General features: G+C 39.8%; 3 protein-coding genes across 5 annotated transcripts; 1 reads left to right on the forward strand and 2 right to left on the reverse strand.

Moving 5' to 3' along the window:
- Positions 1-5,743: 5,743 nt before the first annotated feature.
- Positions 5,744-13,098, reverse strand: C14H7orf25 (chromosome 14 C7orf25 homolog). Of its 3 annotated transcripts, none has more exons than XM_052157304.1 (2): positions 13,019-13,098; positions 5,744-7,642 (listed from the first exon to the last, which is right to left on the reverse strand). In XM_052157304.1, exon 2 carries the CDS (start codon positions 7,375-7,377, stop codon positions 6,112-6,114), a length of 1,266 nt encoding a protein of 421 aa, XP_052013264.1. In that variant the 5' UTR covers positions 7,378-7,642; positions 13,019-13,098; the 3' UTR covers positions 5,744-6,111. The 3 variants fall into 3 exon arrangements, with proteins under 3 accessions (XP_052013264.1, XP_052013262.1, XP_052013263.1); XM_052157302.1 differs by having other exon boundaries at positions 12,939-13,060; XM_052157303.1 differs by having other exon boundaries at positions 12,916-13,060.
- Positions 13,099-16,999: 3,901 nt separating this feature from the next.
- Psma2 (proteasome 20S subunit alpha 2) lies at positions 17,000-28,885 on the reverse strand. The gene is made up of 8 exons (XM_052156955.1): positions 28,771-28,885; positions 26,275-26,351; positions 25,143-25,275; positions 22,937-23,059; positions 21,224-21,305; positions 18,453-18,526; positions 17,348-17,405; positions 17,000-17,259 (listed from the first exon to the last, which is right to left on the reverse strand). Exons 1-8 carry the CDS (start codon positions 28,809-28,811, stop codon positions 17,143-17,145), a joined length of 705 nt encoding a protein of 234 aa, XP_052012915.1. The 5' UTR covers positions 28,812-28,885; the 3' UTR covers positions 17,000-17,142.
- Positions 28,886-29,021: 136 nt separating this feature from the next.
- Positions 29,022-32,191, forward strand: Mrpl32 (mitochondrial ribosomal protein L32). Its single transcript, XM_052157446.1, has 3 exons — positions 29,022-29,189; positions 30,849-31,030; positions 31,754-32,191. The coding sequence occupies exons 1-3, from the start codon at positions 29,063-29,065 to the stop codon at positions 32,006-32,008; spliced, it is 564 nt and encodes a 187-aa protein (XP_052013406.1). The 5' UTR covers positions 29,022-29,062; the 3' UTR covers positions 32,009-32,191.
- The last annotated feature ends 39,898 nt before the right edge of the window (positions 32,192-72,089 follow it).

Consider the following 72,089-nt stretch of genomic DNA (forward strand, 5'->3'; position numbering starts at 1 on the left):
GCAGGGTTTATGGTGGTCATCTGGAACAAGGAGACAGGTTTAGCTAATCTCCTTAGGTGGAGTCTCTGTAGGGAAACAGTCATCAGGTTGTAAACAATGGGGGAGGGGAGCCATGTTGGACATTTTCTGACTATACTATTAGCATCTACACTTGTGCCTCTAAGTGGGGAGGGCTGAGGCCAGGGTCCTGATCAATAACACAGTTACACAGGATTACACACACTCAGAACTTCCTTTGTTCCCTATATGGGATTTTAGGCATAAACAAGCCTATCCTTATTCTTATTCTATCTCATGACGAAGGTTAATCCTGATTGGTAGGATTAGCCAGTTGTTAAGGATGGATACTCTGTCCTGTTTTTCCCCTGGGAACTAGATTCCTACTGGTGAAGTTTTTGTTTTTATCTGAGACTTATATTATCAAATGATAATGTGTTACGTTTTCTGTTTTATACTATGTTGCCAGGGTTAGGTATCAGACCTATGCTCATATTGTAGAAAATAAATTTGAGAACATTCCCAGTACAGTGATGCTCAGACAACCAGCACAGGTGACTCTCAAGATCATATCCTCTCTATATTAGCTACTGTAGCCTCATTTAAGATGTACAACATACTACTTTTAAAGCAGGAGTCACTTGATATTTAAAACTAAAAACTTACTTGATGAAGCTAACTAAACCAGGTCATTTGAGAGAAAATTGCTTACCTACTTTAAAAATGATTTCAATTACTTCTTTTGGTTTTATATTTCTTCCTTGATTCTAATTCATATTCCTAAGAAAATCATGTTTTAATGCATTTCAAGAATTTTCACTTTAAGGATGACTAAAATAAAATGCCCCCATCCCCTAAACACACACACACACACACACACACACACACACAAGGTTCCAATGACAAACTTAAATTCTACCACAGTTTACCTTGGAAAACCAAAAAGTTCATTAGACTTACTTACAGAGCAATGAGTGAGGAGTTATAGGCAGTAACTTTGGATAATCTTAAAACAGCAACCTTAGGAGGCCTGCACCCAGCAACAGTGCTGCCTTCCTCAGGGCTATGTAGAAAAAGTTCCCTCCCCCAGCCTCTTTCAAGGCTAGCTGCAGCCAAGGGCATGCATGAATTGTACACAACTGATTGGGAGAGGTGGATGGCTACTCTGGTGAGGGTCCCATTGTCCACCTTGCTCCTTCCTAGGAGAAAATATCAACGGTTATCAAACCTAGCTTGGATGAGAACTCTTGATGGCAGTGATTTGGCTTGGAGAATGGTCCTGTACAATACCAAAATAGTGTATTCACCCATCATTAATCTCCTCCAAAGTTCTCACGGTAAGTTCTCTTTCTGCCTCCTCTCTGGTCTGTTGGCTTCTTCAGAAATTCTTCTGACTTAACTTTTTCCTGTATGGACTATATTATTCTTTCCTCACACCTCATTTGGAATTGATTTCTTCCTCATTTACTGTAGGAGTTACACTTTGTTTTTTTAATTGTGTTTATGTGGTGTGTGTACTTGTGTTTGTGTAAAAACATGTCATTGTACAGTTAGTGGTCATAGGGCAACTTCTGGAAATGAGTTATCACCTTCTACCTTGTTGAGTCATTGGGTCTCCTTTTGCCTCTGATACTAAGCTGTTCTCCACAATAAGAAGCCTGTGAGCTTCTGTGATTTTCCCGTCTCTCCCTCTCTCATCTTTCTGAAGAAGGGTTGAAATTATAGGTGTATACAGCAACATCTGTCGCATATAGCCTCTTAGATCGAGCTCTATCGAACATTCTCAGCTAGCACTTTTACCTGCTGACCCCCCAATTCCTACTCCTCAGCCTCATGTTACATTTCTTAATACTTAAAATTCAGTTGCTTTACTTTTCCAAAAACATTTTTAGGTTAATCTTTTTAGATAATGTGCTTTTTTAAAACATACTTTTACTTTTGCCTACTGAAGATCCAGGTAGAAAAGAGTAATTATTAGATGGTGATTTATTGATTTATTTAGTGATTTACTTAAAGCACTGCCTTATTTCCTAAGCATGACTTTGTTACCTACAACAGAATGACCTGGAAAAACAGCTGAAACAATGGGTCACTGTTCTTCACAACCTACTGACTGCCACTGTGCCTTGTGCTTTTAGAGCAGCAATTCTCAACATGTGGGTCATGACTCCTTTGAGGGTTGAACAAAACCCAAAGCAATCCCTGCTAACACCGGGCAGGAACCAGCCTGTTCTCATGGAGACTCTCCCACTCAGAGCTCTTTCCACCCAGCTCCCTAAGTTCCCACTGGCAGGCTGCTAGTCAGCCGCATGCTTCCAAGTTCCCACGGTCTTTTGGGGTGTACTTCTTGCAAGCCCATGCTTTGCCACTGTACATTTTTCTCTGGAGCCCAGTTGAGTTGAGAAGAACAACCCCACACAAACTTAGTTCAGAACTAACAGGTAACTCAATCGCTGGGCTTGGCAACTAGCATCCTAATTTATAAACCATTCTAAGTTTTACTCCTCCGGGGGAGAATTTTGGCAGATCCGCCATCTAATAATCCCCGGGCCTCTTGTTAGCTATATATTGTCCTCCAAGCTCTCCCTGTCCAATAGCAAGACACTTTTTTCTGCCTCTCTTCTTCCAGTCTGACCTGTAAGTCCCATCTACTCAGTGCCCAGTGATAGGTTCCTAGAAATCTTTATTCTTTAGGGGAAGGTTCACAGGAAGTGAAGGAAGGTTCACCTGAGTAGTGAGTCACTGCTAGTCCCAGGTAGCCCCTCTTGGGGAAGCAGAATTAGCATCAAAATACAAACAGTACCAGGACTATCCACAACAATTTATATCTGATATCCTGCATATTACAGGATATTACAATTCATAACTGTTAAATCACATAAATTACAGTTATGAAGTAGCAATGAAGACAATTTTATGGTTGGGGTCACCACAATACAAGAAAATGTATTAAAGGGTGACAGCATTCGGAAGGTTGAGAAAAACTGGTTCAGAGTATAAAATGAGAATACAACCTGGATCCAACCTTCAAGTCTTTCAGGAGCTATTGTGGTTTCAACTTACCACTGCCATTTCTTTCCATGGTCACTAGTGTCAGCGTGCTTATCCCGGGATCTCAGCAACACTATCACTTTTCCTGTACAACCATGTGTTATTTTTATTTATCTTCACCTTCTCAGTGTTTTAGACATTTGCTTTATTAAGATGATCTGACAGTTTTTAACTGGCTATTTAATTGGACATTCCTGTTGTAATTTCCATCATTTTTTTACCTTTGAACTGATTACTTCAGTCAACTTAAGTAAGCCTTTGGTGTATGAGGTAGGCTGCAGAGAACAGTTCCAGAGAGAGCAAATTGTTACATTCCAGGACCTCACTAAAGGACCATATCTATTTTTTGCATTTATTATATTGTTAAAACTGCAATTCTGGATGCTTGGAGACAGTGGTGTTTGGTAGGGCCACAGATACAGCCACTTCAGACAGCAGTTTCTTCAGAATGCCCTGGCTGTTAACTTTCTGGTTGGCAAGGATTCCAAGTTCCTAGGAACCGATTCCCAAAAGGCAGCAACAGCCAGCTCCTTCTTAAAAATAAGTGGTTTTTTATATTCTGGCTCTCCTCTGTCATGTAGCAGATAGCATACCCTCAATAAATACTAAATGATATTAATACCACATCAGTGATACTAACACAGCATGCATCTACATGTCCCAATATTATTCTGACCGCAGTTATTGCTACATCTTCCCTAAAATATATTTCTTTAAACAACAGCTTTTTGTTGTTTTCTTAAAAGAGATCTGATAAGACCTCAAGTCTATCTTGACTACCTTTTAAAACCTTCCATGTCTCTGGCCTGGTTTGCTGCCAGGCCCCCATGCTCATACTCTGACCACACCTTTTATTACTTACACACTTTATAAGATTTCACCTGTGAAGGCATCAAGCATCAATCCCTTTTGACCTCTGACCCCAGATTAAGAATTACTTTCTTACTATATACTCATAGTATTTTGAATACAATACATTACATTTCAATCTTTACCTCCATTCAGACTAAGTGTTCCTCATAATTACCTGCTGGTTCACAGCTAAATATTCTAAATGTTTGGTACTAAATAGCACTAAATATTTTAACACCCTTAATCAGTAATTCTTAATCCTCTTAATGCTACAAACCCTTATTACAGTTCATGCTATGGTGACCCCCAAACATAAAAATATTTTCATTGCTATACTTTTGCCACTTTTATGAATACCCGTGTTCCAAGTCTTCTTAGGCGACCCCTGTGAAAGGGTGGTTTAATACCCACCTCAGAGAAGTCACAACCCAAACGTTGAGAACCAATGCCTTAAATAGGTTCTCAAATTTGTAAATTTCATTTCTACAACTAGACAATACCTCCCCACACTAAACTTGAGACCTAATTCAGCTCTTCCTGAGGTTTAGTTTATTTTGGTTATTAGGAAATATGTCTAGTGACCTCTTCCCAGAGAAAGCACCACTCTACACTTAATTTTGCATTCATTTTAGTGTTCCTAGATCATGACAACTAAACTTCATCTCCAAGTTGTTGCTTGAAACTGAGTTTCCTTTCTTGTAACTCAAGCCAAGCTGGCACAGTATCAGGTTGCTAATAAACTCAAATCCCAATACTAACTCCTTAGTAAAGACAGTGCTACTCTCCAATTCCCAGTTTTTAGGAAAATATGTACTCACTTTGTGAATGTGTTGCCTTATAAATGATAATGTATGGAGTACACGGTAGTCACAGAACTTACCTTTAATTGCATGCAGCTCTCCTTCACTATTTCCATCACCATTTCATGAGTGATGCAATTAATTATCACTTGCTAGAAGCTAACAGAATAAGAAAGGTAGTGTTTAATAATTCAAACTACTTGTAATAATGGGTTGTTTGGACTTGTTAAATCTGAGTTTTAAAGACTACATTTTCAACTTGTTCAAATTAATGTATACCTTCAGAGTTCTAGGTTGAGCTCAGGAACACTGTTCCTCCTTTATAGTGGTGTGCTGGCTACTTTTATGTGAACTGGACATAACCTCAAGTCATCTGAGAGAAGGGAACCTCAATGGAGAAAATGCCTCCATAGGACTGGGCTATAGTACCTGTGGAACATTTCATTAGTAGTTGATAGGGAAAGAGTCAGTCTATTGTGAGTGGTGCCATCACTGGGCTGGTGGTCCTGGATTCTATAAGAAAGGCTTAGCAAGCCAGAAGGAACAAGCCAGCAAGCTGCACCCCCTTCCATGGTTTCTGCATCAACTCCTGCCTCCTCAACTCAACTGAGTTCCTGCCTTAGTTTCCCTCAATCAACTGTGATTCAGGATATGTAAGACAAAGAGATCCTTTTTTCCTTTCCAATTTGCTGCAATTGTAATCCCAGCTAAGACAAGTGGTATATTGATAAATAAACAAGATTCAACAGATCAAAGTTCACTTTCATTCCATATGAATTCTAAATTCTATAAACCTACCCACTAGACTGTGTCTGACACAAAGCAATTGTCCATAAAATTTTGAAATTTAATTTTTTTCTCTATTTTCTATAAGAATTTTAGTTTTAGTTTAATTTCTAAAATTTTTAATAGCATTAGTTTTAGTTTAAATTTTTTTAGGATTTTTCTTTCCACTAATGACAAGCAGTGACTTTAGGGTCTGGAATAACTAATATCTCCCACCTTTAATTGACTGAAAAGTAGAACACAATGAAAAACAGGCCTCAGAGTTTTCTCCAGCTTTTAATGAATTTAAGAATCATGTAGCCATATTCCATGAAATGTGATTACCTGTAGTGAAAGCTGCAGATCTACTAAGGCAAATGCATCACAAGATAGCTAAAAGCCTTATGCAAATGTATTTCTGTTCTTACCTGCTACAATGTAGTCTGTGATGTAATGCAGGGATAAATAAGACTGTCTCTTTTGCTTTTCCTAATTTATAGACCTTAAATAGATGAAACACAAAAAACTTCTTCTTTAACAGTTCTAAATATTATATTTACTATAAACTCTTTTCTCCCAATATAGATGGGAAGGCCAGCCTTTGGTATAAATAATGTATTTCCATGACAACACTTAAAGAATAACATTAATGTGCACTATCATTGGTGTGGTCTTTTGCTAAGGGCACAGCTAAGGCCTCTTTACTCTCAGTAAGTGCTCTAGGCTGATGAATGAACACACTGAATTTAACACCCTGATTGTTGGCAGCTCTGACAAAACCACTATTGGCAGTCATTGTGATGGCTTTCAGGGTATCTCCTGTCCCAAAAATTGTTAAGGAACGGCTATTAATTTTTGAACTTGCCACTAGTCTCAAGGCACGCTCAGAAGGCTGGTCTGGCACCACACTGATTCGTTTAATTAGTACAGCAGCCCTCTCTCTCTCTCCCGGTCCTCCTAAGGTATCTAGAATAGATTGAAAGTCCTTGACAGCAGATTCACAGGCAAACAACTCCTTGTCCTTCATAAATGCTTCCAGCTGAGGTAGAACCCGCTCTTTCCTCTCTTGCTCTGCTTGCTCTGTGAGTACTTTTTCTTTGAAGACAAAGTGGCAGCCTCCATAACTCATGGCAGATACATATGTGATTAAAGTAGTAATGTCCAAATTTACTTTTTTGCACACGTCAACCTTGATCTCTGTTGGAAAGGCAACACGTGCCAGTACATTGTCTCGGTCTACTCTCGTCACCTGCAGAAGTTCTTGGCCCTCGTCATCTGACTCACTCTCGCTCAGCTGGAACTCTTCGGGATGATTTAACAGAGAATTGACAGCTACAATGTCTCCTCTTACAGATATGCCCATATCTTTCAGCTTCTCTGCCATGGGGCTGGAGACACTGTTGTAAAATGCAAAGACAATGTGAGGGTTGCTATACTGCACTGGTTGTTGTCGGCTGGCCTGGAGGAAGTCTTCAGCCTGTTCAATGATGCTTTTGTCGCCATACTGGCCCCTGCCCAGCCAGATGTTATGCAGTGCTTCAGCCTTTCGACCAATGGCTTTGACCCAAGTATGACCTCCATTTGCGACAACATCCACCACAAGAGTCTGCTTTTCTCCCAAGGTATCTGTGTAGCCGAAGACACGAAGAACACTAACAACTTCTTCCAGGTTCTCTGCCGATTCCACAATGGCTTTCAAGTGTGTTAGATTTGTGCTTTGTAAATGAGATTCTTTAATAGCTACCTTCCCGGCCTCTATTTTCTGTAAGAATTTTAGTTCTGCCTTCAGCTTGCTGCACAGCTTTGCACCACCTTCTATGCCACCTTTTCTTGACCGAGAAAGTGATTCTGCTCTTTTGATCAGTTCCTTGGCCATGACAATTCTTTCAGAGAGCATGGAGTATGCAGACATGCTGACAGCATTATTCCTTTCATAAAAAAAATGAGGCAAATTTCAATGTCTGCTACTATTAGGATGACTAGAAAGTCCAATCTAGCAACAATGTTTATGAAGATTGAGAATATGAACCTGGGCTTCAGTTAATGGAATTTTGGGAGAGCCTCCTTCCTTTTGACAGCTAAACAAAGCTGTACGCTAGAGCTCTTCCTGAAGTGTGCTGAATTCTGACACTTGTTCAGACCTTCACTTCTTTAAGCAATGGGATCCACAGCATGTCCTATGTCAGGAAAAAACCAAAATGAAACAAAACAGGCATTTGGCAATGTATTCTGTATCTCTATCAATAATTAGTCTTACTATTCAACCACTGAAAATTTTAAGATTCCAAACTTCAAGATTAAAGTTTTACAATAGCTGTCCATATACCCATTCAACTGGGTAACCCCAACATCCATCCCTGCCAAAAAGTCCTTGGCTCCAGGAGCCTAGACTGCCCCCACCCCCAACTCAATTCCACCCAGTCCAGCCAACTTCACTCACGCTATTGCCTGCATCTGGTCTCTTCTGCAGGCAGATATCAGATGGTACCTCCAACTACAAGCAAACCCACTACCCAAGGACCCACACCAATAACTCCATCAATTCCTGCAACTTTCCTAAGGAGCAAGTATCCTGCCTGCCTTTCAGCACCTTTTCCTCATATACCTCTTTCATGTAGGGAGCCAGCAACTCCTGCCACTAACCCCATCCATTCCCCCTGAAAGCCCTCACCTCCATTCCTCCGTGGATATCCTAGATTTCCCCAACTATGCCCATTCTAGCCAGCTCTACAAATCTCTGATTGGCACACCTGGTCTCTTCTCTAGGCAGACACCAGACTGATGCCTCCACCTACAGCCATCCCCACAACATGACCATCTCTCTCTAGGGAGGGCCATTAGACCCAAACCAATAACTATACCTACTCTTGAGACTCATCTAAGAATTATGAATTCCTGTCTTCTGGACCCCTCTCAGGGGAGGGATCCAAGACTCACACTGCCAATTCCACCAGCACTTACTGCCTGAGGAAAAGTACTGAGGACCTCCTACAGAAGGTTTACTATATCTCTAATCCTATCCTCTATCAGTACAGAGACTGTGACAATATGCACAAGACCTACATAAAATCAAACCAGAAAAAAACAAAAACAAACAAGCAAACAAAACAACGGCGTGGAGAAGGGGAAATGTGAACAGAGTTCCACCACTTAGCAAGAAGCTATTTGCAATTAATTTCTTCTGGGAGAGGGAATATCCATTTTTTTTTTCCCCAATGGAGTGACACTTTATCATTCAAACTCCAAGGCAAGCTCAGGAAGAGTTGACCAACACAAAACGCAGGCCGTGTTTTCTGTGTGCTTTGTTTTTGTTGTTTTGAGAGACCACAAAGTGAGTGGAGGGAAGGCCTATTTTCGACTATGATGAAAATATACTGTAAAAAAAATTAATCAAAGAAACAAAAAAAGTTTCAACAATAAAAAAAGATATTGAAGTCGGAAGATCAGAAGTCGGAAAGACCATCAAGGGTCGGTGGGAGTAATATTGTGAAAATGAAACTACTTATATTCAACACACTCCCCATCAGCTTGCCAAAACAATTCTTTACTGAACTTGATAAAACAATCTTAAATTTTGTATGGAATTGCAAAAAACCCAGGATAGGAAAACAATCCTAAACAACAAAGAATGGCTGAAGGTACCATTTCAGATTTCAATAAGTTATACTACTAACCTGTGATGGTTTATATATGCTTGGTATATATATGAGAATGGCAATATTAGAAGGTATGGCCCTGTTGGAGTAGGTGTGTGTGTCATTGTTAGTGTGAGTTATAAGATTCTCATTCTAGCTGCCTGGAAGCCAGTATTCTGCTAGCATCCTGCAAATGAAGATAAGGTGTAGAACTCTCAGCTCCTCTTGCACTGTGCCTGCCTGGATGCTGCCATGGTCCTGCCTTGAGGATAATGGACTGAACCTCTGAACCTGTAAGCCAGCCCCAATTCAATATTATAAGAGTTATAACATTATAACATCTCTCCTTATAATAGTTGCCTTGGTCATGGTGTCTCTTCACAGCAGTAAAATCCTAACTAGGACAGAAGTTGGTACTGGGGAAATGCTATGATAATCCTGGCCATGCTTTTGTGTGGAAGAATGTGGATTTTGGAAAGCGGTGGAATGCTTTAAATGGGGCTTAATGGGCTATCCTAGTAGGAATATGGAAGACTTTGTTACTGAGAGTGATTTGAATGTGGACCTGGCCCAAGAGGTTTCGGTGGAGAATATATATTCGATATATCCTAGAGACTGTTTCTGTGGTATTGGTGAAGAACCTGGCTACTTTTTGCCCTTGTCTGAAGAGTCTGTCAGAGACTAAGGTGAAGAGACTCAGATTAATTGCACTGAGATAGGAAGGTTCAGAAATGCCCATCATAGACTTTTTTCTCTGGTTTCTCATGAAGAACATTTTAAGCAAGCATAGCAAACTGAGAAAGGAAAAAAATAAATGTTTCAAGTATTAACGGGACAGCAGGAAGTGAAATGGAGCTGAATCTTACATTCTACGAGATAGCAGATTAAGGGAATCAGACATTGGGGCAGATCCTATCCAGCTAAATTTAGATCTAGGTCTTGGTACACACCTTTAATCCCAGGAGATAAGCGAAGCCTGAGTTCAAGGCCAGCCTGGGACAGAACAAGTTCTAGGTGAAGAAAAGCTTAAATCCTGAAGGTTGTACACACCTTTAATTTCAGGAAACAGTCTTGCAGATCTCTGAGTTCAAGGTCAATCTACAGAGCAAGATACTGAACAGCCAAGCTTAGGCAGTGAAGGAGTTGGAAAATAGAAAGCCAGTGATAATGTAATAGAATAGAGAGGCCATGTTCCAGCTCCTACAAGCAGCAGTGGAGTGGATCTACCTGGGTAGAGTGCTACAAAGGGCAGAGCTGGAGAAGTGACACAAGCCCTCTGGAGGAGCGTCGAAGATTATGTGTGGTTCCCAGACACTGAAACAAGAAGCTGTAACCTTGAAATTGCCTTGGAGACCCCCAAGAGGTTCAAGATGCCAGAGTCATGGTTTATCTTCTGTGGAAAGCTGCTAACAAGGAGTAGAACCAGCCCAGGAAAAAGTTTATTACAGTCAACAAAGATAAAAAGGGAGTCGGAGATCTCAAGACTGCTTTGACAACAGACATGGAGATGCAGAGTTTGGAGTTTGCCCAGCTTGTTTCCTGTCTTGCTTTGAGGATTACAGTTAAGTGAGTGGATAAATCTCCGAAGAGACTTTGAACTTTTAACATTGTTGAGACTGCTATAAACTATGAGAACTTTTGAAGTTGGACTAAATGTATTTTTGCATTATGTTATGTTTAGGTATGGCCTCCATAGACTGTTTGGATAAGCCTATGGCGGCCAGGGAGTGGAATGTGATGGTTGGTACTTGCCTGGGCCTGGGAATGGCAATATTAGAAGGTGTGGCCCTGCTGGAGTAGGTGTGTCACTGTGGGTGTGGGTTATAAGATTCTCATTCTAGCTGCCTGGAAGCCAGTATTCTGCTAGCATCCAGCAGATGAAGATAAGGTGTACAACTCTCAGCTCCTCTTGTACTGTGCCTGCCTGGATGCTGCCACGTTCCTTCCTTGATCATAAAGGACTGAACCTCTGAACCTGTAAGCCAGCCCCAGTTAAATGTTGTCCTTATAAGAGTTGCCTTAGTCATGGTATCTGTTCACAGCAGTAAAACCCTAACTAGGACAAAACCTATAGTAATGACGACAGCATAGTATTATCTAAAACAAAATAAAATAAACAACAACAACAAAAGCCTCATTGATCAAAGGAAAATAAAGACCCATATATGAACTCAAGCCATTTGATTTTTGACAAAGAAGTCAATACTACACACTGGAGAAAATAAAGCAGCTTCAAGAAATGGTTCTGGTCAAATTGAACAGCTAATGTAGGAGAAAGAACCCAGATCCTCATTTCTCAGCTTACACATAACTCAACTCCAAGTGTATCAAAGACCTCAACCTAAGGCCTGGTATCCTAACTCTGACAGAGGTGAAAAAAGTATAAACCATACTAGAAGTCATTGGTCTGGGGAAGAACTTGACAAAACCTTTAGAGTGCAGAGGTTAAGAACAACAATTAACAAGTGAAACCTAAAACTAAAAAAAGTTTCTACAAAGCACAAAATGCCATTATTTGAGTAAAGATGCAACCCACAGAATGGGGAAAACATTTACCATCTATACACCGGACAGAGGGTTAGTGTCTAGAATGTATAAAGAACTGAAAACATCCATAGAGATCAGAACATTACTAAGGGGCCACAGAGAGGGGCTTTTAAGGGAAAAAAGAGAACACACTGGTGGAAAGGGTTAAATGGAAAATTGAACAGGAATGGTTAACAGAGGTGAGAGTGAAGTGTATATATGGCAGAAGAGGAAGTGTAGGAAGGAAAAATAACACTAAGAACCTCAACACACACACACACACACACACACCAAGAATTAAGATGGAACTACCTTACAACAGAACAAAACAATGTCCCTACTAGATATGAGGCTAAGAAATAAAAACCCCAGTGTCAGAAATGGACTATCTTGGAGGCGGCCAGTGAGGCTCCATAGACACCCAAACATAACTCGGTATTGCCAATCCATCTAGAATTTGATGGTTAAGACCCCATTGCTAAACACACCAATCTGAATCATAGGACATGGAGAAAGAGAAATTCTCAAAAGAACTGATTTTAAATATAAAAACAACTGCTTAACATTAAAAATCCACTAACTGTCCAAACAAGAGGCTCTCCTAAACCAGCCATATTAGGACCTCTCACCTCTTACTCCTTCAAGAGATGATTTTTGTTTCCTCGGGGTTTGTTGGGTTTTTTTTTTTTTTTTTGGGGGGGGGGGGAGGGATGTTTGTTTGTGTTTTGAGACAGTGTTTCTCCACATAATCCTGGCTGTCCTGGAACTTAGTATGTAGACCAGGCTGGTCATGAGCTCACTGAAATCCACCCTACTCTGCCTCCCAAATACTGGGATTAAAGGTGTGTACTACCATGCCAGGATGCAGTCTTTTAAGGAGTTGCCTCTTGATTTCCATAGGGTTTAGATGTCAAGCAATCAAGACTGAGTTCTGCATGTGATGTCAATTTAGCAATGTTTCAATAGAACAATGGGGACATCCAATTGGCCTCCTATTCCCATTCTGAAGGAAAAGCTGGAAGGACTCTGAAGAACACACCAGATGGCAGCCTGGCTGTTGGACTATGACAAGATGGGAGAGCCTGGGGTGAAGTGCTTCTGCGTGAGTACAGTTCCCATCCCAGTACGTCCACCTGCACAGCTGGGCCTGATCCAACAAGTCCGGATCAAACAGGCTCCAGCTGGCCTAGTGCTTAGAGGCCAGAGTAGGGAAGACGCAGAACTGACCCTTCCTGCCCGGACACCCGACCCATGCCCTCCCTTTCCACCTCCCTCTATTCCCCACTTACTCCCTCAGTCCCCGGATCCTCACCAGCAGCGAAAGACCCCACGCGCACATGGCGAGGGAATACAGAGGCAGTGTGCGGGGACAGCTCACCAGTCAGTCCTCACCTTGTTCTGCTGAGAGGCACTCCGCCTACCGAGTCCCGCCTCCGGCATTACGTGGTTCCGGCCGGGTGAGCTTGAGTCCCGGGCAGCACCGCAGCGACCATATTTGTTAAGGGCAACAGGCTTCTGCTTCCAAAGCAACGGAAACCTGAGCTCCCAGGCAGCAGGGGCGGATCAAGGGCTGAGCCTCAATCTCACTGAGGCCTGAATGCTAAAACTTATTTGGGTCTCAAGTTTGGATATTTTTAGCAAAAGAAAAATCAAGAGCCTTTAGGTTCCAAACGCCACTCGGAAGCATTTTTAGTTGCATCATCCTGGCCTTTACATAGACGGAACCTTTAAATGTGCTGTCCTTCCGAACTGGGCGGAGAACTGCATAGCTTCAGGGGCTGTGGATATTTAGCCGAGAGTCCAAAGTTACCCCGGTCGGGGTGAGGGGGAGTTTGAGAAAGCAAAACTAATTTTAAATATTAACTTCAATTTTGTTTTTCTTGTATCCCGCTCCTTGTTCCAAGCACTTCTTTAAGGACTGAAGTAACTCAGATCAGACACACTACCAAAATCTTAAGACAGGAACAATATCTCATTTGGTGCTTTAAATATACTAAAAAATAGCACTGTAGCCAGCGCTATTCCAAATACATTGCACACTAATTTATTTAGTTCTAAACTAAAGGGTAGATAGATCTATTGTGCCCCTGAGGCACAAATTATTTAAACCCAAACAACCCCTGTAAATGCCTCCAGCAAAAGCCTAAAACTGCCAGGATTTATCAAGCACAAATTCCAGAAGGGCTTTGGAATTTCAGGTGTCTAGATGGGGGGCGGGGAGAGGGAACGATTAAAACCATTTCTTAAAAGGACTTCATTAACACACCCGAGAGTCCTTTCTCCCATCCAGTACAGCCAGCCCATCCCTCATCCTTCCCCAGAAATAAGTTTATGGTGATGTAGGTAAACGGGTGCAGATAGAAAGCAGCCCAATAAAAAATAGGCACCATTAGGAAGTGTGAAGTTTTTCTGACTAAAATGTTGTCGCTAGCCTCCTGGCTCCTCCAATGCTCCCTCCCATCTTCTATTTCCCATCCACTGCACCTTTTCCCTTTAAACAGTAAATAAGAAAAAACAAACAAACAAAAAACCTCCAAAGAAATCTGATTCACAATCTACAAGAAGAAACCTTAACTAATTCACAAATTTAACACTTCCAAACTTTCTGTTTGGATTTGGAGGACAGAGAAGGCACATACGACAGCGTCTTTTCTTAAGAAGTACCTTCTAACTAGAACCTTCAAATAACGGATTAGTTTGGCCCTCAAGGCACAAACAGGAAACAGCTCTTCAAAATAAAGGCAGCATCTCATATTCTAAACATCAGTGGACTAGAAAGTATAGTAAGGGGTTGAAAAATAGCAAAAAAGCAAGAATCAGATATTCAGTTAGCAGAAATTTTAGGTCCATAATCAAGAAAAGGAAAAGGAGAACTGGAGAGATGGCTCAGCAGTTAAGAGCACTGACTGTTCTTCTGAAGGTCCAGAGTTCAAGTCCCAGCAACCACATGGTGGCTCACAACCATCTGTAATACGATCTGATGCCCTCTTCTGGTGTGTCTGAAGACAGCTACAGTGTACTTAGATATAACCATAAATAAATCTTTAAGGCAGGGCTGACCAGAGCAAGCAGAGGTGCTGAATTCAAATTCCCAGCTATCACATGATATGGTGTACTCATATATATTAAATAGATAAATAAATAAATCTTTTTCTTTTTTTAAAAAAGGAAAAAATAAATATACTAAAAAACTTACAAAGTTTTAATAAGGGCCTACTTGGGCATTCAGTTCAATAACCATTAAGAAACTTATCAAACGTGATTCCTTTGGCAGCACATTTTAAACTCAAACCCAGAGAACATTAGTATAGCCCCTACAAGAGATGACACAGAAATTTGGGAAAACTCACCAAAGGCAAATAAGATCATTGTGAAACAAGACAATTCCAAAGGCCACAGAGTAACTTACAAAAGGGCCATTGGACAGGTTGCCCGGAAATTAAAATGCTAATCCTAGAAAAGAAGCAACACCTCCCACTGAGTATGTTTTTATTCTTTACAGTGAGGCAAAGGTTAGGTTTGGGAAGTTGAAAAGCTTGAAAACACTGACAGTAAAGTGGGTGAGCCTAAGTACCAAGAGTCAGTAATTTCTATCTATGATAATCAACTGAAAATACAAAAATTCCTTAAAGAACTCAGTGCTCCACTATAGAGTCCTCCTCACTTCCCCTTCCTCAATATATGTAAACTTCAAGAACATCCATGTTTCTCAGCTAGTAACTTTGCAAAGCAAAATTTATGGTAAGGACTTTGAGACAAAAGCTTTCCAGATACAACCAAATGTTGGGAGAAGCTATGAACACTGGGAACATTATTAATACACAAGATAAAGAAACTAAAATCCACAAGCCTAAAATGATTTGAGTTTATATAATGAGTTCCTACATCAAAGAATGAGTTTCTGAACTAGGACAAAAAGGGAACAGATTAGATTCAAGGTCAATGAAAAGAATTACTTTGTTCAGTCTTGTGAACAAAGGGATTGGAGTTGTAGGCAGTTTTCCATTTAATGGAGACAGAATATATCTGGCCCGGAATCTAATGTTTCCGCTGCTCTGTTTGCACTTTCCTTGTCTTAAATTTATATACTTTTACTTTCTTCTTTGATTTATAAATGTTGACATTCTTCTGGGTTTCTTGGTTTGAGGAGCCAGGCTCTCCTCTATGTAGCCCTTGCTGTCCTGGAACTCTGCATACCAGCCTAGCATTGAATTCAAATCCACCCACCTCTGCTGTGCTGGGATTAAAGGCCTGTGCAACCACCACTCAGCATCCTCTGTTGTGTTTTGCTTTTTTAACACTGGACATCAGGTTTAAACAAATTAAATAGCAGCTTAACAGAAATTATATTTACACACACAAACCCACCAAAGTGGGAGAGAAACCTTTTAATTCAGTGGTTGTCAACCTAATTTTTTTGTTGCTACTTAGCTGTAATTTTGCTGTTATGAATCATAATGTAAATATTTGTTTTCCCAAAGCTTAGAAGACCCCTATGAGTCATTGAAACCCCTAAGGAGGCTGCAACCTACAGAGTGAGAACCACTACTCTATTCTTTGCAGTCAGATAATTCAAAAACAAAACAAACAAACAAAAACTCTCAGGATTACTACTGTGCTGGATTCAAATACACCAAGGTATATCTAGAGAGATTAATGATACCCAAGACACCTTTAGTAAGTTTTAAGTATTTTGTGTTTTACCTGCATGTATGTCTGTGTATATGTGCTTACCTGATGCCCACACGTGTTAAGAGAGTTTCAGCTCTTCTGAAATTGGATCTCTAGATGATTGTGAACCAAGCATGTGGGTATTTGGAACTAAACCCAAATTCTCGACAAGAGCAGCAACTGCTCTCAACCAATGAGCCCTCTCTCTAGTTCCTCAATACACATCTTAAAATGAAGGGCACTGCAGAGGGTAAGATTTACCATAATCTAGGGAATCCTTTTAATAGTTTAGCTACATGAGATGCAGAAACAAACAGGATCCAGCACTCCATGATTTATTTACTCATGTCTCCTAGGAGAGCAATTTTGTTTGGCACTGCATGGCTATAGTACAACTGCAGATGCTCCAAGGCCTTGCAGAACCACATCCAAAAGCCTGACACAGTCCTAGTCCGTTTCATGAATTTATCAAAGTACAGATTCTTCCAGTTCCAAAAGCCAGGATCTATTATTAAAAACCAAAATTGTCTTTTATGGAAACATAGGTGTATTTGGTAGTAAAAGGGGCAATGAGATCTAGTAAGGAAAATATATGAAAATCAAGAGTGATTTTACCATTTACTTTGCAGTGTAATTTCCAAAAGTCAACTATGATAAAGTAAGAAAGAAGTATCTGCAAACTTTCCTCTTAAGAACTAAACATTGGTTTTAACAGTTTATTATGATTATTATTTTTAAAATGTGAATCCATTAAACCATGTAGAAATGAGTCTGCACAAACAAAACATACTTTAAACATGAAAAAGTAGAGTGTGTGAGATCTTGACTGTTCGGGCACATCTTCGTTACGCTATAGCAGCCAAGTAATCCCTCACTTCAGTTGGGGTGAGCCTCCTAAAGCCAGCTTCATTGCAGATCCCAACTTCTATGTTATCTTCTGTCATTTGCCCTTCAAAGCTTTCCTAATTTAGAAGGGAAGGAAAATGGTCAATTTCACAAGCAGATCATTAGAAAACTATTTGAAATCTAGTTGGTGGATACTGAGCTAACCTTTAGGGTTAGGATGGCTGTATGGATGGCATCTTCCAGTTCTAGGTCTTCGTTATATCTAAAGAAAAAAATTGAAAAACATAATAGCTTGTTTAGATTCTTCATGTTTATTTTAAATAACAGAGAAACATGAAATCATTTTTAAAAATATAACCCAATGAGACAGCTATCCCCAAATAAAGTAACACTTGCTACTGAAATTCTAACACCATAAAACAATTCATTATAAAATTGCACTTTATGTTTTAGCAATACTACAATAAAAGTCAAACTGCTGCTAAAATCACGTTATTGTAAGTTATGACACAGTGTGCTGAAGACTCATTAATAGGTAAAAGTTAATGAGCTTTACAAGACTGAGGTTACAAATTGATTAAAAGTCTAAAATCTTTAATAACCTTACATGAAAATCATACAGACAATCATCATGTGTTATACCTCAATTATAAAATACTCTGTCTAAAACATTACAGACTTCTGGAGTACAGTGAGCACACTGAATTCAGAATATCACCAGGAATAAAGAGTGCCTTGTGGTCTGCACTGACAGCAAATGTTACACAGCGCTTCCTTCCTACTTTAGCAAATACACATATCATGTGATCTGCTCAATACCAACTATCAGTCTCACAATTTTTGTTTTGTTTGAAAGAGGTCCTAATTTTGTATCATAGCCTGGACTATAGACCACTCTGTAGCCCAGGCTGGCCTTAACTTACAGCAATCTTCCTGCCTTATCTTCACAATTGCTAAAATTGCAAGCACGAACAAGCAAAAGCAGGTGGAGCCTTGTGAGTCAGATGCACACACGGCAAGTTTCAGAGCCAGAGGTACATGGATAAGTTCTGTCGACTACTCCCACAACCCCAGATAAATATTTACAAAAATGAAACACGGTTGAACAATATCCTTAAGAAATAATATTACCACTAACTTCACTGAAGACTAAGAAAACAAAATATTAGAATGTTTTTTCTATTACCTCTAGCAAAACTCACATATATAGTGATTCAATGGACTTGTTAGATCTGGGAGAGCAATTTTTCCAAGAGTTCTGAAATTCAAATTATCCGTCTACCCTGGAATCTGATCCTGGGAAGCCTACCTTTTCTCAAGGAAAGTTTTCCCGTTTACATAGTTCTTTCCCATTGCTGTGGCCTTCCAGGCAAAGTAAGCTCCCTAATCAGGAGAGACAAAGACATTTTAAAACATTCACACAACTGTATTACTTTGGTATCTCTCTGTAACTCTAGTCTCTAACTTCTAAAGTCATGATTATTTATTAAAACTGAATGGCAATTTCACAGAGTTAAGTTTTGTTTAAAAGCTGTAGAACAAAAAACAAGAGTCATGAGTAATCTTAGGTTAATGGCTATGGTGATGGTTTACTTTGGTATTTACACATGTATACACACATACATAGATACACATCAAAACCCATCAGACAGGTAACAACAAGTTAGTGCAATTATTATATAATTTTAAGGCAAGATAAACAGAAGTAGGAATTAAAGTAAAATATAAAAATTAGTATCTGAGCTTAATGGAGGGAATGCATCTAAACTGCACATTATCCTGAAACCTAGGGACCCCTTATCATCTTTACTGAATAGAGATGGATTTTTATGGAAAATATCAAAACCTTTGAATGTTTTAATGGTATCATGAAAACATTGGCAACAGTGAAAGGTTTCTAAATATTTAACAATCAAAATTTGCTCAAAATCAGTGTGTAAAGACTCCAAGGTGTTTAGAGGCAGCTCTCGCCATGCTGCCTAAGTGATGTCCCCGGAGCTCTGCCTCAGAATGTACATGAGTACTCTGCACTGTCTGCGCCAACATGCCACACAGCACCAGTCAATACTTATCTGAGACTACTATAGGTCAGGGAGTGGTGCTTTTATAAAAACATACTGATTTAATTACAAGAAATAAAGGACAATGTTGTCCTATCATCATTCCTCAGCCTAGATCCCACTGTTACAATTTTTTTTAACTTAAAATTGTTATTGGGCTGTAGACTTGAGTTTCATTAAGAGAATATTAAATGAATTTTGGATTGGGTTTAGAATTTGCAATATTTTTTCAAATGACCCTAAGCATTTTCCTAACACTTTGGCAGCAAGTATTTCTGTGAAGTGGGTACCCTTAGCATTGACAAGTATAAAATCAAAATATCAACTCTGAAAAAAATGTTGACATTCCAAGATCCTGCAGATTCAAATATTCTCTAAAGACTTAATTTTTTCTGTAAAAATAAACAAGATCATCTATCTCATTACGACGCAAACTTGCTTCTGTTTTAAATAAAAGCTAAAAGTATATGCACATCAAAGAACTGTTTTCAGATAGCTTTGTGGCTTACGTCAGTTAGTATCTTACTTGTGTACCCATTTCATATTTACCATGGTTACAATTACTTTCCCAGGTGAAAAGCAGTGGCAAGTGGAATGTTTAAGAAGCCCTACATGTAATAGCCACATCTGGGCAAGCCAAGCATGCAGAGGAAAGCTTGTCAGGTGGGCATATCCTTTTAGTGTCAGATTAGAAAAGGACAGCAAAGAGTGAAAGCAGTCCCAAGGGACTGCTGCCTTCTTCACCTGACTGGGAAGGCAAGACCGCAGCCAAGCCAGTTAGCTCAAGAAGCTCACAGATAGCCTCAAAAGTTGATTACTGCCGGGGCGGTGGTGGCGCACACCTTTAAGCACTTGGGAGGCAAAGGCAGGTGGATTTCTGAGTTCAAGCCAGCCAGGTCTACGGAGTGAGTTCCAGGATAGCCAGGGCTATACAGAGAAACCATGTTTCGAAAAACCAAAAACCAAAAACAGATAAAGATTATAAAGCTTGCATCAAGAGGACAGACTTGTAATTATCTAACAAATCATAATTAAAACTTCACTCCTTAAACTTCAACTTTTTCTTAGGCTTTTCCTCACAGCAAATGGAACAATGTAGAATAAACCCAGATCTAGATATCAACTTTCTGCTTTAGTAAAAACAGCTCAGGGCTGGAGAGATGGCTCAGTGGTTAAGAGCACTGACCGCTCTTCCAGAGGTCCTGAGTTCAATTCCCAGCAACTACACATGGTGGCTCACAACCATCTGTAATGTGATCCGATGCACTCTTCTGGTGTGTGTCTGAAGACAGCTACAGTGTACTCACATAAATAAAAGTAAATAAATTAAAACAAAACAAAACAAAACAAAAAACCCCAGCTCAATCAAGACACCAGTTATTACATAATCACCTTGCATACTCAAGGCAGTCCCAGTTTTCAACAAACTCATGACAAACTATAACACTGGCCTCTGGTTATACATCTGACTGAACTGTTTGCAAGGTAACAGAGTCACAAAGTAACAAGAATTCAAAAGACCTAATGAAATTTGATACAACTAGTACATGCAGATTCTAGCACATACTAATGAACATGACCAAAAAATGGTGAAAACTAATGTATCATATAGTTTATCAAAGACAGCACTATAAAAATGATGAATGAACAAACAAATGTGTACTACTTTATACATTTTATATATATATATAAAAGCGAAGGAGCTTGAGAAATGGCTTAGGGATAGGAGCACATCCTGCTCTTAGAGAGGGCCTGAGTGCTAGCCGCAAGCACCTTAACTCCAGACTCAGTGGGGTCTGACTCCTCTGTCCTCCACAGGCACCTGCAGTGAGTCACATGCATACAACCACAGACACACATGAATACACATAATTCAAGGTAAAATATTTTACCAATCTTTAAAAACAAGAGAAAAAGAAGGAAAATACTGCTAAACATTAAAGTTTTATGGTTTCTATTTTTATTACATGTATAAAAAACAATTCTAATAAATATTTCAAATATATGTAATGATACTTACAGATGGATCTGACTGAAATAAATATGGTCGTCCCTCATTCCACCCACAAATAAGTAAAGAAACACCAAATGGACGAACACCACTATAGAAAGAAAACAAAAATGATTTGGAATAACGTAAGAATTTATATTTACTCACAAGAAAAGTAATTATCAAGTAAACTGAATTAGACTTCTTAACTTTAATTTCTAAATGAACCAATATAAAGCGAATTATCCGTATTACTCTTAGGAGCAGCAGTAAGCCCAAATCAAATGATTTCCTTCCTAAAAGTTCACCAGAAATTAATTCTCAGTGCAACATAACTACAAAATTGCATCTTTAAGAGATCAAAGATGGTGGAAGACACTAGGTCGCCGGTTCCATCCTAGAAAAGGTAAATGTTTTTTCCCAGAGTAGGTTTGGTCTTGTAAAAGTGAATTCGTTTCTTTGGAGTGGGCCACCCTACTGTGGGCCTCTTACTGTATGACCTCTGCCCATGCAAATAATTATGAACCATGTCCCTAGACGTGCAGACCTCTGAACTAAATAAACCTGGCTCAGGTATTTTGTTAAAACAACATGAAGTGACTAGGCAAACACTTATAAATAATGGTATTACTATCTAAGCATGGAGAAACACGTACAAACATTTAATAAATGCCTCTTTCGCTGGGCGGTGGTGGTGCACGCCTGTAATCCTAGCACTCTCGGAGGCAGAGGCAGGGGGATTTCTGAGTTCGAGGCCAGCCTGGTCTACAGAGTGAGTTCCAGGACAGCCCAGGGCTATACAGAAAAACCCTGTCTCTAAAAAACCAAATCCTAAAAACCTAAAAAATAAATAAAAAAATAAATGCCTCTTTCCTACTAGGCTTAAGTATCAGCAATTACTTTTACACTATTTCATTCACAGTATGATTTAAGAATATTAGGGCACTGGAGAGATGCTTAGAGGTTAAAAGCCCTGGCTGCTTTGAGGTCTTGAGTTCAATTCCCAGCACCCACATGATAGCTCACAACCATCTCGAACTTGCAGTCTTCATATGATCATCATGGAATTGATGCCCTCCCTCTTCTGGTGTATACAGACATACATGAAGACAAAATACCCATATACATAAAATACATACATAAATAAATCTTAAAACAACAAAAGAATATTGGAATTAAAATGTTATTGCAGTGGTGGCGCACACCTGTAATCCCAGCACTTTGGGAGGCAGAGGCAGGCGGATTTCTGAGTTCGAGGCCAGTCCAGTCTACAGAGTGGGTTCCAAGACAGCCAGGACTACACAGAGAAACCCTGTCTCGAAAAACCAAACCAAACCAAACCAAACCAAACAAAAAAAAAAAAAAAGGTTACAAAGATCATCAGCAAAGGGCTTTCTTGAAATCAAGATGCTATGTCTGTCTGCTGTTAGATAAGAACACATTTCCCCCTTTTTTCTTCCTTTTGAGACAGTATCTAATGATGCAATCCAAATTTGCCTTGAATTTGTGATCTACCACCCTCATTGTTCCTGAACACTAGGTTTATAGGTATATATCACCACATATTGCCACATTTTACCTTAAGAAATTATTTCAAGTCAAATCCAAAAACAATTGTTATCGTAGTGATTTTCTTCATTGTTCAGCAACTACAGAAGATTTCTACATACCTGTTTTCTTTTACACTATGTTTTTCTTCTTCGAATTCATAATGCATTTCTTCCAGTAATAAAAGTGACTTACCCTGACTGGGTATACTCCTGCATCACAGACGCTACTCTCTGTACCAGCTGGGCTGTGGGGATGGGTTCTTGGTAAACAAGATAGTATTGCTGAGCAAGTTTCCGAGCTCTGTGTACAAGAACTCTAAGGCAATAGAAAGAAATAATTAAAATGTTGACACTCTACTAACTCCCCTACATCTTTCTTCTAAAAGAACATATGATACAGACTTAGCATGTGTGTCTCTTTAGCAGCCATCAGCTCAGAGTTAGCCTTACTCTTGATGCCGGACTCCAGTGGATTTAGAAAAGCAACATTAGAGAATCACAGTAGGAAACAACAGAAAGAGAAGCAGGGACTAGAGCAGTTAGTAACAGAGTAAGGGACCTGGAGAGATAGGTTAACCATTAAGAGCATGGAGGACCCAGGTTCAACACCTAGCACCCACATGGTGGCTCTCAACAATTTTAACTCTTTTTTGAGTAGATCCAATATCTCTTCTGGCCACTGCATGCACTTGAAGCAGATACACATGCAGGTGAAACATCCACACACTCTATTAAGGTATGGATTTATTTAACACAGTGAGAACTTTGTGTCTCCCTCTGTGACAGCTTCCAGACTACCCCCATGTCTTCAGGGAAGTCTATTTATAACACACTACAACCATCCCAATACACACATATAAATCTGGGCATTTTGCCACAGCCTCTGTCTTTCCTGTAGTCTACCTTAAATTTTGCCTACAATTCAGAATAGACTTCAAAGATTTAGGGGAAAAAAAAACAGTAAGAAACTACTGTTTAAGGCTGGGCAGTGGTGACGCACGCCTTTAATCCCAGCACTTGTGAGGCAAAGGCAGACGGATTTCTGAGTATGAGGCCAGCCTGGTCTACAAAGTGAGTTCCAGGATAGCCAGGACTATACAGAGAAACCCTGTCTCAAAAAACCAAAAAAACTAAAAATAAAAAAAAGAAACTGCTGTTTAGATAAGGCATGAAATCCTACTATTGTGATGGTTAATCCTGGATATCAACATAACTATAACTGGAATTAAAAGGGATCTAAGTTCCTGTAAGGAATTTTTTAAAATAAGATTATTTGAAGCAGGAAACACCACACTAAATCTGGGCTATACTTTCTGGTGGCAACCCAGATAAAAAGGACACTCCTTTGGACACTCCTTTAGGGTCCTTCCGTTCTCTAGCTGGATAGTGTCTATGCTGTTGCTGCTGCCTGTATTAAGTACAACTTCTTCAGGACTCCAAGACACGTTGAAGAATAGCAGCCTTCAGGAATCCCTCAGGACTCCAGCATTAGAGGGGGGCTGCTGAGACATGCAGCCTTGTGAAGTGAACGACTTCTGTATTCTCAGACTTTCTGTCACCAGATAGCCAATATTGGATTGCCCAGGCTACAACCTATAAACTAGTCTAAAAAGACACACACATACAAAATCAGTTCTGTTCCTTTAGAAAACCTAACAACTATATAGCAATCAAATATAGTCAGACAAAAGGACTTTCTCTTCACCTGCTCTTGCGCCACTTGTCTGAAGCATGTACTTATCATTCTGATACTCAAGTCCTTCCCTTAAATTTATTTTCTCATCAATAGTCCTCTGCACTGTCCATTCTACACAGTGGTATAGAACTTTCCATGGCAGGAAAGCAAATCATGTTTTGATAAACCCAGTGGCTCATAATTCAAAGTAAAACTCTACCTTGTCTTTTAAATTTAAAATAATTTTCATTTTAATTGTATATGGTAAAAAGCTGCCAATCTTTTTCAACATACTGGGACCTCAATGTAACAAGCGTTACTCTCTTTTCTATAAGCCTGAGTTCTGCCTGGCCCCCCAGAAGCCTTCAGACTTAGAGACAGTTATCCCTTTGAGAAAAGTAGATATAAACAGAACGATGTTAACTCTACATGGCCCAGGGTTTTTCTTGTTGCCCAAATCACTGTAACAATGTGTTATTATAGCATGAATACATTCAATCATTTTTAAGGTGCTTTAAAACACCAAAGCCCTTCCAACCAAGTCCTTGGATGGAGGAAATGAGACAGTGATGAGAAAGAACAGGAAAGAAAGCATGCAATTCATCACCTCTCTTACAACCATGTATCACAAGACCGACCTCCACAAAGTAACCCTTACAGGCAAACAAGACATAGCTATCGTCAGGCTGTCGTGACGAGAAGCCACCCTAACAGCAGGCCACACCTGTAGTCGGGGCCCATGCCACTGTACACCAGGCCGGTGTGCTTGGTTATGGGCTCCACCTTGTGGACGCTCCTCTCATCGTACAGGATGGATTTCTGCTTTTTCTCAGTCGCCAATACCACACCATTTGCAGCTTAAAAGGAAGAGGAAAAAAGATTAATATTATAACGTATTCCTCAGCATTCTACTTACAAATGCATTAAACTCAAATCTGTTGCCTTCTCAAGATTGTAAATCTTGGGGGTTGGTGAGATGGCTCAGCAGTTAAGAGCACAGACTGCTCTTCTGAAGGTCCTGAGTTCAAATCCCAGCAACCACATGGTGGCCCACAACCGTCTGTAATGAGATCTGATGCCCTCTTCTGGTGTGTCTGAAGATAGCAACGGTGCACTTACATATAAAAATAAATAAATCTTAAAAAAAAGATTGTAAATCTTCTGGATTCTTACATTAAAAAAAAAAAATTCCCATAGCTGCAGGTAGTACCCAGTCTCTCAATATTTTCAGGTTTATTGGTCTTAATCTAGTTAATCTTTCTAATACAAATAATAAGAGATTTCTCTATAAGGATACTAAAACATACAATAATTTTATCTTCAGATGTTTCATAATCAGCCCTTTGTAAAGAAGATAAAACTCCAAAGAAAACCAGAATCAGTGAAAAAATGAATTATTAGTTTCCTAAAAAGACTACTTATGAATTATTACAATAGATTAAAATTCTAGCCAGGCAGTGGTGGTGCACGCCTTTAATCCCAGCTTTTGGGAAGCAGAAGCAGGAGGATTTCTGAGTTCGAGGCCAGTCTGGTCTACAGAGTGAATTCCAGGACAGCCAGGGCTACACAGAGAAACCCTATCTCGAAAAGCCAAAAAAATAAAAAATAAAAAAATAAAATACTATTATTTGCTGTAAATGTAAATTACTGTGTTGAATGTTGTTTTTGAAACTTCATAATTCTTTAATCTAACAAAAAGATCAATAAGAATTATGTACTTAACATCTATTTCAGAATTGTATTTTTGTAACTTCAAAATTCTCTAAACTAACAAAAAGACTGTTAAGTGTTACACACATACATCTACTTCAGGTAACTGTTAACAAGCCTCTGAAGAGAAGGAAACATCGAATTACCTTTGATTCCCACGGATGGGGCCCCTCCAGCTACAGCGGCCAAAGCATATTCAATCTGCACAAGCTTGCCGGATGGGCTGGAAGAGAAACAAGGCACGCTCACTGCTCACACATTCTCACACTACAGGCACACCTGACAGAAGGAAAAGAGGCCAAACCTCACCAATCAAACCTTCTGGACTTTGAAATCTACCCTGAAGGCATTTGGAAACTAAGCTAACAGACTTGGATGCGCATGAATGGGCACTAATTCTCCTTCCTGTGTTCTGCTGCTATTGTTCTCCCCACCTCTGGTGGGCAAAGCATTCCTTCTATTGCCTTGCCCGGTTCACCACTCACTTCAGGCAAACATACCGAGTAACCAAGCAGCTTCTGTACTCACGCGTCCCAGCACCCCACTGCCTCTCTCAATACAATCCCCAGCAACACATCTGGTAGAACTCACATGGTAGACACCAATTTGTGTGTGTGTGTGTGTGTGTTCTAGCACCCTTTATATTTGTTTTTTTTTTCTTTTTTTTTTATTGGATATATTTTTTAATTTACATTTCAAATGATTTCCCCTTTTCTGACCCCCCCCCAGTCCCCGAAAGTCACATAAGCCCCCTTCCCTCCCCCTGTTCTCCCACCCACCCCTTCCCACTTCCCTGTTCTGGTTTTGCCCTATACTGCTACACTGAGTCTTTCCAGAACCAGGCCACTCCTCAGTTCTTCTTATACCTCATTTGATGTGTGGATTAGGTTTTGGGTATTACAGTTTTCCAGGCTAATATCCACTTATTAGTGAGTGCATACCATGATTGATCTTTTGAGTCTGGGTTACCTCACTTAGGATGATGTACTCCATCCAGCTCCATCCATTTGCCTAAGAATTTCATGAATTCATTGTTTCTAATGGCTGAATAGTACTCCATTGTGTATATATACCACATTTTTTGCATCCATTATTTTGTTGAGGGATACCTGGGTCCTTTCCAGCTTCTGGCTATTATAAATAGGGCTGCTATGAACATAGTGGAGCATGTATCCTTATTACATGCTGGGGAATCCTCTGGGTATATGCCCAGGAGTGGTATAGCAGGATCTTTCGGAAGTGACGTAGACACCAATTTCTTTTGTTCATTTACCATTTTTAACTAAAAGCAAGCTCCAAGAAAACTCTTCACTTCCAAATCTCTGGCAGTTTGCACCACTAATAGTTTTAAGACTAAAAACTTTTAGTTTTTATTCCTAAAAACTATTATATTTTCTTCCTAAATAGCTAAACCTTGCCATTTTTTTAAAGACTGTAACAAAAAGAAATTAAATAATAGTAATTAAAAAAAAATCAGTCCCTCACAATCTTTGTCCATTTGTCTTAGTTATAATGAAACCACTTAGGACCATATTTATTTTGTTTACAAATATAAGTGACTACCATGCAAAATTTATTCTTTGTCCATTATATAATGAAATCATTTGCTAAAGAATTTAATGGAATTCATTCAAAGATTCCAAAACAAGAACATTAACTCACCTCTTATTCGAGACTGCAAAGGGCAATTCTCAAAAGACAATATCTTGTAACAAAACGTTTATTAATTGTTTTCAAAGCCAACAAGGTTTAAGAATTGTCCAGCTACTCGTGGACAATCTTGAAAAGTTCAATTGTCTAGGCTCATCTGTAGCTCATCATGCATAGGTAGGAGGTAATGGAAAACCACTACTTGTTACAGTTATATTCAACAAGTACATCTTGGCAGCCTTCAGTTGTCAGTCCTTAAGAAAATGGTCAAAACACAGTCCTTTGTCTACGTTCATCCGTGATTTTTCTTAAACAAGGAACAACAGTTCCCCTTAACTGCACTTTGAGAAAATATTTAACTACTTAACTCTTTCTCCCAAAACACAAAGGTCTAAAATCGTTTTAAAGCAATTTTTTAATGGATCAAGCTAAGCATTGGCCTTATCTGTTTGCGTGCGCCAAGAAAACTTGACAGGAAATTAGCTCCTTCATTTTGTACTTCTTAAGTTTCTACAGGAGCACAGGTGAAACCGAAAGCGGTGTGAGCGTCAAAGCACATTGTTACTAAATGGAGACTAAAACTCAGATTTAACAGTAAGTAAGCAAAGAAAAAGGTCGTCTCACACGTCCCATAAGGAGTCAGGGTTTCCGAAGCTCTAGCTCAGGCCTAGCTGGGCCAGTAAAGAAATCCTCGGCCTGAATAGACCAGCTAAAAACAGTCTATCTCAAAGCACCCTTTTTCTATTTTATTCTAGAGACAGAGACAGAGACAGAGACAGTGCTTGGCTTGGGGCCTCCAGTCCCTCAGCCTCCAACACCGCCGGCCTCCGTCACCGCCCAGGCCTGGCACCGAACATGACTCTGCAAAGCTACGAGTTCAGCTCCATCACCACGCGCTCCTACGAAAACACCAGCCAGATCCGACACACGGGGTCATGTCTGGGACGCTCCAGTGATCTGCAACGCATGGAGCCTGGGGTCCCCCCGGGTACCTGAATGTAGTCAGCGAGAAGCTGTAACCGCGCTCAGCCATCTTTACCGGGAAAGGTGGAACACAGACACGCACATGCGCAGTAAGTCCTTTCCTTTAATTTTCTTCTTTGCTCTGATTGGAGGAGAATCAGAAGCGCCCAGGGGCAGCTGGAAGTTGGAGTTTTTGGTTCCCAGCGGGCCTTTGACCCTTGCGCATGCGCGAGAATGGTCTGCGCATGCTCTAATCGCGGAGGCGGGGAAGTGGGCGGACTTACGCATGCTCTCACGCTTCGTCCCGGTCTTGGGAGAATCATGGCTCCTTCGTTGCTGCTGCTGTCACTACCGTGGCCTGTGCGTCCTGGACCGCTCCATAGGTGCTGGGAACTGCTACAACGTCAACTTCAGCAGCGCTGGAATGGCTTTGCCAGTCCTCAGTGGGGTCCGTAAGGAGAGAGTTCGTGGAAAGAGGGTTGGCGAGGGCTTCCGGGTTGTAGGACAGAAAGCGCATGCTTTTTGTTTGGTTCGTTATTTGTTTGTTTATGGAGACTGTCTCCTTAGCCAGGGTGGTCTAGAACTCACTGTATAGACCAGGTTAGCTTCGAGCTCCTGGTATCTTTTTTTTAAGACTTATTTATGTATAAGTACACTATAGCTGTACAGATGGTTGTGAGACACCATGTAGTTGCTGGGATTTGAACTCAGGATCTTCGGAAGAGCAGTCAGTGCTCTTAACCACTGAGCCATCTCTCCAGCTCTTGAATTGCTTTGTTATTTCCAATGTATGCCAGAAGTGGTATTGCCCAGGCAGTCTGAACAGAAATATATTTTAGTATATCTCAAGCGCAGTAAAATAAATGTCTCCATGTGTTCCCTGAGATAATCATTTCAATACATTCGTTGTTTAATAGGCCGAGAAAGCTCCAAAATCGGTCCAGCAGTTCAGAGCTATTATAAACGACAGTTTTGTGTAGCAGTATTTCAGGTCATCTGAGAAAGAATGCCACTATAGAAAGCTTTTGCTCATTTTTTTTTTATTTTTGGTGGGGGTGAGACAGCATTCCTATCCATTGTCCAGTCAGCCCCTGAGCTGCTGATCTCCTGCCTCAGCCTGATTCTGGAGTTTCCGGGGTGTGCTTAGACAGTTTGTGTAGTGGTAAGAAGTCCCAAGAATTGAGCAAATGTTCGCAAGTCTGAAGAACAAAAGAAAGGGTAAAAAAGTGAGCAAAGTAATTTAGAAAAACAACAGTGAAACACTTGATAATCTCATAAATAAGAAATCTCCTTTTCTTAGAACACAGGTCAAGATTAAACATTAAGGAAGAATTTAGCCAGGCAGTGGTGGCTTTATCCCAGTACTTGGGAGGCAGGGGCAGGCGGATTTCTGAGTTCGAGGCCAGCCTGGTCTACAGAGTGAGTTCCAGGACAGCCAGGGCTACACGGAGAAACCCTGTCTTTAAAAACAAACAAACAAACAAACAAACAAATAAATAAGAATTTAATGGCTTTAGGAACCTGCCAGGTTTAAAGATAAAGGAGCTAACTGGATCAGGATAGTATGGTAGAGATGATGGTTGTTGTAGTCATCTCAGTGATGGTCAAAGAGAATGTAGGGAATCTCAAGATTAGGTTACTTATACACTATTTATTACTAAACTACAGTATCCCATATTCCATACGTAGTAAATGCTTAATAGACTGGTTGCTTTGGTAGGTTATAATAATAAAGCATTCCATTTGAATTATTTTAAATTGCCTTCTGTATGAGCTTTAGTATATTTTTATAACTGGGGATTATTATTAATGTTTGGTGGGTTTAACATTCAAAACTATTTATGTCAGGTCAGCCATATGGCTCAGTAGTAAAAGACCTTGTTGCTAAGTCTCAAGACCTGGCTCCTAGCTCCACGGCCAACATAATGTAAAGAGAGAATTAACTCTGAAAGATGTCCTTTGACCTTCACATGTGCACATATATGCACAAACACATATAATTTATAGGTTTCTATGTCTAGTGTCACTACACATGTTGACTGTTAAAGAAAATAGTGTATTCAGTTAGGAACTCAACGATGACTCAGATCTCTTTTTTGTTTTATAGCACCAGCATTATCAGTTGAGAGTCCATCCATCCTCACAGAACTACCACATGATACCAGTGAAAATAAAGACAGTTCCAGCCTTTTAGATGGTATCTTTTGGATGGCAGCTCCCAAAAACAGACGCACCATCGAAGTTAACCGATGTAGGAGAAGAAACCCTCGCAAGCTTATTAAAATTAAGGTAATGTGTGGGTGTAGGTGTATGCATGTGTGTGCACATACATGCTCTCTTCCTCAAGTCTAACACTGAATAACCTGGTATTATATTAGTGTAGCAGAGAAAATCAGCCTTATAATAGTCTTAGGATCTTGTTTGGCTCATCGTGGATTGATAAGTAATCTAATTTTTCCTTAATGTTTTAAGAAACTCTGAATGAATCATTCCCATTGTGTTGATAGGCTCCTTGTTGGTTATTTACTATTTGAAGTTAGAGGACTAATAGAGCTCTTAATTCAAAAGTCAAATGAGATCTTTACAAGCAATTCTTCTGAAAAAGCTCCAAACTTCTTTGCTATGCTTTTAATATTTAGTGTGGAATTCACTAGACTCAGAATGAAAATATTCTGCTCAAGCCAGAGGTTAGACAAAAGAATTTGAGAACAGTTTATCCATAGACTATACGAATAAAAATATACTAGATTGGTGAACTTGAGTTCTAGTCCTAATTTTCTTACTAATTTGAACTCAATGTCATTTATTTATTTATCTATTTATGTATTTATTTATTTATTTATTTATTTATTTATTTGGTTTTCCTATTAAAATAAATTGTTGAACTAGATAGTATATAGTCTCAGGTAGCATGAATTTTCTCAGAAAGCTGCAATGTCAGCATGTTAGAGTTTGTGCTGGTGATTATGTATTACATTGCCTGTTATTAATATGTTTTTCTTTGTTTTAAAGAATAATATAGACATTTGCCCAGAATGTGGTCACCTGAAGCAGAAACATGTCCTTTGTGGCTATTGCTATGAGAAAGTACGCCAGGAGACAACAAAAATCAGACAACAAATATGGGCTCAAGAAGGGGGTCCTTTCAAAGCTCCTTCTGTTGAGACTGTGGTACTGTACACAGGAGAGAAACCGTCAGAAAAGGATCAGGGCAAGAGGATTGTTGAAAGAAACATCAAGAGGCCATCTTGGTTCACCCAGAATTGAACTGAAAAATGTTAAAAGGATAATTTCATAGTTAGGCAGTTATTTAAAATCAGGAGTCTTCATTTTCATGTTGTGCCTGTTTTCAAATCATTAATGTATTTTAAAATGGATTTTGTTAGCTGTTGCTTTTAATTGAGGTAATTTAAAGGCTGTATCACGAATAAACTCAGCATACTTATATAATGGCTCAATGGATTAATTTGTGTATTTCTATAATGCTGTTGGGTTTCATTAAACAGTTGTGTCAATAAGAAAAGATTTAGAACAAGTATATGGTGTACTCATTTGTATTCAGGAGTTGAAGCAGGAGGATGTCTTGAATTTCAGGCCAGTGAGTCTACAAAGTGAGAGTCTGTCTCACGAAAAAATTTTTCTTTCTTTCTTGATAATTTAGAGCAATTTACTTTTTATGGAACATGGTGTGCTAATTTACTTAAATAATAGAAATAGTTTTCCCATTTTACATTCATCAAAATCACATTCCATTGGCATTGAAGATGCTTCTGAGATTGTTTGGAGAAAGTGTTTTGTTTTTTTTTAATGACATTAACAAATTTCTGTATATAGAGAAATATGCTATGGATATAGATTCTAGTTTCCCATTTCTTTTTAGTTTAGTTTATGTTGTAGTATTTTTTATTAACTTACAGCAATAAGATCTTTAACATTCTTTGATCTGTTTCAATTCTCTTTCCATTTTTGGGTCTTCCTATAGCTCAAGCCTTTCTAGCTTTTTTTCGTCACTCCTAGTCCAATCAAGATAGCTCATTGGCAGCTGGAGAGATGGCTCAGTAGGCAAGAGCACTTACTGCTCTTCCAAAGGTCCTGAGTTCAAATCCCAGCAACCACATGGTGGCTCACAACCATCCTTAATGAGGTCTGGCGCCCTCTTCTGGACTGTCTGGTGTGTCTGAAGACAGCTACAGTGTACTTACATATAATAAATCTTTTTAAAAAAATTTAGCTCATTGAAGGAAGGAAACTACAGTTAAGTGAACTACAACAACAACAAAAAATTAAACCACAATAAATAACATGGAATATATTTAAAACAAAATATATACCATGATAATTTCAGCACTTACTAATTGAAAATAATTTCAACTCTCAATGTTTTTTTTAAAGAGAAGGAATATTCATGTGACTCAGTTTTTACCATGTAAAGCATTACCTAGGAAGTACATTTGTATCATCGGACTAAAGGTCTTTGAAATGGGTCTTTTAAATGAAGGCGGTGTAATAAGGCCATCATGTGGGCATTCTACAGACAAAATTGCCAATTTCATGGAATATATGAAACTAAGGGAATCAAATCTTTTAAACCTAGAGAGCGTTCCAATAAACAGATCTTTGAAGAGGTTGACCCAATCCAAGAAGGAGAAAAAAAAATAGTTATGGGTTCTTGGACAGTTAAGGCAGTTCTCCACAAATGAGTGGTTGTTTTTATTTTGGACATGTGGTATATGTCCAGCTTTAGTTGAGTTTACAAGAAGTTAAATTCTTTGTTCATGAAAGCCAAGGGTCACTGGGTCATACATTTGTATATAGTCTGTTACTTTCTTGGTATCACGTATTGATTGATACTGACTGCAAAATGTACCCTAAGCAAATCTTTCATTTAGGCAGTTCATAAGGGTTGAGCCCGCACATGTGGGATTAATTCCCTTGGAGGAGTATTCAATTGTTAAAGGATCCTTTTAAAATACAAATTACTTTTTCATAATTTTTTTGTGTGGCAAACCTAAGATAAACCTTTTAAATACCCAGAATAGGGCCCTTAAAGTACCAGATGTGATTCCATCCTGTCATCTATTTTCAATATCCACCCCCACCTGCCTCTCTTATATGCAGTTGGTAACATTTTTTTTGTTTTTTTTTTTTGTTTCCACACCTTTTTATTGATGTGTGTGTGTGTGTGTGTGTGTGTGCACGAATTTCAATCATGCACCCCAATCCTACTCATGTCCCTGTCCCTTCATATTTGTCTTCCACCCTAGCAACCTATCAGTACTGGATTTTTATGGTGTTTCTTTCAGATTGGGTCTGCAAGACTGGCCTCTTCATGTGCTCCAACAATTCACAGATGGGGTAGAGGTTGGGGTGGGCCAACTAGAAGCCCTGGATCTGGGCCTGGATGATAGCTGAATTGCTTAGCCCGCCGCCAGCTTTCATGCCCTTACACTATTGAGGCCAACTCATACCTACACCATGAGGGCCAGCTCTCATGGCCTTAAGGCTGGCTCTCCTGGCCATTTCTACCAAGTTCCCTGCTCTACTGTACTTGCTAGTCCAGATATTGGTCACTCTCTCCAGTGCTGCAGCAGGCAGGGCCAGCTCTGGCATACTGCCCAAGCTTCTGGGTGTCTTCCACCTGCCAACAATGCTGGTGGCCATCGGGGGTCCTCTGAAGTTAATAACAAAGATTTGTCTCTCAATGGTTTTAAATCTGTGCCAAGGAATGCTACTGCCTATATGATTAGCATTGTTTGGTATATTAAAAGAATAGACTGTAACAATTCAGCTACAATTCTTAGGGAGCAGTATCATTTTAGGGGCTGTGTTATGAATAACAACTTCATCTATCTCTATGACAGAGTCTTTTCTGTTTTTCTTTACTGATTACCACAGCAAAGGGCATATGGATCAACCTGGTGTCCGTGGACACCGTAGTCCACACTTCATGGGGTATCTCTTCACTTCAGTGAAGGGCTCATAGCTCTCTGTGTTACCTGCCTATGTTTCTCATGTATCCCCATTGACCTGTGTATTCATTCATCTTTTCCAAGTTCATGAAGTCACTAGCGAGAGCTAAAGGTGCAGTTTAGAGGAGAATGTGAAGAAAACTAGAGGGCCAACATATTTGAGTCTCCTGCACCCAGGTAGTCAAACTCAGAGCTAGCTTTACAGTTTCTACCTTTGAACCACATCAGGATCTGCCATAATTCAGGTATACATCAGTATGTAGCCAAAATTATAGGGTAGAGCCTTCTCATGTAATAAACTATCAGGCCTAGCCAAACTATAGACATTTGCCTGCTTCTATCAAAGCCACCAGCCTGTGGCTAGGGGACAAGGTTACTGCAGGGGAAGAAAGCAGTCCGCAGTTGAATGAAGACCACCACCAGCAGAGAGAACTTGGTCAGGACTTCTCTTATTCCACCTCAGAGTCAGGTGATATTCTCCCAACCTCTTTTCCTCTCTCCATTCTTAGGTACTTGCAGACTGCTTAATTGTAAGTTCCTTGGCTTGGATGTTTTTGTTCTGTTTTGGTTTTTTGTTGTTTTGTTTTTTGTTTTTCAGAATAAATGGGCTCAGGATGATATACATACTGTTTCTCTAATACTAAGATTTTAGTGGTTATCAAGAAATACTTACCTTGATACTATTTGAATTCCATGGTTCTAATCAGGAGCAACTCCCTTTCTACTCCTGCATGATATTTGGCAATATCTGTAAATATTGTGGGTTGTTATAACTGTTGAGGTCAAGAGCTACTGGATTCTGTTGAGTGGAAGTCAGGGACAAGACTCTTCATTTTTGCCTCATCAATAAAATTACTTCTATTTTGAATTTTTAATGTGAGTTTTTTCTAGCAGGTCTCCCCCTGTGTCATCCTATCTTTTCCATAGCTTAAACCCAGTGATAACTTTTATGTTTGTGCCTACAAGTCTAATTTTCCTTTTGTCTCTAGGCTCAAATATACAAATAATACAAGTTGTCTATTAAAATATCAATCACTTAAACCTTCAACACATCACAGTCTTAACATTTCCAGTCTCTCTCTTAGATTTACTTCTCTGGTAGCCTAATATTTTGAGGTTAGAACATTTAAAGCACTGCTAGTCACACTCACACCTAAATCTGTACCCTACTTCACCACTTTGAAAAACAGTCAATTTACTTCAGCAAAACTCTAGGCATTACATCGGTTTTCTCTTTCCTTCTCAAGCACAACTATGAGCAATACGTTGACTCTATCTAATTTAGAGAGACAGCAGAGGTGAGGCGAGATGAAGAGAATGCACTGGGATGGACCAAGAAAGTACTTAAAAGAGATGGAATGTAGGCCTTGTTACTTGTACTGAGTCATGTACAGACCATGATGATGATGATGGCCAAGGATGTAGAGAATGAATGGAAATCGACATTTCAGAAATGGGACAAGCTAAGTTTGGTGATTATTTGGCCATGTAGAGTCCAGAAGGTACAAATGTCAGGCAGTGAGGCAGTCAGCACAATGCTGCTGCCAGCAGGCTAGGGAGCGCCTTCCCTTTCGGGGCCTACACTCAAATAAAAGTAGGTTCTTGGGTCAGGTCAGATGGCTCAGGTAGATAATCTGAGTTCAGAGAGCCACATGGTGAAAGGAAAGTACCAACTCTAAAATGTTCTCTTATAACTGAAACAAAAGTATCCTAAAGACATTTTAGCTGCTAGACTATTAAGATAATAGACACCAAGAAATTAAAATTTTTCCCAGTGATCTCTTGGTAGAAGAAGAAACACTGAAACCTGATGTCATAGGAATATCTTGTCTTCCAAAAGAGATATTTCACACAATGTTAACAAGTTATCAGACTGCCTTGCAGATTAAGAATGATCCCCAGATGACAGGCCACAACTTGACTGGTACTGCTAAGAATGCATATTCCTGACCCTCTATTTACCGTGAAGATGGACTGGATGGTCTCCCTGAATCTCTTGGGCCTCCTTCCTAATATGAATAATCCCACAGTGGATAAATCTCTATTCACTTTACTCTTAATTTGACTGTTTTAATTTACTTTTCAAGGATGGGTTGCTGAGCCAAGCTTCTTGAGTCATAAACTGTAAGCCCAAGTTCAGAAACACTCTAACACCCATACATGTGACTTGGAAAATACACATGTGTGATCTAAATAAATGAATAAGTTATAAATAAAATGAAATGAAGGCACATTCTTGGCTAAGCCACAGAAAAGAATTTTAGTGTGATGCTAGCTGCAGCAAAATTCTTAAGATCATTAAAAATAAGGGAAAATAAAGCCAATCATGGCAGTCTACTTTAATCTCAGCACTCGGGAGGCAGAGGCAGGGGGATCTCTGCAAGTCTGAAGCCAGCCTGATGTATAAAGTGAGATGAACTAGGACTGCATAGATAGAAACCCTATCTCTAACAAAACAAAATAAAAAAGAATTAGAGAAAACACAAATTTAAGCATAAATGAGAGATGTGCTATGGTGTCATATATAGATGATAGGTACATGAAAGATAGATTTCTCCCTATAATTTTTTATGTTATATTGATACGATATACAACAAAGCTTAAAGATAGACACAATTTAAAAATTAAAGTTTAAAAATTGAGTGAAAGGATTGGAGAGATGGCTCAGTGGTTAAGAGCCCCGACTGCTCTTCTGAAGGTTCTGAGTTCAAATCCCAGCAACCACATGGTGGCTCACAACCATCCGTAATGAGATCAGATGCCCTCTTCTGGGGTGTCTGAAGACAGCTACAGTGTACTTACATATAATAAATAAATAAATCTAAAAAAAAAAAAAGAAAAAAATTGAGTGAAAATATGTTAATTTTAGTTTATGTAATTTTTCTTTAAAATTTCTTAAATGGTCCCACCCATGCACATAGAGCAATACTAAACCCTTAGTGTTTTAAGTGGGGAATGGAAATGCATGTCTTTAATCACAGCACATGGGAAACAAGAATGCAGACTTCTGTGAGTTTGGGGATGGCCCATAGCAAGTTACAGACCAGTCAGGGCTATGTAATGACAACAGCAGAATCACACCTGAGAGCTGAGAACTTGATTGTTACTTGGTCCTGGAGGTTGTGTGGTTCACCAGTCAGACTGGACTCACAATGGCTATCTCTCACTGGGGGATTGTGGGGAGAGGTAGTTATTCAGTTGGTCCCTGATCCACAATGAAAGCTTGTAAATACTGATGCAGATACAGGCATACAGCACCTGATACATCAGCAGCAGCAGTGCAATTACAATCCTTATTTCTATAACTGGTCATGTTGTCTTAGTTGATATAATTCCCTTCCTCTACTATCTAGCCTATATTTCTTCCATTCTCAGAATGCACTTTAACATATCTTGGTGATTTACTTGGACTGGTGACCCGAAGTTCTGGGCTAGCTTATCACCTGACAGATTTCACATTCACTTTAATCACTGGACATGGAATACCAAGGGACAAGGTACACCAAGAGATCTCTTACACTCCAGTCACACTTCCTTAGCCAGAAAATCAGGTTCCATGGTTAAAAGAAATGCTGTTTGAATTAGTTTGGGGAAAGCATCACATGCTTTCCCCAAACTCAAGACCAGAATAAGCATTCCAGGAAGGACAAAATGGTGTCCTGTTAAATATGGAAGTTGTTCAGTGTAACCAATTTGTCACCAGGTCACTGGGATCTTATTCCCAGCTCAGTGTTGGCCTCTGATACTGGCAAATTTAACACCACTCAGCAGCATTCATAGCCAAGTCAGCCTTGGTAACTGGAAGTCCATGTTATAGAGTCCATGCACAACTTCCATCTCCACCACCATAGTCTTTTTGTTTGTGGGTCTATTGGGTAATAACAGGGATGGTCTGGAGAAGAGACTGTCCACAGAACAGGTCATCCTGTTGACTTGATATTAACTCCTCTTCTGGAGTCGTTTTTGATGAGCATTTACATGGTACACAAGCATCATCACCCACTGGGGAGATCTAGCCATGTAACTCTTACCCAAATGTTTTTCTCATTATTGTTCTAATCATTCTCCTTTCATGTTCCTGCCCATCGAGACAAATCATTGGCTACAGCCCAAGAATCAGTAAATAGTCACACATCTGGCCATTTCTCCTTTCAAGCAAAACATACAAGCATGTTCATTGCTCAAAATTTTGCACTGTGAAGATTTTCCTCCACTAAGGTCCTTCACACTTGTTCTAGAAAGGGGCTATAATACTTCTGTTGTCCACTTCTGGCTCATGCCAGAATACAGTATAGAGCCATCTGTAAAACGGGCCTAGTTTTCTCTTTCTCAATCAATTCATCTTAGAGCAGTGGGCAATGCTTGAGTCCAGAACGTACTGTAACATAGACAGGAACCATAGACATTTTGGCAACCTCTTTATATGACTTGCTTGTGCCATACCCCCAGGACCTGCTCAGGCCCAGCCTATATACCATTTCCATTTGATGATGCATTACTGCTGTGAGTGTCTAACTTTATGACTAGGTGAATCAGATAATATCCAGCTCATAATGGCCACTTCAGGTCGTATTACGACCTAGAGACCCATTTTAAATGTTCAGTTCTCACTGAGGACCAATAATAACACAAGAACAGCCTATCACAATAATAGTTGTCTACAGATGAGAGTATCACTTTGCTCCAAAGGCCTTCACTGTGACTCACATACAGGGGCCTACCATAGACTTCAACCAGCATCTCCCTCTGCCAGAGACACCCCTAATACCATAGAGACTGATAGACCTTACTGGTCAAGTAACAGAGCAGCCTAGATCTATTGATCAGCCTTATTTTGTTCCAGGTTGCACTCAAAACAGCAGCTTTTCCAGTCACTTGATATATGGACCCAAGTAAGAGATCCAAGAGAATGATATGCTGTCTCTGAAGTCCAAAAAATGCCCAATAAAGTGTGCTTCCTTTTTTGGCATTTGAAGGGGCCAGTTGCAACAACTTATCTTTCCCCATAAAAAGATTATATCCACATGCCCACTGGATTCCTAGAAATTTCACTGGGGTAGAAAGCTCTTGATTTTTGGTTGTATTATTTATCATATAATCCACATATATTTTATCAACCAGTCTAATGTAGTTTTTAACCTCTCCTTACTTAGTCCATTCAGTATATCTTCAGTATAATACCTTGTGGAAGAGACAACCGTCAATATGCCTTTGAAATAAATTATGAGCCGGGCAGTGGTGGTGCACGCCTGTAATCCCAGCACTCTGGGAGGCAGAGGCAGGCAGATTTTTGAGTTCGAGGCCATCCTGGTCTACAGAGTGAGTTCCAGGACAGCCAGGGCTACACAGAGAAACCCTATCTCGAAAAAAACAAAAACAAACAAACAAACAAAAGAAATAAATTATGACAGGGCTTGAAATTGATATACTTCAGGCTTTGCCAGTGGAAAACAAGTTGCTTCTGAGGGTCTTTATGGTTGGGTATAGAGAAAGAAGTATTTGCCAGGTCAATAGCTGCATACCAAATGATATCCTAATCTGCTCCAGCAAATAAATCACATTTAGTATATTTAGCAGTTACAATTGGAGTCATTACTTGGTTAATTTTCTACAGTCACCGCCATTTTCCATGATTCCATCTTCTGCACAGGTCAAGTAGAGGTGTGATGGAAAACAGTGCTCCTGGAATCTATTTTCCAGGATAAAGGCAACTTTGATGGTTTCCATTTGGCCTTTCCAACCATAATGACCTCTACTCTACAGCTCAAGGAACTAATGTAGCAATTCTTTTAACTTCTAAGTAAATCTCAATTATACATTTGGGGTCTGGGGAAATAAATAATCAGGGTCCCACTGTCCCAAATTCAATCCAGTTCTTAATCAGTTCTCAATTATTAATCAAGAAAATAACCTACAGACTTGCCTACCAGAAACCACATATCCTTCAAAGTATCACATAAACAGCTTTTTATATGCCCAGATTGTGAGCTCCCCAAAGACCATCAAGAGTCTAACTTGTATGCAAAAGCAAAGAATCTTTATTTAAGCTCAAACTCAGACCTCTAAAGCTCTCCAATGGAGTGAATGGGTGGGGAAGGCCCTGAGTTGGTAAATTCAAGTCTTTTTATCATGGTTATAAGTAGGGTAAGGGACTTTCCAACTTGGCAGTTACATGATTGGTTGACATTTAACGGTAATAAGCTTGGTGCAATTTTATTGTCTAGTAATGCTTTTTAACTGGCTATGAACAATGAGGGTCAGTTTGAGTAATCTTATGTGGAATGTTAGATTCTGTCCTGCTTGATACTAACTGGTTGTTATTAGGGTGACGACTAAGGGTGGAGTGGCTCTTTGAGCAAGTTATTGTTTTTCTAGTAAGTGAGCTGGAGAGATGCTCAGTTAGGATCACTGCTACTCTTCAGCAGGATCTGAGTTTGATTCCTGGTATCCATGCTGGGTGGCTCACAAGGACCTGTAACTTCAGCTCCCGGATCCTACATTCTCCTCTGGCCTTTCAGTGCATTTGTACACACGTGGCATTACACTGATTTTTCTTTTAAAGGATGATCATAAAGATGTAAGCTCACAAATAGGGAGAGGACAATAAATTGATATTAAAATAGCTAAAGATAGTACAAGATAACTTGGATCTGGACCTGTAACATGCTAAACATTGCACAATATGTTCTGATTAGCTAATTAGCCCAACAGGAAATTCAGTGGAAGGTGTATATAGCTTCTTCCTGAGAACTTTTGTTCACACTAAAAACTGATGTAAGTGAAACCATTTATTTTCCTCTACAGCATTATCTGCAAATTTATTTTTGGTCAATAGAACATAAACAATGAATGAAAAATACTGTTGCTTTTCTTTTATCAAGTTAGCATTGTTGTTTATTTGGTGAACAGTTTTCGGTACAGATATATGAAAGCAGAAATCTCTAAAACCCTTTGCTTTGTATCTAACCACATTTCACAAGACTGGTGCCATTGTAAAACAACTTTGTTAAAAGATGCCAAAATCAGTTTTTTAATCAGCTACACATTTTTACAAAGTAATTAAAACTATCCATATACTAAATACATAATTGGACTTCCTAGCAATTTACTTACTCACAAGGACAAATTACGTTTGATATAGAAAGCAAAATTGTCCTATAAATTATGAAAAGCCTGTTCCTTGTGCAGCTCTTTAATTGTAGCAGATAGGGATGCTACTTCCAATGCTCCTAATGCACTTGCTCCTGAATTATTAAAGTGTCTTCAACCTCAGTGCATTTGCCACTTGATCCTCTTCCTTAAGTGTCAAACCTGTATTACAGCAAGCTGGGCCCCAAGACATGACTAGCAAGATTTCAATTTATTATTATTATTGTTGTTGTTGTTGTTGTTTACAACACTCAAACATGTAATATGACACTTCTCATGCTCAAACTCCTCTGGTATCTGAGTGAAAAAAAAAAGTAAGAAAGGAAGGGCATGACTTTTCCTGGGTATGGTGGAAAAGAAATTTATTGTAGCTAAAAGGAAGAGCATAGCCAGAGTCAGGGACATCTGGGACAGTACGGAGTTAACATGACCCGAGCCTGGCCATTTGAGAAGAGGAGGAAGGGGAGAACTAGGAGACCAGAAGGGTAAAGAGTAGACCAAACTGGCCGGATTATATAGGAAAGGGCAGCTGCAGGGAGGGTAGTCCAGCTCCTGGCCTCCTGAATTCACAGTAGAGAGTGAGGTATGGCAGCTATATCCTGTAACAGGCAGGGACTGAGAGATGCTGGGAGAACCTAGTGATCCACTTTGCTATGTTAAACAGGCTCATTAGTGAGCCATTTGTCATGGGTTTGAGACTTCACCATACCTCAGATGAAATCTGAGAGAAAAAAAATCTGATTCTTTTTATTCTTTTACAGACATGGAGATGTGACTCAAAAGAACAACAACAAAATAAAACAAGAAGAAGAAAAGGTTTTTAGAGCCTGGAACTGAATACTTGAATATTCATTAGGTCATTAGGTTGCTCATAGCTGACCATGGGATATGCTACAAGAGGGCTCACTTAAAAAAAAAAAGCTAGTCAGACAATACTGTTCTGTAATCTGGTCTACCTCCATCTTTTCTGCTGTTGGGAAGCATATAAAACAGAAGTAGCTACCCCAGGCTTAGTCATAAAGGCACCCTGTGAATGTGACCTAAAATATCTTATGCAAGTGCCGGGCCATCTGATGGCCTATGAACCAGATGTTAATACATACCAGAGAATTGGGTGCAGAATGTAAATTTCTATTCTGCTCAGAGAGACTCTGACTCAAGAGACAAGAACACAGCTCTGATCTCAGCATACCACTGTTTCCTAGGGGCCTGCACTGCCCAGCCAGGAGAGTTCACTACCCGAGGCTGAGGATTAAATCATTGTCACCTCCTTGTTTGTGCCTCAAAAACTAGAGAGGGCTGGGCCAATACCCAGGGGAAAGATGGTTCAGGGGAAAGATGGTTTTGCTGTCTCGGGGATTTTCTGTTCAGTGTGGGATATGATATTTGCCAAACTTGTGAACATAATGAGCTGCCCAGAAAGATGTGGGCTAGTGAGGGAATTCCAGGCTAATCGAAGCTGCCTGTTAAATGTGTCCCAGATTAGTTCAAACCTGGCTGGGAAAAGGATAAAACAGGCAGTCGATTTTTAGGATCTCTCTCTCTCTCTCTCTCTCTCTCTCTCTCTCTCTCTCTCTCTCTCTCTCTCTCTCTCTCCCTCTCCAGTATGCTTCTTTGTGCTGTATACAGTGACTTGCAAAACTAAATGAAGTCGGGAGCTCCGTGGTCCTTAGTTCCTTTTCTATTCTCAGCACAAGTTACCCAACAGACATATTTATTTTAGGCCCATATGTCTAAAAATGAATAATAGTCACCCTGCTACAAATGGTTGACTTCACTGAGAGAATTCTGTTTCCTCCCTTTTTTGTTTTACTTATTTTTTTTTCCTCCACTAAATTGATTTTCTTGGATTTTGCAACGAGAACTCTCAAACGTGTGTTAGGAAAATGACGAAGGCTAAAATCAGATTCGTCTTTTTGAAAGCATGTCTTGAATAATGCATTCTCTTCTCTAGAGCCGTCCCTTTCTTCCCCATGTACCTAGAAGGAACTTTTTGAGTGCCTTTGAAGCTGTCTGAAATGCCCCCAAGGTGGGCTTTCCTCCTGTGTGCCCTGACCGCGATTGTGTGCCCTGCTTCCTGGCTCTGTTTCCTCATCAAGCCTCCTCTTGAAGAAGAGGGGGGAGGGAGGAAGGGGAGAAGGGAGAGGGGAGATGGGGGTGGGGGATGGGAGAGAGAGGGAAGGAAGAGAGGGGAAGGGAGAGAGGGAGGGGATGGGGGAGAGAGGGGATAGGGGAGAGAGGAAGGGGGAGGGGAGAGGGGGATGGGGGAGAGAGGGGATGGGAGGAGAGAGGAAGGGGGAGGGGGAGGGAAGAGAGGGAATGGGGGAGAGGGGGAGTAAGGGAGAGGGGAGAGGGGAGAGGGAGAAGGGAGGGGGAGAGGGAGAAGATCAGGCATGGCCAGGGCTAGGGAAGCAGGAGAACAAGAGGGAAAAGTAGAGATAGAGAAAAACAAGATAACAAAAGAGCATGCCATGAAGAATCACAGTGAGATAGCAAGAAACCAAAAGGATAGCAAGAGAGAGATTAGCAAGAGTAGCTGTAGCCAGGTTACAGGTAGGATGAATAGCCGTGGGGAGGGAAGCCCAGGAGCTTGTAGAGAAGGATGTGGGAAGGGCCAGGAGGTGAGAGTAGGGGCTTGGAAATGTATAATAAGTTCTTGTGAACTGGAACTGCGAAGCCTGGAGGCTAACGCGGGCTTTGATGTATAACCTTTTGGAGTGACCGAAACCTGTTTCAGTAAGTTCCTAAGAAATGGCAGCTTTTATCTCTCTATCAAACCACCAGATATCCTTCTATATTACAGCTAGAGCTCATTTCTGGACATATGTACTGCCCTAGACCTAACATACATGTTGTACACATAACACAGAATTACTTCTTAATTTATTTAACTATTCTTTGTAAAGATTAATAGTATTCATTCTTCAGTGCTCAAGGGGTATTAAAAGTTGTACAAGGGGTATTTTAGTTGTACAAGTTATTTCTGAGGACCAATCCTTATATTTAAAAGACATTGAAGAGCTAGGATAGCTTTTAGAGGTTCTTTGATATGATAGCAAAGGATGGGGAGGAAGATGGGCCAAGAAGAGAGGGGGGTGGGTAGAGAAAGCCATGCCATTTGAGTTAGGCTTGTTTTGAGGCACAAGGCTGCTGCGTATGGCATACAATGATAGGGACAGCCTGTAGTAGGCCAGGATGGGGACATCTCAGTAGCCTGCAGCTGCTCTTTGTTAAAAACAGTTGTTCCCATTTCTCCTAACCTTAGCCTTAGACAACAACTGTATAGATTTCATTTGTGCATGACTGCTTTTCAGGTGGCCTTGGTGTGCATAATTATTCTATTATATCTTTCTTACTTCTTCCTCCTTCTGCTCTGGTGAATTCTGTGAAACTAGATGGTCCTTGATGTAATGATTCTTAAACAATTAAAAGTTGAGGCATGGGGCACAGCGCAGCACAGCACAGTCCGAATGGCCCAGGTGCATGCTGTGAGCTCTTATCTTGGAAACAATGTAATAACTGTACAATGGTAGTTCCAGATTAATGCTTTACTTGCAAAGTAAGTTTGAAGAGATTATTAGAAAATGAAATGGAGCCAACATTGGGACCCCCAAGAAAGGAAAAAACTATTGAAGTTATGAAGTAAGTTTTGCACAACATTTAAAAGTGGTTCCTGGATTAGCAAGTATAGACTGAATAAAATTATATATTAGTAAAACTAAGTCAAAACACTGGGACTCTCAGGAGAGTCACTGTGCGCAATGTGTGGAAGCAGAACGCTAGCGGAATTCCATTAAGGCTTAACTTGATTCTTTCTGGCCTCTGCCTGGCAGCTTTGCCCATGTTGTCATTAGAGCTTCACACGAAAATAAAAGTAGCTGGCCTTAGAGCTCTGAGCTCTGAAGTATAATAAGTTAAAAGATAAAGTTTAAATAATGATAAGTTTACAATTATTATTACTTTGGCTATAGGCCTGGGAATTGGGAAGCTTGTAACTTTGGGGAACTAGATGGTCCTTGATGTAATGATTCTTAAACAATTAAAAATTGAGGCATGGGGCACAGCACAGTACAGTCCTAATTCTTGATTCTTTGTGGGGTGTGGTTATTCTTTTGAATTTGATTTGGCAATGATTTGTTGCAGATAGTCCTGACCTTGTACTTTGATGCTAATTCTGCTTTCCCGGGAGGGGCTGCAGATGAGGCGTGAATCACGTATATAGGTGCCTTTGAACGGTCTCCCCAACTTAACTTTTCAAATAAAGCCTAGAGCCCTCCTTCTTGGGCGGTAGGAGGGAAGGTGGAGCTGAACAGTTTGGGGGAGAAGGGAGAGAGGAGGAGAAAGAGGACAAGGGAGAAGGAGGAGGCAGAAGGATGATTGAATAGAAGCACGTGCTTAGAGAAACCCCAAGTTATAAGATGGGAAATAAAGTAGTGTACTGGCTGGTTTTGTGTCAACTTGACACAAGCTGGAGTTATCACAGAGAAAGGAGCTTCAGGTGAGGAATTACCTCCATGAGATCCAGCTGTAAGGCTGTCGGGGTCCAGCCTCAACACAGGATCAGATTAGGGTACAAGCTGACAAGTACCTTTTCAAGGCTTAACATTTCTCTTCCCTCCCATTCTCTGCTCTCTTTCTCCCTCGCTCACTTACACACAACTTAGGTCTGCACACACCCTGCATTCTCCTGCGCACGCTGCTTTTCTTTTCTCAAACTCTCAGACTCCTATACACCTTCCCTGCTTCCAGTTGAGAACTCTGATCCTGTGTTGAGGCTGGACCCTGACACAAGGCAAATAAACAGCCCCAAGAGGAGAGGGAACCTTTAGAGAAAAAAGAAAGGACCAAGTGCTAGGGAAAGCCTTCTTAGGCGCTGGCCAGCGCCCAAAACCAAACCAAACCAAACCAAACCAAACCAAACCAAACCAAACCAAAACAAAACAAAACAAAACAAAACAAGAGATGAGAGTAAGAAAAACTAAAGATTACACAGGCCCACCAGATCCTCATGGAATGTCTGGAGCTGACTGCCTACAGGAGGGACTGGGAATTCTGTTATGAAAAAGTGTATTACCTCGTTACCCTGAGTGGTTCCTTAGTCAGGTGATTGACCTGGCCAATTGTACCAACTAAGTGAGAAGACAATGGTAGGTAGATTCCATTTTCCTTTACTGTAAGCAACACTCACACACAGAAAAAGGTATAGGTAGACCTGCAAAAGCAGGTGTCTGCTGAGAAGCTCAAGACAAAACAACAACAACAACAACAACACTATTCTAATGATATTCTTAGCCTGTCTGACCATGAAAGGAAGTTTATGTTCTAGTTGAGCTAAGTTTGAACCCCGGAGACCCAGTGGATTTAATCCATGAGGAACGGAAGGCTGTTTGTCCATGCTCCCAGACAGTAGGCTGACACCATGAGGCTCTCAACTCCATAATTCTGTGGTCATCAGTCACGTAGGGCCAAGCCCCAGGCCCCTAGTACTCTGGCCGGACTCCACCTCCACAGTCACCTGGCTACAGTCAGGTTTGCCCCACTCCACAGTTAACTGGCAACAGCCAAGTAGCAGCCCACTATAAAAGGGGCTTCTTGACTCCTCCCCCCTCTCTTGACCTCTTCTCTCTTGCTCTCCATCTCCCTCTCTTCTCTTCTCTTCTCTTTCTCTTTCCCCATTCTTTTCTCTTTCTACATGGCCATGGCCGGCTTTCATCTCCCTACCTCCCCTCTCTTACTCTACTCTTCTACAACAAAGTTAAAAAACATGGGCTGACTCCTTCCATCAAAACCCACCAGGCCAGAGCAATGGAACAGGCTCTCAGCGGTTACAGCCCCCAGATGGGACCAAGGACTTGCACCCCCTGGCTGGGTGTCCTCCACAGGTACCCAGGCCCACACTAGCCAAACATGTGACTCACTTTTTGCCTCTATTTTCAATTGAAAAATATATTCAACACTAGAGCTAATTCTTTCAATGTCTGTCTAGTCAACTTTAACTTTAAAAGAAAATGGGTTTTATTATTAATGACCAAAGTGGAAATTGAATTTAATTTTAGCTATGTATACAGAAGAGAACAATGATCTCCAATTCCCTATCTCCAAATAGGATATACTGTGCACAGTGCCCAGGGGACAAATTAACCTTCTCATCATGTGCTTAGTAGAATATGAAAAGTTGCCAAACTGTGCATAAATTAGCATAAGACAATATACGCAAGTTGTAATTCATCCTGTTGTGCTGCCTGACATAAAATGTTCATTGTTGTTGCCGCTGGGCTCCACATATGAGAACTGGAAAACTCTCATCTGCTCCATCAATTCTGTTCATTAGGCACATTTGAACTTACTTGACTCAAACATATATAACCTGTCATCTGGAAGCCAACTTTAAAAATTGATTTTTCTTCAGAAGAACGATTTCAATCTAGATAGGTCTTTTGGTTTGGAATTTAGAAATTAGTTTCTGTCTAGTCCTTGATATTGAGAAATGCTGAAAATTTTAATGTAAGAGTCATTAGCTCTTTATTTTGATTGTGCTGATTGTTTTGCAAAAGTACTATAAAATAAAGAGCAATTAAGAAACAAAGCAAATTGAAACAATGTGAAATGTAAGACCCTGCCAACAAGGAGGGGCACCTTTCAGAGATTAGTAACGTGGTGGCCATCGGGACAATCTTCTTCTCCTTCCAGGGTGACCTGAGCTCTTATCCTTTGTGAAGATTCTAAACAGTTATGGTAAAACAAACAAACAAACAAACAAACAAACAAACAAGCAAAGCATATTTTTCATCAGGAAAGAGGATGTAGCCCTGAACACTGAAATTGAAGATTTTTGTGATACCATGGTAATTAGTAGAGGATTTTCAACTTTCCCAACTATGAATTGACATAAAGGAAAAATTATTAAACACAAAGGAAATAGAAAGAAATTATTAGTTGAAAGTATGTGGTATATTATTGTTATTTTTTTATTGCTGTTATTCTTACTTTGGGACAGGATATCTTTATGTATCTCTGGATATTCTGGAACTCTATATGGAGGCTAGACCCAACAACCTCTGCCTCCCAATTGCTTGAAAAGGCAAGCCTACTAAGGCATATGTAAATCTATCCAGTTGACTATGATTTGGTCATTGAATGCATTAATAAAAGCAGTGTTTCTCAACCTGTGGGCCATGACCCCCGGAGTCAGATATCACATATCATACATACATACATACATACATACATACATACATACAATTCACAACAGTAGCAAAATTACAGCTATAAAGTAGTAATGAAATAATTTTACTGTTGGATGTCACCACAACATAGGAAACTGTATATAAAGGGTTCCAGCAGAAGGAAGGTTGAAAACTACTGCATAGAAGAGACTCATAGGCCAGTGAGATGGTGCCCTGGGTAAAAGTGCTTGCAGCAGCAGCCTGATGACCTGAGTTCAATCCCCAGAACCCACAGTAGAAAGAAATGAATTTGTCCTATGACTTCTACATGAACACCCACATTCACACATTCACATAACATAGGATACTCACACACATAATGATGATGATGACTGTAATAAAAAAAATAATAATAATACATTTCAAAAGACACTCTTCATTTTCAAAAGAGAAACTTTCTCAGGAATTTTTGTGGGTGGAAGATTCTTGAGCCTGCAGAAGTTAGTTTCTGAACTTGGGAGAAGTTATTTGATCTTCCATATGGTCAAAGATTAGTAGGGCAGATACTTGCTCTTTCTTTTCCTTTGAAATTCTTCTTCAAGGTCAACTGTCTGTGTTGCTGTAAACACACTAATTTTGCAAATGAATAATGGTCATAAATTAAAAAAGGAAAAGGTATGAATTTATGTCCCTGGAATTTTCATATGAAAAGCACAGACTAACATAGATCTGGCGAAAGGTAGGAAGATGCATCAGCACAGATTTATTTACACTGGCTATCAAAACCCAGCAAATGCAAGCCTAGTAAACGATAGCTCTCTTTTCACAATTTATTTTTATTTTCTCTCTGTAATTTAAAAATCACATTTATTTATGCCTAATCACAAAGACATCTTTGTAGAGGTCAGAGAACCACTTGTTGGGTGGTTTCTCTGCTTCCACCATGTGTGGGACCAAATTCTGGACCTCGGGCTTGGTGGCAAGTGCTTTTACAGTCTGAGCCATCTTAGCAGTCCCCCATCTGTAATTTTTTTCTGTTTGTTACATCTTAGCTAAAACCACGGATTTTACTTGCCCTTTGAGCAGCACATTCTCTTTGTCACTAGAGGGACAAGGTGAATTAACAAAGGATCAGAGGCTAGCTCCTGACAGCCCAAGTAATTCAGGTTTACCCACCCATCCTTCAGTGAATTAAAATTAACCATACTAAAAGCAGAGAAAGGAGGCATATTCAACATGGGCTCACTGAGAAGAAGAATAAGGAGATCCAGTGAGACCCAACCTCACCGTCCAGGAATTAGCATGAGATTTGAGTTAAAGAAGAGGGACAAAGTTACACATGTCCTAGCAGTCCAGTCAGCTTGTTGTCCCACTCACTGTCCTGTCTCCAGTCAAGGTAGTCTGTCAAACTGTCAGCACTGTTTGAAAGCTTCTTTCCAGAAGAGCAAGTCCTGGTGACCTCTGGATGGCACCAGAATCTTGCATTTTCCTCCTCCCACCATGACAATTCTTCAGGAGATTCCAATTCCTTCGGGTGGTTAGGAGTCTGACAGTCAAAGGGAGTATCTCTTTAGATATTTTCATACATGTCAGCTGCTAACATTTCATACTCACCTCTCTGCCTTGTTTTTTTGATATTCTGAAATTGCATTTCCTTGTATTCCTATAATGCAATTTTGTTCATAATTTTCATGAATTAAACATGAAACTAGAAGCTTGGGAGGATGCTCTCATGACTAAAGAAAAATTTCAGGGAAACTACCTACTGTGTTGCTGTTTCTCAGTTCCCCCAATCATATAGCTCTGTATCAACTTTGTACTAAGATAAGAATTGAGGGGTCTTTGGGTTAGTAAGACACATGGTAATTTTTATGGATGAGATTCAGTATAGTGAATACCTGACATTTTCATCATCTAGAAATTTATCCCCATAGGAAATGAATATTTAAATCTGCAAAAAGCAAGGGCTAAAATAGTGTTTACAAATGCTCTTAGGAAAGAAGTCTCAAGGAAAGACTGAAATCTTCCATTGAATAATTTATTCATTTTACTTGAGTTTTTCATGAAATCTGTTGTAATCATGCTTCTTTTCCCCCAATTATTCCCAGATCCTCTCCTACTTCCCTACCCATCCAAGTTTATATTTTTGTCACCTCTTAAAAACAAACAAAACAAAAATAAGAAACACATATACAACCTACCCCTTAAAAACCCACAAAAATGAAATTCAAAATAAACAAAAGACCAATAAAATAAAAATACCCAAAGTAAAATGAAACAAAAAGTTTACAAAAATACACTTGAGTTCATTTTGTGTTGGCCAACAACTTCCGGAAGTGGTGCTTGTCCTGAAGTGTGGTTAAGGTATCCAGTGAGACTTCACTGAAAAAAACTAATGTTTTTCTTTGCAGGTGGTTCTTAATTGTAGATAATTTTTGTAGGGATTGGAACCCATGTCCAGTTCCCCATCTCAGTTCTGTGATTCTATCTGGCTTGAACATGTGCAGGTCCGGTGCGTGCTGCCACAATATCCAGGATTTCACATATTGATCAGTCCTGATATTTCTGGAAGCCACTGTTTCCTTGAGTCAAACATAACCTCTGGCTTTTATTATCTACCTGTTCCTTCTTCTGCAAAGATCTCTGTGCCTTGATGGAGGGCTTTGATGAAGACATTTAAGACTGAGTACTTGAAATTCTCTCCCTCTCCCTCTCCTTTTTCCTCTCCCTCTCTCTGTCCCTCTCCCTGTCCCTGTCCTTCTCCCTCTGTCTCTCCCTCTCTCTCTGTCTCTCTCTGCCTCTTTCCCCTGTCTCTCTGTATCTCTCTGTGTGTGTCTCTCTCTTTCTCTGAGCATTGCCCAGCTGCGAGTTTGTGTGTTAGTTACCATCTACTCTAATAAAAAGCTTCAGGGATGAGCAAGACACTGGTCTACTTGCATAGAAATATGCCATTAAGAATTAGTTTATTGCTATGTTCCTTTAGCAGAACAGTAGTATTAAGTTTTCCCCTAAGCCCATGGATTACTTAGTCTCAGGTTCTTGGCCACTGTAGCAATGTTAGGTATGAGTTTCCTCTTATGGAATGAGCCTTAAGTCCATTAGAAAGCGGTTGGTTACTCCCATAATGTTTTGTGCCACTGTTGCAATAATCATTTAAGTGCAGGCCATGTTTCTGGTCCTAAAAATGTACAAGTCAGTGATCCCTGGAAATGCTGGACATTGAGGAATTTACTCAAGGGAATTTGAGATTTTTTTCCTAAATGGGAATGTGAAAAGATAATAATTAAGGACAACTTATTCCTATTAGATTTTTTTTTAAACAAAGTATCCATAATCTCAGCAATAAGGAAGTATGGCAGGATTTTAATGGAACTAGAACTATGGAGATCATACGGGCCTCTGAATCTTTTAGAATGGAGTTTGAAGTAAAGAATGAGTAAAGCAGATGAAAGTTTCTTTCAGCAAGTTGTTGGGCAAGAAAGGAGGAGTTCCAATTTTTAAAAATGGAATAAGAGTCCAAGTCTTGGAGTGGACCTAACTTAGCTCTTTTTCACAGTCTCTGTCAGCCTTCCCTTCTAGCCCACCTCTAGTACTTTGTGCTTGTGCCTCTGGTCTACAGAAACACTTTCTACCAGGACCCCAGTGGCCCCACTCGGCTGGGACTCAATTTTCAGTATACTATCTGTCCTCAATTATACTCTCCCCAGACTTATTCTTAGTCCTATAGCATCTTATTGATAGAAGCCCCTCCTTTCATTCTACATCCATTCCCTGTGAACTCCAAATCTAGAAGCAAACACAGAGTCACCAGAGTTCTCTCATCCCTGTCTCTCCAGACATATTTTTGACCTACTTCAACCTATTTTCAGGAGCCTGGTTTCTTACCCTACATCCATTTCCTGTGTACGCTACCTCTTTGTATGCACCTCATCTCCTCTAGCTCTTTCCCGGGGTCCCTCCCAGCCTTTCCTCTTAGCTCATCTCTATTCATTTTTATCAGCACCAACCAGCAGATGCATTCTCTACCATGGATGCAGCTCATACACATCATACTTGCCTAGGATCCAGATAAATAGACAAGGTAATATGCTTTCATCGGAAGCCAATAACTCTAATATAGAGAAAGGCTAACAGTAACATTCTGGGATGTTTTAGAAAGATCCTTCCTCAGGGGTACCTGGCCTCTCCTTTATTCAAGTGGTAACCTAGGTCTGCAAATAGGCTTGTCTAGAAAATTGTACACAAGCCAAAGTTTCTCCTTGCTATGATCCAATTTAGACTTTCTCTCATTTGTTAGAGATTATTTTTTCCTGATTATACAGATCAAACAAAAATGTAGCATGCTTTATATCTATTTCAGTCCTGGAAACACCAGATTAATTATTAGCAAAAGTGTACAAGCTGTGCCTCCCTAAAAAACATTTGCCTATCTTGCTATTATGGGTCAGGCCATTGTAGACATCACTTTGCCTGTGCTGCCCTTTAGGATAACTATGTTCACCTTGCCTTTGGCAATTCAGTGCTGCCACCTGGCCCCTGCTACTCCTTGACCCAATTAAACACATTGCATTTAAGTCATCCAACTGAGAAACAACATCTCTGACCCTAAGGTTTGGCACAAGGAAAGAAGCCACAGTCAAGCTCTTCAAGTAAGCTGGTGCCTCTCTCACCATTTTGTAACTTAGGGCATTAGTGAAGGGCTTGTCTTCTGGGCCTTCCTGGAAGATTAGGCTTTGCAGAGCACACCCACTCTAGAATTACAATTCCCCCATTATTTGAATAATAGATCTAGAGACAACTATTGTTGGCACTGAGCTATATCAGTATTGCCCTTCCTAGGATCTTCTTCAGTCTGTCACTGTTAGCTCTAGAGACAAAAACGAATTAATTCCCTCGTGCAAAAGTGAACAGGGAAATATTGCAGTGGGTATAGGTAGCAATGCATTCTCTGCTTAGGGTGGAGAGTCATTTGTCAGGTGAGATAAATTCTTTAGAACTGGAGGTCTTCGGCTCTTAAGGGTCCTGCAGATCTTGATCCCAAGTTTCAGGATCCCACTACTCATCAATCAGTGCCTTTATTTTAACCCCTGACACTCTCCAAGGTTGAAATCTGAATTTTCACTGTAGGTCAGTCAATGTTATTAGAGCTTAAGTTTGATTTTCTGTAACTTGAGTTTTGTGACTGCTGGAGAGAAGATTCTCTTTCAGGGCATACTTTATCTGAGTAAAGGAACCTAGACTCAGAAACAGAAATATGATGTGTATTCACTTATAAGTGGGTATTAGCTATTAGGTAGATGATAAGCTACAATCCACAGACCCAGAGAGGTTATGTAAAAAAGAGGGCTGGGCGGGGAGGGTGTGGGAGACATAGCATACGGATCTTCTTGGGAAGAGGAAATAAAGTAGATTTTTCTGGGCGGACTCAGGGTGTGTGGGGACTGGGAGGGAGTGATCAGGTTGGGCTGAATAGAGTGAGAAAGTGTAGGATGAGACAGCTGAAATTGGGGGACATTTGTGTTGCAGTGCAGAAACCCAATGCAGTAGAAACTTCCTGGAATCTGTAAGGGTAATCCTAGTGAGGACTCCTAGTAATGGAGGTTAGGAAGTCTGAACTGGTCATCTTTTGTAGCCAGACAAGGCTTCCTTTGGTAGGGCTGGGCTGAATTCAGTTGAGATATTGGATAAGGAGGTCCAGTTTAGGATCCCTAAACAACTCAGTTTGATCCTAGGACAGAGGGCCACTCTCTGAAAATTGAGAGTGGGATCCCATTGCAGAGGGCAACAATCACATAACTCATTGACTGTAGAGAGGAGTCATTTCGAGGCTTTTTTTTTTTTTTTTTTTTTTTTTTTTTTTTTTTTTTTTAGGTAAACTAGAATACAGATGTGTCAAGGTGAGTTCCAGTGGGCTTCACTTAATGGCTAAGAACTTGTCACAGAAAATGGGGTAAATAGAGAGTTTTAAGTTTATTCTCCCTTATTCAAGGTTGCTAGATTCTACAGGTTGGTACATGTATGATATCCCAAGAGCATACATCTCAGTCCTTTCTGTAAGAGCTGCATTCATTAGACTACTGCCCAATAACCTTTATCATCTTGTCTCTTTGTATTTCCAATAATACTGCTGTTCTTTAGCCCTAGTTCTCTCGCTATCTCAGCATTTATTGCTCCTTAAGGTTATGACCTTTCAATTAGTCCAGTCAAGAGTTTGAGTTTCTTTCTTTTTTTTAATATTTTTATTTTCTATGAGTTTGAGTTTCTTTACACTTGAATCTACACTGGCTTATGATGGGCGTTAGCCAGCAAATGGAACTGACAGAGTGCTAGATTTGAGACAAGGTCTCAGAAGCACTCTGTCTCTCTTATATTTTCCCTCCCTCTCTCTTCTTGTCTCTCCTCTTTAACTACTACTCAAATATAGTACAACTTGTCCCAACTACTGTGAATTCACACATGCAGCTAGCTGCCTGTGATGTTTAAAGGATTCTGTTTCCTTGTGGTCATCTACCATTACAATTCATTCAGCCCTTTCTGTTTTGATGATTGGCAAGCTAGCTGTGAACCCCAAGAGCTGCAATAGTGAAAGTTACAACACAATATGTGTACTGGTGTAATAGTAGAATGAGCATTGTGGGAGTAACTAAAAATATTCTGATTAGATTTCCTGAAACACTGGATGTAACTCATACCTAATACCATTATTGGGTCAAGAATCTATTGCTAGGCAGGTGTAGTGGCTATTTCTGGTTGTCAACTTGACTATTTCTGGGATAAACTACAATCTAGGATTGGAAAGCTCACCTGTCATCCTAACCTGGAGGCTGGAAGATACAAGTTTCTGACCTGTATCTTGACTGGAAAATCTCGAGGTATAGTGGCTATGAATCCCAGAAGATTAAGACAGGGAGATCTAAATTCAAGGCTGTCTGAGACAAACCAAGTCCTAGATTCAGACATAGTGGCACACACCTTTAATCTGGGCCACACCTTCTGCTGGAGAACTACATAAGGACATTGGAAGAAGATTCATTCTCTTCTTCGTCTGCTTGCTTTGTGGGACTGAGCAACTGCTAGATCCTTGGACTTCATTTCACAGCTGCTGCTGACCATTGTTGGGAGTTGGACTACAGACTGTAAATCATCAAAATTTTCTCTTACTATATAGAGACTAAGTTCTGTGATTCAAGAGAACCCTGACTAATACAACAGGTCATAGGCCTCAAAGAAGAGCATACTACTATTATGCTGCTAAATAGATGTGATATTAAATTGATTCCTAATGACTTATCATTATACCCAGAGATGAAATTGCCTCTCAACCCTCATCAGAAAAGCTTAAATTTTCATTGATGGAGATTTAACACAGGGACACACAGCTGGCCAAAGTGCATGGAATAAAAGTCTGAAATGTTCAGCCCTAAACGGAATATGAATATTGTGCCCTTCCTTATATATATTTAATATCTAGCTTTCTTCAAAGCCTCTTTTAAATTTTATTTAGTTGTATCTCAGTTTTGTGAGGACACCTTTTTGTGGGTGATAGATTTCATAGTTCATAATTGCCTGTTGTTTTGGTCTTATACTTTTTAATAACTATTTTGATGAGAAAGTAAGGGAAAATTAACCAGTTGACATCCTAATCTAACTCTTCCATTATGAGCATATCTTAATATTCTAAAAGTATTGCAAAGTTAAAGTTTTACCATACATATTTTTTGTGATATAGTAAAAGCAAGTCTTATTTTATTCACTGGCATTGAAGCTCTTCATGGTTCTTTATATCCTCAATAATTACTCCTAAAAGCTGGAACAGGCCAATATTTGACTCATCATTCATCTTAAACCTTTCCTTCAAATTTTATCCCTGACCTTGCTTTGTATTTGTAAGAGTTAGAATGAATTCTTCACAACAATTACATTTTACTCCTTTACCCTTTTCTTCTCACATGTCCTCTACTCTATATAGTGTCTTTTGGGTTTTCAACAATCTTTATTCTACAAACTTGTATTTTTCATAGGTCTTTCTAGCTTTCCCAGTTAGTGTTGTAGTTTCTATCACACTGACAACACATCCTTGATAATATGATAGTAATTATATCATATTGTTCTTAAATGTAATATTAGCATAAATATTTGGCAAGAAGTTTATGTTGCCTTTCATGATAAGAATTTAAATAATAGTCTTCCAGCAGTCATTTGCACTAGGGAGCCATGTGGCTCCACAACCTTCTGTGCACAGACCCTCCCAGAAGAGAGTTGGTCTCCTAGGAGTATGGACATAGGCTATAGGTCTACAGGAGGGACAAATTTCCGCCAGAGACAGCAAGACTAACTAATACTAGAGATAACCAGATGGTGAAAGGCAAGTGCAAGAACCCTACCAACAAAAACCAAGGCTACTTGGCAACATCAGAACCCAGTCCTCCCACCACAGCAAGTCCCAGATACCCCAACACACAGGAAAAGCAAGAGTTGGATTTAAAATCTCATCTCATGATGCTGAGAGAGGACTTCAAGAAGGACATAAATAACTCCCTTAAAGAAATACAGGGGAACATGGGTCAACAGGCAGAAGCCCTGAAAGAGGAAACACAAAAATCCTTTAAAGAATTACAGGAAAACACAAGCAATCAAGTGAAGGAACTGAACAATATCAGTCAGGATCTAAAAATGGAAGTAGAAACAATGAAGAAATCACAAAGGGAGACAACTCTGGAGATAGAAAACCTTGAAAAGAAATCAGGTGTCACAGATGCAAGCATCAACAACAGAATACAAGAGATAGAAGAAAGGATCTCAGATGCTGAAGGTACCATAAAAAACATTGACTCAACAGTCAAAGAAAATGCAAAATGCCACATTTTCTGTATGCATTTCTCCACTGAGGGACATCTGGGTTCTTTCCAGCTTCTGGAAAGAACCTTATTATAAATAAGGCTGCTATGAACATAGTGGAGCATGTGTCCTTATTGCATACAGAAAATGTGGTATATTTACACAATGGAATGCTACTCAGCAATTGAAAACAATGAATTCATGAATTTTTTAGGCAAATGGTTGGAACTGGAAAATATCATCTTAAGCGAGGTAACCCAATCACAAAAGAATACACATGGAATGCAATCATTGATAAGTGGATATTAATTAGCCCAGAAGCTCTGAATACTGAAGACACAATTAGCATATCAAATGATTCCCATGAAGAAGGAAGAGGGCCCTGATCCTGGAAAGGCTTGATCCAGCATTGTAGCGGAGTACCAGGACAGAGAAAAGGGAGGGGGAATGATTGGAGAATGGATGGAGAGAAGAGGACTTATGGGACATATAGGGATGGGGGAACTGGGAAAGGAGAAAGCATTTGGAATGTAAACAAAGAATATAGAAAATAGAAAAATATATATACAAAAAGAAAAAAGAAAAAAAAAGAAAACGCAAAATACCAAAAGCTTGTAACCCAAAACATCCAGGAAATTCAGGACACAATGAGAAGACCAAACCTAAGGATTATAGGTATAGAAGAGAGCAAAGATTTACAATTTAAAGGGCCAGTAAATATATTCTACAAAATTATAGAAGAAACCTTCCCTAACCTAAAGAAAGAGATGCCCATGAACATACAAGAAGCCTACAGAACTCCAAACAGAGTGGACCAGAACAGAAATTCCTCCTGTCACATAATAATCAAAAACCAAATGCACTAAACAAAGAATACTAAAAACCATAAGGAAAAAAGTCAAGTAACTTATAAAGGCAGACCTATCAGAATTACATCAGACTTCTCATCAGAGATGATGAAAGCTAGAAGATCCTGGGCTTTCATCAGACCCTAAGAGAACTCAAATGCTAGCCCAGACTACTATACCCAGCAAAACTCTCAATCACCATAGATGGAGATACCAAGATATTCCATGATAAAACCAAATTTACATAATATCTTTCCACAAATCCAGTCCTATGATGGAAAATGCCACATAAAGAGGGACGCTACACCCTATAAAAGCAAGAAAGTAATCTTCCAACAAACCCAAAAGAAGGTACCCACACAAACCTAAAAATAACATCAAAAATAACAGGAAGTAGCAGTCACCATTCCTTAATATCTCTTAACATCAATGGACTCAATTCCCCAATAAAAAGACATAGACTTGCAGAAATATTTTTCATATATATCTTCAATTTTATCCGAAAGTGTTTATATCTCCTCTTTTAATCCATTTAGTAATGTTTTTATGTCTATCATTTTAACTGTATTATTTTCCACAATAATCTTCAATTTTGACGTGTTTTCTTACATATTTTTTCAATTCTACCAGAAATAAGTTCCATGTAAATCTTCACTTTTCTCAGAAAATATTTATAATTCCACTTTCAATCAACTTAGAAATATATTTATACCTACCATTTTATCTGTATAATTTTCCACGAAATAGTCAATTTTAGCGTGTTTTTCTATATATTTCTTGAATTTTATCAGAAATATTTTCCATGTAAATCTTCAATTTTATCAGAAAAAAATTATAATTCCACTTTCAATCAACTTAGAAATATTTTATGCCTACCATTTTATCTGTATAATTTTCCATGGTAATCTTCAATTTTAATATGTGTTTCTATATTTTTTTTACAATTTTATCAGAAATATTTTCCATGTAAATCTTTAATTCTATCATAAAATGTTTCTACTTCCTTTTCAATTAATTTAGCAATATTTTTGTCTACCATTTTACTCTTTAATTTTCCATGAAAATTGTCAAATTTAACATGTTTTTCTATATATTTCTTCAATTTTATCAGAAATATTTTCCATGTAAATCTTCAATTTTATCACAAAATGTTTTACTTTGTTTTTCAATAAGAATAAGTAAAGAAAGAAGTTAAATAATATTTTTTTATAAAAAATAAATATATACACAAGAAATAAGACAGCCAATAAGATAGAGAGGAAATATTGAAAGCAGTAAATAAAGGGCCCTCGGTCACAGCAAATATCATTACTTATATTGACAATTCAGGAAATCTCTGCATAAGATTTCTAAGACTGAAAAAAAAAGTATTAAGTCAATTCCCAAGATAAAATAGACATCTAATTGTTTTTACCCATGCCTGCACTGAATAAGACTATCAGTCCTATTTTTGTTTTAAAATAAGATTTATTTATTTTTATTATTTGTCTATGAGTATTTGCCTGTATGTGACTACATTAACAATGTCAGTGTCTTGCACCCTCAAAGGGCAGAAGAGGTCATTCCTTCCCCTGGAAGGTCATACCAGGGCCAGGGAAAGAACAGCTAAAGATGATGGCTAGAGCTATGGAAACATCCCATCGTGCATCTCCTTTTCCTTTTCATAGAAAACAAAGATACTGACTCTGGGCCATGCTTTCCCTTTGCTCCTGCGTTTTACTCACTCTGTTGCTTGCCCATGTGTCTCTGCTTCAGTTACTTGTCCTGACTCTAGTGATTGAGTTCACACTTGTTTGTTTCTACGAAACAGTGCTTCTCTATGTAGTCCGGGCTGTACCAAAACTCACTCTGTGGACCAGGCTGGTCTCAAACTCACAAAGACCTGTCTGCCTCTGCCTCCCAAGTGTTGAAATTAAAGGTGCATGCCACAGCTGGAGTATATGCTTTTTACTTTCATGACAATGATTTAATTATTTTTTCATCTGTATGTCGGTATGCCCATGCAATATTAATAAAAACCCTAGCTACATTTTAATAGAAAATGAAATTCCAAAGTTGATGAGATAATTCAGTTTGTATATGATGATAATCTGAATTTGATCACTGATTGAGAAGAAGCAGAGAACCCACTGTCCCAAATTGTCTTCTGGCCTCCATGTGCATGCTATGGCACATGAACACCCCAATAAACAAACAAACAAACAAATAAATAAATACACAAATAAATCCAATTTTTAAAAGATAAGGCAAAATTAAAAATCACAATTGTGATGGTTTATATATGCTTGTCCCAGGGAGTGGCACTATTAGAACATATGGTCTTCTTAGAGGAAGTGTGTCACTGTGGAGATGGGCTTGGAGATCTTCCTCATAGCTGCCTGAGGATGCCCAGTCTGTCCCTGGCTTCCTTCAGATTAAGATGTAGAACCCTCAACTCCTCCTTTACCATGCCTGCCTGGATGCTGCCATACTTCTGCCTTGATGACAATGGACTGATCCTCTGAATCTGTAAGCCAGCCCCAATTAAATATTGTGGGCTAAAAGCTTGCCTTGGTCATGGTGTCTGTTCACAGCAGTAAAATCCTATCTAAGAATCAATAGCTTGTATAGTATCTCCAAAAGGAGAAATTATTATGTAAACATATTTCAAAGTTTGTGTAGTATCTATATAATGCATATAAATGTCAATATCTTATAAGTGAAATAAAGTGAATATGTATAGAACTATACTACATTTATGGATTATAAGATATTAATGAATTGGAAATTTGTCAAAAATAACAATTCTTCTGAAGTTGACCTATAAATTTAATATAATCTCAATCAAAATCAAAGCAGAAATTTTTGATAGATATTAACTTGACTTTAAAATGTGTATGGAAAAACAAATATCACCATTAAAATAATTTGCTAAATAAGAGTTGGGGAACTAACATGACAAGATGATTTAAGCTTACATAATCAGAATAGTAGTGGCAAAAATATGAACACACAGACTGTGGGTGAAGAAGAGAGCACCCAACTGGCTCTTTTTTTTTTAAGTTGCAAAAGCTATGCAATTGAGCCTTTAATAAAAATGGTATTGGAATAACTTGACATGCAAAAACAAACAAGTGAACAAAATTAAAATAAATCATGGCCTATACATCAAAACCAAGAAGTAACAACAAATCAAAAAGGAACACAGACATAATTATAATTATAAACCTATAAATCATTCCAAGCTAAACCCTTGTAATTTTGGTTTATCAAAACAGTTCGAAGATACAATATACAATACAATAAAGTTGGTCATTTGAACTCCATTAAATGTAAACGTTCTCATGGAGCGAACAACTAAAAGAATTAAAAGATAAGCCACACAGTGAGGGTATTCAAAAATTACAAGTTTTACAATGAATTTGTATACAGCACAAACAACTCTTCTGTGTATTGTCAGCTTGACAGTTTACCTGTCCCAATTCCTATCAAATGTTCATTGATTGCTTGTTTAATTAGACGTTTTCATACTCTCAACTCTAATAAATCATCATACCTCAAGAACCGTTGAATGAATAACTTCATATGGAGAGATATCTATGCTCTTTCATGCAATGCCAGCCTCAAATTGGCCTTTGCCCTAAAACCGCTCCAAGACTTATTTTCTTTCTTTCTTTCTTTTCTTTCTTTCTTTCTTTCTTTCTTTCTTTCTTTCTTTCTTTCTTTCTTTCTTTCTTTTCTTTCTTTCTTTCTTTCTTTCTTCTTTTTCTTTTTTTTTTAGTAAAAGTTAAATTTGTTTTTGTACAATCAGAAAGCATACCAATATACTTTTGGAGTTTCTTTTCATATAACTGAACATTGAAATGTATGGGCTTCTACACCACTGTTCTACCTCTGCCGATGTGGTTCAGTACATGAAAGCATGGATTCCTGGTCAGACAGACCCACATTTGTATATGCTAAATGTTGGAACAGCAGATAACATGCTCAACCTTACTCTCTGATTTTTGAGAGCATTAAAAAGTATTAATTAAGGTTGATAAGGGTAATAACAAGAGTTGAACAGAAACGAGAGCTAACCTTTGTTTTTAATTTTATTTTTACTTTTTATATTAGATATTTTTTATTTACATTTTAAATGTTATTCCCTTTCCATGTTTCCTCTCCAAAAACCCCCTATTCCATTCCCTCTCCCCCTGCTCACTAATGCATCCACTCCTGCTTCCCTTTCCTGACGTTCCCCTACATTAGGGCAACGAGCTTTCACAGGTCAAAGGGCCTCTTCTTCCTTTGATGTCCAACAAGATCATCCTCTGCTGTATATGCAGCTGGGTCCATGGGTCCCTCAATGTGTACTCTTTGGTTGTTGGTTTAGTCCCTGGGAGCTGGGGGGGGGGGTACTGAGTGGTTCATATTGTTGTTCCTCATATGGGGCTGAAAACCCCTTCGGCTCCTTGGGTCCTTTCTCTAGCTCCTCCATTGGGGACTCTGTGCTCAGTCCAATGGTTGGCTGAGAGCATCCCCCTCTGTATTTGTCAGGCACTGGCAGGGCCTCCCAGGAGACAGCTATATCAGGCTCCTGTCAGCAAGCACTTGTTGGCATCCACAATAGTGTCAGGGTTTGTAACTGGATGTGGGATGGATCCCCAGGTGGGGCAGTCTCTGGATGGCCTCTTCTTCAGTCTCTGCTCCACACTTTGTATCTCCTCCCATGGGTTATTTTGTTTCTCCTAAGAAGGACCAAAGTATCTACACTTTGGTTTTCCTTCTTGAGCTCCATGTGGTTTGTGAATTATATCTTGGATATTCTAAGCTTCTGGGCTAAGAATCCCACTGCCACTCGGTATTTATATTAAGTTTTATCCCCACCCTTTCAAACATTAAAAATATCCTATCATTGCAAAAGGGCAGGTGTGTAACTTGCTCTGTTGTCTAACTTTAGGCCGCCTTGCTTCTGAGTTCTTGTCCTAAGCCTCAAGTCTTAGGTGTTAGCTGTCTACGTCACATGTTTTCAGTTTCTTGGCATCTTGGCTCACACAGACTGCAATGTAGCAGGGAAACATTACTCAAAGTAAAGAGATAGAACAAGTTAGAATACACTGTCAAGAGTGACATTTTCCCACTAAATGAGAATACTCAGGGCCAATTTTTGTTTGGGTCTTCCTTTTCTGGCGTTCAAGGAAAGGTTCTCTTTTGATTGACAGGCTTGGATATCATGACACTTAACACTATGCATATGCCTTCCTACAAAAATTTCATTTTAGACATATACATGAATTATGACTAAGTTATGAATAAACATAAGATGGTAAGTAGAATATTCTCTCTAAAAGTTCTCTTAGAGGACACGGGTTTCCTTATTGCGTATACAACCCTAAAATAATTTAGACTAAATCAGCCCTCTACCCTGCTATAACTAAAGCATGATTGAATAAAAATATTGATTGAATAGAAATATCTATGTTTGATGGTCATTAAAGGAAGGAAAAACTTGTTTCACTGTTTGATGTGAGGTATGCTAGCAGCTGGATGCAGCTGGTATTTTTAGGTTCCTAACAGGTTGCTATGCATGTCGTTCAGAGAGGGTTGTGAGTCAAGCCAAGTGAATGCTGAATCACTTTTTATGCTAGTCTGCCCCATAACATGCCTCCATGCTGTAAGACAGATGTGATTCATCCTAAAGAGAGACCCTCACTCTCAGAAGGTATACCATGAGGGCTGCTTCAATAGTTCTATCTTTTTTCTTTCCTTGGTTATATGGCATGTGCTTCTGACATCACATTGAAGGTCTCTTCCAAAGATGGCCCCTGACCAGTCATGATTTTATGAGCATTGCAGAGGTAGGTTCCTGGCAGATGAAGCATATAGAAAATGCGCTACGAAAAAATTGGCTATTTATTCTATCTGTTAAACTGTGATGCCTATGGATCACATACACACAAAATCAATATGGAAAAATATCCCTAAAAGTGAAAAACTAGCATTTACATCCTGGTGGTAACCACCTGTCTTGTTGGACTTAGGACCTGTTAATAAGATGGAAATCAAGCTTGGTACTGAAATCATAGCTAACCACCCATGGCTGCTGGAGAGGTCACAGATTTTAGAGAAAGACCTCATTTCTTATAGTTTTATTCCCAGTATAGTTCTTAACTACATTCTAAATATCTATCCTTCTATAGCTGTTACTAGTTATCAAAAGAGTTTCTTTTCCAGAGATCATTACTAAAGTCACAGCTAGTCAAAATGCACAGCACACATCTGGACGGTGCCCAGCCTCAGTTGATGTACATGCAACACAAGCTCTTATTCTGAGGTTCAGGGAACAACAGGGAAGAAAATTTAGAAACGTTGTAGGACCAGGAAGTCTGCTGCAAGATTGTGTCTTCTAAATATGCCCAGGAAGCCACATACATGATGTTTCAATGATGTGGCTGCTTAAATAAAACCTGAAGAATGACAACACTAGGTGACAAGCTAACATAGGGGGATTATTGTGCAGGGCCCCAACCCTAGATGAAAATGAAGAGTTACAGGCAATTAAAGGCTGCTGAAAGAATTAACCCTTTCAGGGATGAACCCCTAAATGATTATCCAGTCACTGTAAAACACACACAAGTAACATTAAACAGACTCAGCAAGTTGCTGAGTGTGTGTGTGTGCGTGCGTGTGTGTGTGTGTGTGTGTGTGTGTGTGTGTGTGTGTGTGAGAGAGAGAGAGAGAGAGAGAGAGAGAGAGACATAAAGAAATTTCAAGAAAGGGGGCATGAATGAGAGGGGTTTGAGGGAAAGGAGGTGGATGATATAATTGTATTTTAATTAATTAAATATTCTAAAATTGCAAAAGGTGTGAAACTTTGTTACCTTTTGCCTTTGATTGAAAAAGAAATAGAAAGGAAAAAAGTGCCTAGAGGAAAATTAAGCATACCTCAGGATTGTTGCACTGACTTATCAAGTTATCCTCATGATGCAACAGGAAGAAAATCTCTTTGGGCCAAATAGAAGCAGCAGCACTGAAAATCAGACTGAACGACTCAGCCATTAATTGAGGTAAATAAGCATTCTTTGTGGCAGTTTGTTGGGATTGAATGTATTCAGAAACCTTTAATGTTAATTTATAGAAAATACATTTGTTGGTTTATGTTTTTTCTTTCAAATTTCTGGTTGGTAGTATCATTTGATTGATTCTAGTGTTTATTGTTACACCTCAGCCAAGTCCATCTTTGGAGATTTTTCTTCCTAGCGAAGCTCCCTATTAATTCATATGTTAAATCTTGTGAAATGTGTGCTCAGGGTGGTTCTGTGTGACTTTTTAGATATAGTTTGAAAAAAAAAAAACCAGTCAGCCTTGAACTCATGCAGTGGAAAGATCAGATTCCTGCCAGGCAAAGGGAAATGTCTATTGAGAAATCACTGGGCACCTGGAGTGATGAGCCTGGGTCCGAAGGGAGGACTCCCAGGGGAAGGAGGAGGCTAGTAATTGAGGCTTCACTTGTTTTCACTCAGTTTCCTCTTGTGTAAAGTTCTACTGCAGGAGTATAATCAGTGACAAGAGGTGGGCCAACCGAAAGAACATCATGGAGAAGTATCCATCTTGTGAATGGAGATGAATCCAATCAGCCCTTCAGGAAAAGGTTCTGGAGTTGGAGGTATTACCTGGGTTAGTCATTACTAAGTATAGTAACAATACTAAGGTGTTCCCTGCGTAAGGGGAAAAGTATACCTCTAAGATGTACAAAATGGTTTGCCTGGGAAGTGCTAGGCAGGAAATTGGGAAGAAATAAAAAAGCACTGTGAAGAGCACAGAATTGCGGATTACGGTGGTTATGTGCACTTTGTGCACATAGCAAGCCCAAATTAGACCAAATCAATGACCAGCATTTCACTTTCTTTTGCGTCTTGGTTGGCTGGTCAAATAAAGGTTTGCATTTTTCCTACTTCCAATTTTACTATTTTGACAATGCACACTGCTTAATACTAAACCTGTTTGGAAAGCTTAGTTTACCAACAATAGATGCCTAGGGCAATTTACAAGCATTGTATTTGTGATCATGAGCATAACGTTGTTTGTGGGTACTTGCTGTAAAAATACTGGAGGATGTTGTGAAATGTATCTGTGAGATGGACAAGAGGGAGCCTTGAAATTGAAGTGAGAACACCTGACACAGCATACCTACCTAGAAGGTGTCCTTTCTGAACACAACATTTGCATGTACACAAAGGGACCGATGAACCGTGGTGGCTGGTTCCGGATAAGGTCCGCGGGCATGTGCTGAATGGTGGAAGGATGGGGCCGGTAGTAACAAGAATATATATATAATATGTGTATATATATATAATATATATATTATATACATATATACACTATGGGGGCGAGGAGGAGGGTGCGGGTGTGCGAGGCTGCAGGGCGGAGCACAGCTACACAGAGCAAGCCTGGCTCCTGGTTGGTTCTCAAGTCTGGTTCCCACAGAGGAGCAGGCAGGAAGGGAGGGGATGCGGGAGGGAGGATAAAGCAATAAAGTGTGCTCGTTGCCACGCACCGGGAGTCCTTGCCTGAGTCGCAACACCACGCGCCTCTGACCCAGAAGACCCGCTCCTGGTTCGCACAGGTTCACCAGCCGCGAGCTGCTCCAGCCTTGGTGGTGGCTCTGACAGTAACTGGCTCCGGATACGAAGCAGCCAGAGAAAGGCAAACGTCGCTAAACGCTCAGGACCAGCAAACCAGGTCCTCAATGCCTGGCACCTATGCAAGCCACGTGCGACCCCCGGTTCTAACCTGCGTGCGAACCGGAGCATGATCTGTGCCCAGTGGGAGGCTGCCAAGGTAAGCAGACACCACGCTCAGACCATCAGCCTCTCCTTCTCTGCCTTCTCCCTACCCCCTTTCTGGGGCGGCTTCCTTACCCTTGCGAAGCCCCTGCAGCGCCCTCCCTCCCAAGAGCCGGGATCCACCCTTTTACCCACCCTCTCTTCTCCCGCGAGGTTCAATTGTTGGCTTGGGGCGGGTCGCCGCCCAAGCCGGGCTGGCATCCCAAGGCTTGGGTACAGCAGGCTGATGGGCCCTCCCAAGGGCCCCGAAGAGAAACAAAGAAGCCCCCAAAGGGGTTCGCAGCGCCTCCTCCGCCCCTGGGCGCCCTCCCAGTGGCTAGGAGACGGCAGAGGAGGGGGCGGAGAGACCTACGTAATCCCCCTTCCCAGCCCACACCCACTCCTTGTGAACCAAGGCTTTTAGACAATTGTATCCCATGGTTTCTGCTCCAACTCTCTGTGTTCACTCAAAGGCTCCTGCAGCCGGCAGCCAGGTGAAGTCTACTGGGTGGTGACTGGATGGGAAGATGCTCGGTGTGGGTGTTCCCTGGGCGACTCCCGATCCCTGGCCGTTTGTGCCTCTCATCTGAGCCTGCCATTTGAGTTTCAGCGGGAGCAGCTGGTCCTTTCGCCCACCCTACTGTTTGTTACCTGCACATAGGAGGGGAAAAGGGTGGGGGTTGGGGGCAGGCGAGGGGGCGCTGGGAAAACCGCATCCGTTCCATTTTTGGCCAGAGATTCGACACATTCTCCATACTTTACCAGGCCATGACAATGCAGCAAAATCCTAGAGCTCAAAGTGTCCCTCCATCCTCCACTCCAGGGCTTTCTGACAGCCTTGCAGCCTCAATTTCCCAGGCACTGGACTAATTTTGGGAGTGTGGATGTGTGGTCTGTTCATCTTGCGCACAGAGGCTGGACAGGGTAACTTCTTTCCTGCCAAATTCAGAGTATGGGGGTGGGGAAGGGGTGTGGGGAGCTGGCAGAAAAACAGGCTGCAGAGATGCCCCAGCTTGCTGTGGTTCCGGCCATAGCTAGCCTCAGTCTGCATTGAGCTAACAGAAGATAGCATGCCGGGATTTTCCTAGCTACTGAAGACATTCTTGTTGTTGTTGTTTTGTTTTTTGTTTTTTGACGTTACTGTAGTTTTTAGGCTTACTTCTGGGGATCTGCAGTAGTGGGAGTCTCCCTTGTTTTCCTTCTTTCTTTGAAACGATAACTATGCTGTGTTCAGCAGAAGTGGATACTGCAACAACATAGTTCAAAGATAAGGGGTGGCTTCTCTTTTCCTGGAATTTAAAAGGCGGCTTAGGAGGGTCGGTGCCCTACTTGAGAAGGCCAGCTTTAAAAGACCCCAGCGGTGCTGTGTTTCAAAGCCTCTCAAAGCAGGTGGCCAGATCTGCAGTTTCTCAACAGTGGGACTCTCCGGCTGTGGCTATCACGGTAATTCACTCTAGCTTGGGGATTCATTTTGAAAATGTGTTTTTCCACTAAGCAGGGATTACAATCCACATGCCTACTCTAATGTGAAAGTGTGTGTGTCTGTTTGTAGAGATGTAGCTTGTGACAGAATTCCCCGTTGTCTGATCTCTCTGCTTGCTACCTCCTCTGGAATGTGGTATTGGTAAAATGAAGAACTATTTTAAGTCCTAGACCAACAGGCAGATCGGAGTCTGGAGTATTTCTTTTAAAAAAAAAATTCTGGTAGATCCACACTAGGATCCCGGTACAGTGCAATTGGTTTCTTTGCAGAATGACAGATCTCTTTTTGGTCCGGGGATAGATTTTCATTAAGAAAATCTGTTGCCTAAATTTATTCAGATCGTGACATTATTGTTGTGGTTCAGGAGGCCACATCCTGAGTTGGAACAGCTTATCCTGCAGAGGGACTGCAGCTGCTGTTACTCGTGGATACGGCTCCATTGCACTCTTCCCTCTTCACACTTTGGCTTTTAAAGCCTATTGAGGCTTTGCCTTCCATGGGCTAGGTATGACTATTAATGAACAAATACTTAAAAGGACAAATGTAATCATTAGACAAAAACTTTTAGTTTGAATCCTCACGTGTAAAATGAGTTGGTCCAGGGAATTCTACAGTTTCCTCTAGTTCTAGCTTTCTTTACTAAGTGATTAAGGAGGCAAGAAAAGTTAGCCAGTTCAGGAAAAATAAATAAAATAGCTCAAATAATGGGAGCAAACCACGGTTTTATTATGGACCTTATTATTTTTACATCTTAAAAAATTTCAGCTCCAGCTTCAGCAATTCTATAAGTGAGATGGACGGATGAGCTAACCCAGTTCAGTTTCAGTCCACTAAAGGAAGAGGCTTCACAGGGGAGGGGAGCTGCAGGGCAGTGGAGATCATCAAGAGGATTGTGTAACAGGTTCTCTTACTTTCACCTTTAAGTGCTCACTGATAATTAAGAATTAATGTTTCCAGATACTGATTTCTAATGGAAGAGCGTAGACAGGTGTTCTGTCCAGTGCAGGGATTAGCAATAGCATCAGGTTTACTGTCTCTGTTAGTGTTCGGTGTTGCTCATAATGCTCACATACTCACATTTGATACGGTTATGATAATGACTGAGACAATGGTGCTTCTCATTTGCATACCGTGTTTTGTTTACTTGGGTAATTGTTAAAAGTTAGACGAGGAGAGGCATTTAATCATTGACTCTAGCCTAGCTACACAAAACACTACATTTGAGCACTGATTTCCTTAAATGTTGTGATTGAAATAACTTCTTGGGATAGCAGTACCTGCTGGCATAGTTTACTGTTTCCCTGTAGCCATTTCAGCCACACAGCTATGTTACTACTGATCATACTGCAGTTATCTGAGTTGTGAAGGTGCTGTAGCCTCCTGTTTAAATGTTAACTCTGAAAGCTCAGAACAAGGGCGCTCTCAAACTCACCCCTCATCTCTGCAGCACCTAGCACTTTGCCTGGTACATGCTCTGTAGTGGAGAATGTCTGCTGAATGGATTTCAGGTCATGGGAATGTTCTATAATTGCATAGGCAGGAGGAAGGTGGACATTTTCTGCTTCATGAGTCAGTTGGAAGAATCAGATGGGGTTACATAAGATGCTTAATGGAAATGGTAGGGAAGTACTCAAATGTGGGCCTTTCAGCAGATGCCTCTGAGGGAGACTTTACTCCTCCCAAAATAAACAAAACTATGAAGAGAGGGCATTAAAATACTGTAGGGTTGGGAAAAGTTATTTTTTCTTTTTTTATTTGAATGATCTGTATTTGTCTTTCTATTTTGACAGAATTAATCTGGCCACTGCTTTGTTTTGTCTTAGCTTTGAAGGAAAATTTTCTGGCCCATGTATGCTGTCCTATGACTTGTACTTAAACAGAAGACCAAAGTATTGCTGTTAGTTTTTCCTCAAGTTTAGATTCTATTGATTGCCTAGTGCTTGCAAGGAGGGCAGCCGTGTTTAGGAAATACTATGAACTGACCTATATTTGTACAAATCACATTTAACAACTATACATTGTATTTCTGAAATGACCAAATAGTTAAGAGTCCAACATTTCCTGAGCCTGCTTACTTTGATGGATTCTTCATGTATGCAGATTCTTGGAAAGACAGGTGTGTCTCAGACATTGAGACTTAAGGACAAATCACCTTGAGAAACAAGAAAAGAAGTTCCTTGTACCCTTCCTGCTCAAAGCTCAGAGTGTTTTAAGTTACTGTTCCCTATGTGACTTTCTTCTTCTTCTTCTTCTTCTTCTTCTTCTTCTTCTTCTTCTTCTTCTTCTTCTTCTTCTTCTTCTTCTTCTTCTTCTTCTTCTTCTTCTTCTTCTTCTTCTTCTTCTTCTTCTTTGTCGTCGTCTTCTTCTTCTTTTCTTCTTTTTCTTCTTCTTCTTCTTCTCCTTCTCCTTCTCCCCCTCCTCCTCCTCTACTTCTCCTCCTCCTCCTTTTCATCATCCCCCCATCTCTCATTTTACTTTTTCACTCACTCAGAGGATTTACTTTCTTCTTTAAAAGTAGGAGGTTTTGCCAGACAATGCTACAGGTCATTTAGAGAACACAATTCTCTTTGTTTACATTTATTTTATCCCATTGTGCAATCTCTAGGGTGAAAATAATTAATTGATAACCAAATTAACATTTTAAATTTATGTGTATTATATGCTGTATGGGTGGAGAGTAACTTAAGGTCACTTGGGAGCACATGTAGGTTTTCTTGTAATCTTGTTGAGCCTTCTGTTAACCCTATTCTCTATAGATACTTACAATAATTTTCTTAACTTTATAACTAATTATATTCTGTTAAAGAAAGGAGGTTCTTGATGTTTCCTGTTCCTAGAGTACAGCATTAAAAGGTGTACAATTTCAGAGATATTTAGAATTTCAGGATTTGATAGTCAAGACTTGGCTTTCATCAGCATGGGGGTGTTTTCTGAGTAGTCCCCGATCAGAAGTGTTCCCTGAGGTTAACCCAACACTTTCCCTTTTCTCTTTCTCTAATTTTAATTTGCCCCCTGTATTTCACATCAATCTAATCTCCTGAAACAACACTTCTCCCATTTTGAAAATGCACACCAGAGTAACACACCCATCTCGTGGGTTAGATCCAAG

This window comes from Apodemus sylvaticus, chromosome 14 (genome assembly GCF_947179515.1).
Source record: "Apodemus sylvaticus chromosome 14, mApoSyl1.1, whole genome shotgun sequence".
NCBI lineage: Eukaryota > Metazoa > Chordata > Mammalia > Rodentia > Muridae > Apodemus > Apodemus sylvaticus.

Excerpts from the sequence above, each read along its gene's own strand:
- C14H7orf25 (XM_052157304.1), bottom strand. The coding sequence starts at position 7,377 with ATGTCTGCATACTCCATGCTCTCTGAAAGAATTGTCATGGCCAAGGAA.
- Psma2 (XM_052156955.1), bottom strand. The coding sequence starts at position 28,811 with ATGGCTGAGCGCGGTTACAGCTTCTCGCTGACTACATTCAG. Across the intron at positions 26,352-28,770 it reads TTCTCGCTGACTACATTCAG|CCCATCCGGCAAGCTTGTGC; the intron begins GTACCCGGGGGG and ends TTTCTCTTCCAG. Across the intron at positions 18,527-21,223 it reads TATTTCAGTCAGATCCATCT|GGAGCTTACTTTGCCTGGAA; the intron begins GTAAGTATCATT and ends TCTCCTGATTAG.
- Mrpl32 (XM_052157446.1), top strand. The coding sequence starts at position 29,063 with ATGGCTCCTTCGTTGCTGCTGCTGTCACTACCGTGGCCTGTGCGTCCT. Across the intron at positions 29,190-30,848 it reads CTTTGCCAGTCCTCAGTGGG|CACCAGCATTATCAGTTGAG; the intron begins GTCCGTAAGGAG and ends TTTGTTTTATAG. Across the intron at positions 31,031-31,753 it reads GCAAGCTTATTAAAATTAAG|AATAATATAGACATTTGCCC; the intron begins GTAATGTGTGGG and ends TTTGTTTTAAAG.